This window comes from Bos javanicus, chromosome 3 (assembly GCF_032452875.1).
Source record: "Bos javanicus breed banteng chromosome 3, ARS-OSU_banteng_1.0, whole genome shotgun sequence".
NCBI lineage: Eukaryota > Metazoa > Chordata > Mammalia > Artiodactyla > Bovidae > Bos > Bos javanicus.
The window spans coordinates 40,154,751-40,226,839 of NC_083870.1; the positions used below are offsets into that span (position 1 = coordinate 40,154,751).

General features: G+C 36.6%; 1 protein-coding gene across 7 annotated transcripts; it reads right to left on the reverse strand.

Moving 5' to 3' along the window:
- Nucleotides 1-7,761: 7,761 nt before the first annotated feature.
- On the reverse strand, nucleotides 7,762-56,515 carry RNPC3 (RNA binding region (RNP1, RRM) containing 3). Of its 7 annotated transcripts, none has more exons than XR_009735326.1 (17): nucleotides 55,942-56,507; nucleotides 54,747-54,794; nucleotides 49,504-49,622; nucleotides 48,534-48,617; nucleotides 47,994-48,105; nucleotides 46,868-46,936; nucleotides 44,645-44,787; nucleotides 41,687-41,812; nucleotides 38,881-39,032; nucleotides 36,795-36,956; nucleotides 35,649-35,743; nucleotides 35,503-35,561; nucleotides 32,199-32,331; nucleotides 31,487-31,559; nucleotides 29,777-30,484; nucleotides 28,910-28,977; nucleotides 7,762-11,316 (listed from the first exon to the last, which is right to left on the reverse strand). XR_009735326.1 is itself a non-coding variant. In XM_061411022.1 (15 exons), exons 1-14 carry the CDS (start codon nucleotides 56,131-56,133, stop codon nucleotides 31,500-31,502), a joined length of 1,554 nt encoding a protein of 517 aa, XP_061267006.1. In that variant the 5' UTR covers nucleotides 56,134-56,515; the 3' UTR covers nucleotides 28,389-30,484; nucleotides 31,487-31,499. The 7 variants fall into 7 exon arrangements, 3 of the variants coding, with proteins under 3 accessions (XP_061267006.1, XP_061267008.1, XP_061267007.1); XR_009735327.1 differs by lacking the exon at nucleotides 7,762-11,316 and adding an exon at nucleotides 19,341-23,459; XR_009735328.1 differs by lacking the exon at nucleotides 7,762-11,316 and adding an exon at nucleotides 19,341-23,459 and having other exon boundaries at nucleotides 28,910-30,484; nucleotides 55,942-56,515.
- Between the last annotated feature and the right edge of the window lie 15,574 nt (nucleotides 56,516-72,089).

Genomic DNA, 72,089 nt, shown 5'->3' on the forward strand with positions numbered 1-72,089 from the left:
TCATCTAAGATCAGTAACAAAACAAAGAGGTCCTCTTTTATCACTCTTATTTAATACAGCAGAAGTTCTAACTGGAGCAATTTGGTGAGACAAAGAAACAAAAGGCATTCACATCCAAAAAGAAGAAGTAAAACTGTAGTTATTTCCAGATAATATGGGTTTGTACATTGAAAATCTCAAAGACTCAGCCAAAGAAAGTATTGTAACTAGTCAGCAATTTCAGTAAAGTTGCAAGATACAAAATTAACATACAGAAATCAATTATATTTCTATACATTGATTTAATCATGTAACATCTAAAAAAATAAAGAAATCTATCTCATTCAAAATAACAAAATATTTAGGAATAATTTTAACCAAGAAAGTGAAACATTGGTACAACAAAAATCATGAGTTTGCAAAAGAAACTGAAGAAGACACAAACACATGAAAAAATACCCTGTGTTCATGGGTTGGAAGAATTAATGTTACTAAAATACCCATACTACCCAAATCCACCTATAGATTCAACACAATTCCCATCAAATGTCAATGACTTTCTCTATAGAAACAGAAGAAAACAATCTTAAAATCTGTATGGATCCCCCCAAAACCCTAAATAACAAAAACAGTACTAAGGAAAAAGAACAAAACTGAAAGTATCACATTTCCTTATTTTAAATTATGCTTTAAATCTATAGTAATAAAAACAAAAAAAAAAACAGTAGGGAATGGCACAAAAATAGACTAGTGGAGCAGATCAGAAAGCCCCAAATTAAAACCTCTAAATATACAGTCAACTGTATAGGAGAACAAAGAACACCCAAGGGGAAAGGATAGTCTCTGCAACATTTGGTATTGGCAAACTGGATAAACACACAGAGAACAATAAAATTATATCTCTATGTTGCAACCCATGGGAGCTCAATAAAGATTTATGGAACTTTTGAAAAGATTACAATAGATATTTCTATCACACTTCACAATTCTCTTTGTAGTCAACTTGTCTACCAGACCTGGCCCCTTGGTAACCATTCACCAGGTTATCCAATTCACTAGCTGTTCTATAGTTTTAATTTTATACTATTATATAAAAATGTAGCCACATAGTATGTGATTTTTTTTTCTAACTTTACAATACTGTATTGGTTTTGCCATACATCAAAATGAATCCGCCACAGGTATACATGTGTTCCCAATCCTGAACCCTCCTCCCTCCCCATACCATCCCCCTGGGTCATCCCAGTGCACCAGCCCCAAGCATCCAGTATCGTGCATCAAACCTGGACTGGCGACTCATTTCATGTATGATAGTATACATGTTTCAATGCCATTCTCCCAAATCATCCCACCCTCTCCCTCTCCCACAGAGTCCAAAAGACTGTTCTATACATCTCTTTTGCTCTCTTGCATACAGGGTTATCGTTACCATCTTTCTAAATTCCATATACATGCATTAGTATACTGTATTGGTGTTTTTCTTTCTGGCTTACTTCATTCTGTATAATAGGCTCCAGTTTCATCCACCTCATTAGAACTGATTCAAATGTATTCTTTTTAATGGCTGAGTAATACTCCATTGTGTGTATGTACCACTGCTTTCTTATCCATTCATCTGCTGATGGACATCTAGGTTGCTTCCATGTCCTGGCTATTATAAACAGTGCTGCGATGAACACTGGGGTACACGTGTCTCTTTCCCTTCTGGTTTCCTCAGTGTGTATGCCCAGCAGTGGGATTGCTGGATCATAAGGCAGTTCTATTTCCAGTTTTTTAAGGAATCTCCACACTGTTCTCCATAGTGGCTGTACTAGTTTGCATTCCCACCAACAGTGTAAGAGGGTTCCCTTTTCTCCACACCCTCTCCAGCATGTATTGCTTGTAGACTTTTGGATCTCAGCCATTCTGACTGGTGTGAAATGGTACCTCATAGTGGTTTTGATTTGCATTTCTCTGATAATGAGTGATGTTGAGCATCTTTTCATGTGTTTGTTAGTCATCTGTATGTCTTCTTTGGAGAAATGTCTATTTAGTTCTTTGGCCCATTTTTTGATTGGGTCATTTATTTTTCTGGAATCGAGCTATAGGAGTTGCTTGTATATTTTTGAGATTAGTTGTTTGTCAGTTGCTTCATTTGCTATTATTTTCTCCCATTCTGAAGGCTGTCTTTTCACCTTGCTTATAATTTCCTTTGTTTTGCAGAAGCTTTTAAGTTTAATTAGGTCCCATTTGTTTATTTTTGCTTTTATTTCTAATATTCTGGGAGGTGGGTCATAGAGGATCCTGCTGTGATGTATGTCATAGAGTGTTTTGCCTATAGTATGTGTTTTTCTGAGTCTGGTTTATTTTACCAAATATGATACACTTGAGATAAATCCATACAATTCCATGATCAGTTGTCACTGTTTTATGTAGAGGTACAAAAATAACTGAAAAACTTTTGGGTTGTTTCCAATTTGGAGGATGATGAATAAAGCAGGATATTTATTTATAGGCAGGTTTTTTTTAATTTCTGTAAACACATACATAAAAATTTACCATTAATTTTTTAAGCATAGTTCATTGGTATTAAATTCAATTGGTATTAATAAATTGGTATTGGTATTTAATACCAAATAAGTTGATATTAAATTGTACAACCATTGCCACCACTGATTTACATAACTCTTTTTATCTTGTAAAACTGAAATTCTGTACCAATTCAGCTCCCCATTCCTCCATCCTTGTGTCCAACTCTTTGTGACCCCATGGACTGCAGCATGTCAGGCTCCTCAGTCCTTCACTATCTCCTGTAGTTTGCTCAGATTCATGTCCAGTGAGTTGGTAATGCTATCTAACCATCTCATACTCTGAAGTCACCTTCTCCTTTAGTCTACAGTCTTTCCCAGCATCAGAGTACTTTTCAATGAGTCAGCTCTTTGCATAAAGTAGCCAAAGTATTGGGACTTCAGCTTCAGCAATAGTCCTTCCAATAAGTACTCAGGGGTGATTTCCTTTAGGATTGACTGGTTTGATCTCCTTGCAGTCCAAGGGACTCTTACGAGTCTTCTCCAACACCACAATTAAAAAGCATAAATTCTTCAGCTCTCAGCCTTCTTTATGGACTAATTTCACATCTGGACATGATTACTGGAAAAACTACAGTTATGACTATACGGACTCTTGTCGGCAAAGTGATGCCTCTGCTTTTCTATACTCTATGTTTGTCATAGCTTTCCTTCCAAGGAACAAGTGACTTTTTATTTAATAGCTGCAGTCATGGTCCACAGTGATTTTGGAAACCAAAAATATAAAATCTGTCACTACTTCCACTTTTTCCCCTTCTACTTCCCATGAACTGATGTGGCCAGATGCCATTTTCTTATTATTATTTTTTTTAACTATTGAGTTTCAAGCCAGCTTTTTCACTCTCCACTTTTACCTTCATCAAGAAGGTCTTTAGTTCATCTTCACTGTCTACCATTAGAATGATATCATCTGCATATCTGAGGTTGTTGCCATTTCTCCTGGCAGTCTTGATCCCAGCTTGTGATTCATCCAGCCCAGCATTTTGCATGATTTACTGTGCACACAAGTTAAATAAGCATGGTGACGTTATACAGTCTTGTCATAATTCTTTCCTAATTTTGAACCAGTCAGCTTTTCCATGTTGGGTTCTGTTTCTTCTTGACCTGCATACAGATTTTTCAGGAAACAGGTAAGGTGGTCTGCTACTCCCATCTCTTGAAGAATTTTCCAATTTGTTGCGATCCACACAGTCAAAGGCTTTAGGGTAGCCAATGAAGCAGAAATAGATATTTTTCTGTTAACTCCCTTGCTTTCTCCATGATCCAAAGAATGTTGGCAATTTGCTCTCTGGTTCCTCTACCTCTTAACACCCTGCCTTGTTCATCTGGAAGTTCTTGGTTCACGTGCTGCCAAAGCCTAGCTTGAAGGATTTTGAGCATAACGGTGCTGAGGTTGCGGCTGGTGGTTTACTTGCTAAATTATGTCTGACTCTTGTGACCCAAGAGTGTGACCTTGGAGGCTCCTCTGCCCATGGGATTTTCAAGGCAAGAATACTGCAATAGACTCCCATTTTCTTTTCCAGGTGATTTTCTTGACCTAGGGATTGAACCCATATCTCCTGCATTGCAGGCAGATTCTTTACTATTAAGTCACCAAGGAAGTCTATAACCTTGGTATAATGGGAAAGCATGTGAAATGAGCACAATTGTATGGTAGTTTGAACATTCTTTGGCATTTCCCTTCTTAGGGACTGGAATAAAAACTGCCCGTTTCCAGTCCTGTGACTACAGCTGAGTTTTCAAAATTTGCTGGCATATTGAGTTCCAAAGAATTGATGCTTTCAAACTGTGGTGCTGGAGAAGACTCTTGTGAGTCCCTTGGACTGCAAGGAGATCCAACCTGTCCATCCTAAAGGAGACCAGTCTTGGGTGTTCATTGAAAGGACTGATGCTGAGGTTGAAACTCCAGTACTTTGGCCACCTCATGTGAAGAGTTGACTCATTGGAAAAGACCCTGATGCTGGGAGAGATTGGGGGCAGGAGGAGGAGGGGACGACAGAGGATGAGAAGCTGGATGGCATCACCGACTCAATGCACATGAGTTTGGGTGAACTCCGGGAGTTGGTGATGGACAGGGAGGCCTAGTGTGCTGCGATTCATGGGGTTGCAAAGAGTTGGACACAACTGAGTGAATGAACTGAACTGAACTGAGTGCAGTACTTTAACAGCATCATCTTTTAGGATTTGAAATAGTTCAGCTGGAGTTTTGTTACCTTCATGATCTTTGTTTTTAGTAATGATTCTTAAGGTCCACATGACTTCACATTCCAGGATGTCTAGGTGAGTGACCACACCATTGTGGTTTTCCAGATCATTAAGACTTTTTTTTTGGTATAGTTCTTCTGTGTATTTTTGCCATCTCTTGTTAATCACGTCTGCTTCAATTAGGTCCTTACAATTTCTGTCCTTTATTGTGCCCATCCTTGTATGAAATGTTCCCTTGATATGTCCAATTTTCTTGAAGAAATCTCAGGTATTTTCTATTCTATTGTTTTCCTCTATTTCTTTGTACTGTTCATTTAAGAAGGCCTTCTTATATCTCTTTGCTATTCTGTAGAACTTTGCATTCAGTTGGCTACAGCTTTCCCTTTCTCCCTTCCATTTCATTTCTCTTCTTTCCTCAGCTATTTGTAAAGTATCCTCAGACAACCAGTTCACCTTCTTGCATTTGTTTTTCTTTAGGACAGTTTTTATCACTTCCTCCTATACAATGTTACCATCTTCTGACCTTAGCTCATCAGACACTGTCGGTCAGATCTAATTCCTTGAATCTATGTATCACCTCCACTTCATAATCATAAAGGATATGAATCAGATCATTCCTGAATGGCCTAGTGGTTTCCCCTACTTTCTTCAATTTAAGTCTGAATTTTGCAAGAAAGAGCTCTTGATCTGAGCCACAGTCAGCACATATCTTGTTTTTGTTGACTGTATACAGCTTCTCCACCTTTGGCTGCAAAGAATATGGTCAATCTGATTCCAGTATTGACCTTCTGGTGATATCCATTTGTAGAGTTGTCTCTTGTGTTGTTGGGAGAGGGTGCCTGCTATGACCAGTGTGTTCTCTTGACAAAACTCTGTTAGCCTTTGCCCTACTTCATTTTGTACTCCTAAGCCAAACTTGCTTGTTACTCCAGGTATCTATTGACTACCTACTTTTGTATCCCAGTCCCCTATGATAAAAAGGAAATGATTTTTTAGTGTTAGTTCTAGAACATGTTGTAAGTCTTCACAGAATCAGTCAACTCCAGCTTCTTCAGCATCAGTGGTTGGGCATAGACTTGGATTACTGTGATACTGAATGGTGTATCTTGAAAACAAACTGAGATCATTCTGTCATTTTTGAGATTGCACCCAAGTACTGCATTTTGGACTCTTTTGTTGACTATGAGCACTAATCCATTTCTTCTAAGGGATTCTTGCCCACAATAGTAAATATAATGGTCATCCAAATTAAATTCGCCCATTCCCATCCATTTTAGTTCACTGATAAGATGTCAGTGTTCAATCTTGCCATCTCCTGCTTATGTGCTCTCTCACTCAGCCGTAACCAAGTCTTTGCTACCCCATGGACTGTAGCCCGGCAGGCCCCTCTGTCCATGGAACTTTCCAGGCAAGGATGCTGGAGTGGGTTTCCATTTCCTGCTCCAGGATATCTTTCCAACCCAGGGATTGAATCTGGGTCTCCTACATCTCCTGCATTGGCAAGCAGATTCTTTACTGCTGTGCCACCAAGGAAGCCCAGAATACTTGGATGGGTTGCCATTTCCTTTGCCACGGGATCTTCCTGACTCAGGGATTGAACCTGAATCTCCTGGTTGGCAGGCAGGTTCTTTACCACTGAACAACCTGGCAAGCCCATCTCCTGCTTGACCTTGTCCCAATTTACCTTGATTCATAGACCTAATACTTCAGATTTCTATGCAATATTGTTCTTTACAGCACTGGAGTTCACTTTCACTGACAGGCACATCCACAACTAAATGTCATTTCTGCGTTGGCCGAGCTGCTTCATTCTTGGTGAAACTTTTGGTAATTGGCCTTTGTTCTTCCCCAGTAGCACACTGGACAACTTCCAATCTGGGGGGTTCATTTTCTGGCATTATAATTTTGTGCCCTTTCATACTGTCCATGGGGTTCTCCGGGCAAGAATACTGGAGTGGTTTGTCATTTCCTCCCCCAGAGAACCACATTTTGTCAGAACTCTTCACTATGACCTGTCCATCTTGGATGGCCCTGCATGACATAGCTCATAGCTTCAGTGAGTTACACAAGTCCCTTCACCACCACAAGGCTGTAATCCACGAATTGTCTAGTAGTCTCCTCCTTTTCTGGGGTTTAAAGTGAGATGATTATTTCATCTCTTCCAAATCTATCTTATGTTTGTCGCTGTTGAATAGCAGCTTCTCCTCTCCAAGAAGCCTCTCCATAAAGTCTCTCTAAATGGTAGCTTCAAGGTCACAGGTCTGTCACAGCAGTTCCTGACTCCAAATGTATATGCTCTCATTAAATTGTCATTGAGGCTTTCATCTCTGTGTTTCCTTTGGGCTGGGAACCTTGCCTTCTTTATCCTTCTGTTGTTAATGCATTTCAGCACTGAGGATGGAATTTTGGCCCCTACTACGATATGTGAAGATGACAGCACTTCAACAAATATCCAGGAAGCTTCTTGTTCTGAGTGTGGAAACATAACTCCACCTCACTGACAACCACAAGATAGAGAAGCAACTTCAGGGAAGAGAGGTGAGGCCCAGAACCTGTCTAACTGCTCTTTGGATATTAATCTGTTATTAGATACATGACTAGCAAATATTTTCTCCCATTCTGTGGGTGGATTTTTTTCTCTATAGATAGTGGTTTGTTTTTTTTTTTGTTTTTTTGACATTCAAGTTTTAAATATTATCATGAAATCCAATTTGACTGGTTTTTGTTACTTGTGTTGTTGGTGGCATATCTAAGAAATCATTGCCAGATAAAGCATGACTTGTGAAGTCTTTATCCCATATTTTCCTCTAAGGTTTCATTGTTTTAGCTCTTAAATTTATATCTTTGATCCATTTTGAGATAATTTTTGTATATAGTGTTAGCTAAGTGACCAAGTTTATTCTTTTACATGTGACTATTCAGTTTTTTCAGCACCATTTGTTAAAAAGACTCTTTAACAGGTCTTAGAAACCTAGTCAAAAAACATTTCACCATACGTATAACACATTCATTCATTTCTGGGCTATTTCATTGGTTTATATGTTTGTTTTTATGACATTATCACATTTTAGGTTTGTAGTAGGTTTTGACATCAGGAAGTGTGAGTATTACAGCTTTGTTCTTCAAAAGACTGTTTTGGCCATTTGGGGTCCCTTAAAATTCCATATAGATTTTAGAATGAATTTTCTTATTGCTAAAAAAAAAAAAAAAAAAAAAAAATTGGGGATTTTGATAAGAACTGCATTGAGTCTGTAGATCTCTTTCCATAGAATTTATATTTCAACACCATTAGATCTTCCAATCCATAAATATGGGATTTGTTTCCATTTATTTATTTCTATCAGCAATGTTTTATAGTTATTACTGTACAAGTCTTTCATCTTCTTCATTAATTCCTAAGCATTTTATTCACTTTCATGCTATTTTTTAAATTTATTTATTTTAATTGAAGGCTAATTACTTTACAATATTGTAGTGGTTTTGCCATACATTGACATGAATTAGCCATGGATGTACATGTGTTCCCCCTCCTGAAACCCCACCCACCTCCCTCCCCATCCCATCCCTCTGGGTCATCTCAGTGCACCAGTGCACCTTGAGCACCCTGTCTCATGCATTGAACTTGGACTGGCAATCTGTTTCACATATGATAATATACATGTTTCAATGCTATTCTTTCAAATCATCTCACCCTTGCCTTCTCCCAGAGTCCAAAAGACTGTTCTATACATCTGTGTCTCTTTTGCTGTCTCGCATATAGGGTTATCATTATCATCTTTTTAAATTCCATATATATGCATTAGTATACTGTATTGGTGTTTTTCCTTCTGGCTTACTTCACTCTGTATAATAGGCTCCAGTTTCATCCACCTCATTAGAACTGATTCAAGTGTATTCTTTTTAATGGCTGAGTAATACTCCATTGTGTATATGTACCACGGCTTTCTTATCCATTCATCTGCTGATAGACATCTAGGTTGCTTCCATGTCCTAGCTGTTATAAACAGTGCTACAGTGAACATTGGGGTACACGTCTCTTTCAATTCTGGTTTCCTCGGTGTGTATGCCCAGCAGTGGGATTGCTGGGTCATATGGCAGTTCTATTTCCAGTTTTTTTAAGGAATCTCCACACTGTTCTCCATAGTGGCTGTACTAGTTTGCATCCCACCAACAGTGTAAGAGGGTTCCCTTTTCTCCACACCCTCTCCAGCATGTACTGCTTGTAGACTTTTGGGTAGCAGCCATTCTGACCTGCGTGAGATGGTACCTCATTGTGGTTTTGATTTGCATTTCTCTGATAATGAGTGATGTTGAGCATCTTTTCATGTGTTTGTTAGCCATCTGTATGTCTTCTCTGGACAAGTGTCTGTTTAGTTCTTTGGCCCATTTTTTGATTGGGCCGTTTATTTTTCTGGAATTGAGCTGCAGGAGTTGCTTGTATATTTTTGAGATTAATTCTTTGTCAGTTGCTTCATTTGCTATTATTTTCTCCCATTCTGAAGGCTGTCTTTTCACCTTGCTTATAGTTTCCTTCGTTGTGCAAAAGCTTTTAAGTTTAATTAGGTCCCATTTGTTTATTTTTGCTTTTATTTCCACTACTCTGGGAGGTGGGTCATAGAGGATCCTGCTGTGGTTTATGTCAGAGAGTGTTTTGCCTATGTTTTCTTCTAGGAGTTTTATAGTTTCTGGTCTTACTTTCATGCTATTGTAAACTGAATTGTTTCCATGTACAGATTGATCAGTCCTTTTCATATTGTTCATTATTCATGTATAGAAATGCAACTGATTTTTGTATGTTGATTTTGTGTGTGTGGGGGGGGGATCTTCAGGGTTTTCTAAATAAGATCGTATCTACAATTCAATAGAAAAAAAAAAAACAATTTCAAAATAGGCAAAGAGGCAAAGGACTGGAACCGATTTTTTTTTTTCAAATAAGACATACAATGTGCAACAGGTACATGAAAAGACGTTCAACATAACCAATCAACAGAAAAATGCAAACCAAAATCACGAGATCACCCACCTTACACCTGTTTGTATGACTATCATCAAAAAGGAAAGAGATAATAAATGCCAGCAAGAATGTGAACAAAAGAGAAGGCTTATACTCTGCAGGTGGAAATGTAAACTGGTAGTCACTATGAAGAACAGCATGAGAATTCCTCAAAAAATTAAAATCTATCTACTATATGATCCACTAATTCCGCTTTTTAGTATATATTCAAAGTAAAACAAAAAACAAAAAAACATTATTTAGAAGAGTTATCTGTACTACTATGTTCATTGCAAGAGAACCTACAGGGCCATCAACAAATCAATGGATCAAGAAAACATGATATACGTATATATGTATGCACACACACACATGAATACATACACTTATGCATAATATTTCACTGTGTGTGAATGAGCTTGGAGGCATTAAAGAAACCAGACAGAAGACAACCAAATACTGCATGGTATCATTTCTATTTAAAAAAAAAAAAGTTAAGCTCATATCCAGAGAGTAGGAAAGTGGCTGCCAGGGGCTGGGTGGTGGGAAGTAGAGCAAGGTTGGTAAAGGTTACAGACTTTGTTATAAAATGAATAAGGACTAAGGACATGATGTATAATGACTATAGTTGGTAACAATGTAATCTATAATTAAAATTTGCTAAGAGAGTAGTTGGAGAAGGAAATGGCAACCCACTCCAGTGTTCTTGCCTGGAGAATCCCAGGGATGGGGGAGCCTGGTGGGCTGCTGTCTCTGGGGTTGCACAGAGTCAGACACGACTGAAGCGACTTAGCAGCAGCAGCAGCAAAAGAGTAGTACTTAAATGTTCTCATTAAAATAGAAAATGAAACAAAAATATGTGGTATGATGGATGTGTGAAATAAATCAATGTGGATATTCTTTTCCAGTGTATACATATGTTAAATCACTGTGTTGTATACTTTTAGAATTTTATATGTCAACTATATCTCCCTAAAGCTGAAAAAAAAAAAAAAAGATCATCTGTGAACAGACATAATTTACTTCTTCCTTTTCACTTTGAATCCTTTTTATTCTTTTCTTGCCAGATTGCTCTGGGTACAACTTTCAGCACTACGTTGAACAAAAGTGGCAACAGTGGGCTTCCTTGACTTGTTTTGGTTCTTAGTGGAAATGCTTTCAAAGTCTATTGCCATGGAGTATGATGCTATGAGTTTTTCATTTAAGAATATTATTATACTGAGGTAGTTTCCTCTGTTCCCAGTTCGTTGAATGCTTTTATCATGAAAGTATACTGAATTATGTCAAATTATTTTCTGTCAATTAAGATGATAGTGTAGTTTTTGTCCTTCATTCTGTTAGGTTTGATAGACTTTCAATGCTGAACCATTCTTATATTCCAGTATAGATCCCTTATGGTCATGATGTAAAATCTTTTTAATATGCTCCTTTTAAGGAGTTTTGCATCAGTGTTGAACCAAAGGGATATTGGCCTGCAGTCTTCTTTATTTGAAGTGTCTTTCTCTTTATTTGATATTAGGGTAATATTGGTCTCATGGAATCAATCAGGAACCTTTCCTTCCTCTTCAATTTCTGTGAAAAGTTTAAGAAAAATCAGTTTGAATTATTCCTTAAATGCTTGCCAGAAATCAATAGTGAAGCCATAAGGTTCAAGGCTTATCTTTGTTGGGAGATTTGTGATCACTGATTCAATCTCTGTCCTAGTTACAGGTCTATTCAGAATTTCTATTTCTTTGCAGTTTAGTCTTTAGTAAGTTTGTGTTTCTAGGAATTTGTCCATTTTATCTAGTTATATATTTCATTAGTGGAGAATTATTACAGTACTTTTACAGTCCTTTTTATTTCTATAGAATCTGTAATGTAGAATGTCTCCAATTTCATTTCAGATTTTAGTGATTTTTTTTTCCTTTATCACTATAGGTATAGGTTTGTCAATTTTGTTTTTGAGCAATCAACTTTTGGTTCTATTGATTTTCCCGATTTTTTAAATTCCTTATTTCACTTTCTCCACTCTAATTTTTATTATGTTCCTACGTTGGGTTTAGTTTGTTCTTCTTTTTCTAGTCCTTTAAAGTTATAAAGCTAACTCATTGATTTGAAATCTTTGTTTTTTAATGTTAGTGATTCTAACTATAAAATCTCCTCTAAGCACTACTTTTGATACATCCCATAGTTTTGGTCAAAGCAACCAGTCAATCTTAAAGGAAATCAACCCTTGAATATTCATTGGAAGGACTAATGCTGAAGCTGAAGCTCCAGTAATTTTGCTCCCTCATGAGAAGAGCTGATTCACTGGAAAAGATTTTGATTCTGGGAAAGATTGAGGGCAAGAGAAGAAGGGGATGACAGAGGATGAAATGGTTGGACGGCATCACTGACTCAATGGACATGAGTTTGCACAAATTCCAGGAGATAACAAAGAACAGTGAAGCCTGTTGTGCTGCAGTTCATAGGGTCACAAAGAGTTGGACACAGCTTAGCGATGAACAATAGTTTTGGCATGTTGCGTTTCTGTTTTTGTTTCTAAGTACTTCCTAATTTCCCATGTAATTTCTTTGACCCACTAGTTGTTCAACAGTGTACTGTTTAATTTCAACAATAGTGTGGATTTTCCAGTTTTCCTCCTTTATTTATTTCTAACATTATCCCATTGTGGTTGGAGAAGATACTTTATACATCTTTTTACAAATCTATTGAAACTTAATCTGTGGCCAGACATATGGTCTATTCTGGAAAATGTTCCATGGACACTTGAGATAAACATGTATGCTATTGTTGGCTATGGTGTTCTGTATATGGCTGTTAGGCAGGGAGTTACTTAGTCATTTATTTCCTTACTTCTGTTTAACTGAACTACACTTATCATTACCAGAGCCCAGGAGTTTCCAACTATTATTGTAGAATTATCTATTATTCTCTTCCAACTGTCAGTTTTTGATTCATATATTTTGACAATCTGTCAGTAGGCATGTAAATAATTATTATATCATTTTTCTCTATTGAAATTTGTATTAATGTTTTTGTTTCTTCCAACTTTTTAGACTTTGTCTATTTTGTATATGTCTATTTTAATACAGCCACACCTGAACTTTTTTGCTTATTATTTGCATGGAGTATTATTTTCAAAATTTCAAACTATTTGGCCTTTGGATCTGAAGTGACTGTTGTAGTTAGAGTACACAGTGGATTCCAGTGTTTAAATCCATTTTCTCAATCTTGGTGTTTTGCTGGGAGAGTTTAATTCATTTATACTTTAAAGAGACTATTATTTTGCTTGCTTACTATATGCCTCATAGTTGTTGTTTTAAGGTGGGGGGCAGCTCATTAATTCCTTTAGTGACTTTTCAGTTTAGGTCAGTCGCTCAGTTGTGTCCAACTCTTTGTGACTGCATGGACTGCAGCACACTAGGCTTCCCTGTCCATCACCAACTCCTGGAGTTTGCTCAAACTCATGTCCATTGAGTGGGTGATGCCACCCAACTATCTCATCCTTTGCTATCCCCTTCTCCTCCAACCTTCAATCTTTTCCAGCATCAGGGTCTTTACATCCAGAGAAGGCAATGGCAACCCAGTCCCGTACTCTTGCCTGGAAAATCCCATGGATGGAGGAGCCTGGTAGGCTGCAGTATACGCGGTCGATAGGAGTCGGACACGACTGAGTGACTTCACTTTCACTTTTCACTTTCATGCATTGGAGAAGGAAATGGCAACCCACTCCAGTATTCTTGCCTGGAGAATCCCAGGGACGGGGAAGCCTGGTGGGCTGCCATCTATGGGGTCGCACAGAGTCAGACACAACTGAAGTGACTTAGCAGCAGCAGCAGTTCTTTACATCAAGAGGCCTAAGAATTGGAGTTTCACCTTCAGCATCAGTCCTTCCAATGAACACCCAGGACTGACTTCCTTTAGGATTGACTGGTTGGATCTCCATGCTGTCCAAGGGACTCTCAAGATCTTCTCCAACACCACAGTTCAAACACATCAATTGTTCGGTGCTCAGCTTTCTTTATAGTCCAACTTTCACATCCATACATGACTCCTGAAAAAACCATAGCTTTGACTAGACAGATCTTCGTTGGAAAACTAATGTCTCTATTTTTTAATTTGCTGTCTAGATTAGTCATAACATTTCTTCCAAGGAGCAAGCGTCTTTTAATCTCATGGCTGCAGTCATCATCTGCGGTGATTTTGCAGCCCCCCAAAATAAAGTCTCTCACTGTTTCCATCGTTTCTCCATTTGCCATGAAGTGATGGGACCTGATGCCACGATCTTAGTTTTCTGAATGCTGAGTTTTAAGCCAACTTTTTCACTCTCCTATTTCACTTTCACCAAGAGGTTCCTTAGTTCTTCACTTTCTTGCCATAAGGGTGGTGTCATCTGCATATCTGAGGTTATTGATATTTCTTCCAGCAATCTTGATTCCAGCTTGTGCTTCATCCAGTCCAGCATTACTCATGATGTACTCCGGATATAAGTTAAATGAGCAGGGTGACAATATACAGCCTTGACATACTCCTTTCCCGATTTGGAACCTGTCTGTTGTTCAATGTCCAGTTCTAACTGTTGCTTCTTGACCTGCATACAGATTTCTCAGGAGGCAGGTCAGGTGGTCTGGTATTCCAATCTCTGGAAGAACATTCCACAGTTTATTGTGATCCACACAATCAAAGGCTTTTGCATAGTCAATAAAGCAGAAGTAGATGCTTTTCTGGAACTTTATTGCTTTTTTGATGATCCAACAGATGTTGGCAATTTGATCTAGGTTCCTCTGCCTTTTCTAAATCTAGCTTGATCATCTTGAAATTCACCATTGACGTACTGTTGAAGCCTGACTTGGAGAATTTTGAGCATTACTTTGCTAGCATGAGATGAGTGCAATTGTGCAGTAGTTTGAGCATTCTTTGGCATTGCCTTTCTCTGGGATTGGAATGAAAACTGACCTTTTCCAGTTTTGGCCACTGCTGAGTTTTCCAAATTTGGTGACATATTGAGTGCAGCACTTCCGCAGCATCATCTTTTGGGATATGAAACAGCTCAACTGGAATCCATTACCTCCACTAGCTTTGTTTCTAGTGATGCTTCCTAAGGCCCACTTGACTTCACATTCCAGGATGTCTGGCTCTAGGTGAGTGAAAAAACCATCTTGGTTATCTGGGTCATAAAGATCATTTTTGTATACTTCTTCCATGTATTCTTGTCAACTCTTCTTAGTATCTTCTGCTTCTGTTAGGTCCGTACCATTTCTGTCCTTTATTGTGCCCATATTTGCATGAAGAGTTCCCTTAGTATCTCTAATTTTCTTGAAGAGATCTCTAGTCTTTCCCATTCTATTGTCTTTCTCTATTTCTTTGCATTGATCACTGAGGAAGGCTTTCTTATCTCTCCTTGCTATTCTTTGGAACTCTGCATTCAAATGGGTGTATCTTTCCTTTTCACTTCTCTTCTTTTCACAGCTATTTGTAAGGCCTCCTCAGATAGCCTTTTGCTTTTTTGTATTTATTTTTCTTGAGGATGGTCTTGATCCCTGTATCCTGTACAATATCACAAACCTCCACCCATAGTTCTTCAGGCTCTCTGTCTATCAGATCTAATTCCTTGAATCTATTTGTCACTTCCACTGTATAATTTTAAGCAATTTGATTTAGGTCATACCTGAATAGTCTAGCAGTTTTCCCTACTGTCCTCAATTTAAGTCTGAATTTGGTAATAATGAGTTCATGATCTGAGGCACTGTCAACTGCTAGTCTTGTTTTTGCTGACTGTATAGAGCGTCTGCATGCTGCTGCTGCTGCTGCTAAGTCGTTTCAGTCGTGTCCGGCTCTGTGCGACCCCATAGACGGCAACCCACCAAGCTCCCCCGTCCCTGGGATTCTCCAGGCAAGAACACTGGAGTGGGTTGCTGTTTCCTTCTCCAATGCTGCAAATAATATAACCAATCTGATTTCACTATTGACCACTTGGTGATGTCCATGTGTAGAGTCTTCTCTTGTGTGGTTGGAAGAGGGTGTTTGCTATGACCAGTGCATTCTCTTCGAAGAACTCTATTAGCCTTTGCCCTGCTTCATTCTGTACTCCAAGACCAAATTTGCCTGTTAATCCAGGGAATTCTTGACTTCCTGCTTTTGCATCCACTCCCCTGTAATGAAGGGGACATCTTTTTTGGGTGTTAGTTCTAAAAGCTCTTGTAGGTCTTCATAGAAACATTCAACTTCAGCTTCTTCAGCATTACTTGTCGGGACATAGACTTGGATTACTGTGATATTTAATGGTTTGCCTTGGAAATGAACAGAAATCCTTTTGTATTTTTTGAGACTGCATCCAAGTACTGCATTTGGACTCTTGCTAACTATGGCTACTCCATTTCTTTTAAGGGATTCTTGCTGACAGTAGTAGATATAATGGTCATCTGAGTTAAGTTCACCCATTCCAGTCCATTTTAGTTTGCTGATTCCTAAAATGCCAATGTTCACTCTTGCCATCTCCTGATTGATCACTTCCAATTTGCCTTGATTCATGGACCTAACATTCCAGGTTCCTATGCAATATTGCTCTTTATAGCATCAGACTTTACTTCCATCACCAGCCACATCAACAACTGGGTGTTGTTTTTGCTTTGGCTCCATCTCTTCATTCCTTCTGGAGTTATATCTCCACTGATCTCCAGTAGCATATTGGGCACCTACTGTCCTGGGGAGTTCATCTTTCAGTGTCCTTGCTTTTTGCCTTTTCATACTGTTCATAGGGTTCTCAAGGCAAGAGTACTGAAGTGGTATGCCATTCCCTTCTCCAGTGGACCACGTTTTATCAGAACTCTCCACCATGTCCCATCCATCTTGGGTGGCCCTGAATGGCATGGCTCATAGTTTTATTTAGACAAGGCTGTGGTCCATGTGATCAGACTGGTTATTTTTCTGTGATGTGTCTCCTCAGGAGATACTCAAAGACTGTTCTGTCTCAGTCTCTGTGTTCTGGTGCACACAAAGCATGTTTGATCCCTCTGAGCATCTTTGGCAGGTATGGGGTTAGAGTCTAAATGTGATTTCACCCCTCCTACCATCTTGCTGGGGTTTCCCCTTTGCCCTTGGATGTGGGGTATCTCTTCAAATTCGCTCAGTGCCACACTGCCACCACTCCAGCACCACAGTGTCTTTTACGTTGACATTTTTTGGTAGTAAAAGGTTTAAATACTTCTTCATTTTTTTATGTGTGTATTCTATAGCTCTTTTCCTTGTGGTTACCATGGAGTTTACACTTAACATACTAGTTATAAATTCTAATTCATTTTATACTAGCTTAGCTTCAATAACATACAAAAAATGTCTTTACACTTCTGTTTCCAGTCTTCAGTCATTGAGGTTCCCTGAATTAAATCTTTATACACTGTGTGCCCCTAAACATAAACAACTATTTTAAATTCATTAGTCCCTTAAATGAAGTAGAAAACAACATGTAGATTTACAGACCACAATTACAATAAAACAAACGTATTGACTAAACATTGTCTATTCAATGTATTAGTCTATTAAATCCTGTAGATAACAAATGTAGTAACTGAACACTTTTACAATATTAGCTTTTAAAATTGTTCCTATATTTCTCTTTATTATGCTCTGCATTTCTCCATATGACTTTAGTTATGATCTAGTGTCCTTTCATTTGACCCTTGCAAGATTTTCATGAGCATTTCTTGCAAGGAAGGTCTAGTGGTAAACTCTCTGAGCTTTATGTAGGAATGTCAATATCTCCTTCACTTTTGAAGAGAAAAAAACAAACAAAATGGTCTTGCCAGACAGGAAATTCCTAGTTGAATTTTTCTTCTTTTAGCACTTTATATCAGCCCACTTCTTTTGGCCTCCCAAGTTCCTGATGGAAAATCTTCTGATAATTTTTGAGAATCCCTTTTATGTGGGTATTCACTTCTCTGTCTTATGCAATTTTATTATGTCTTGATATGGACTTTTGAGTCAGTTTTACTTGGAATTCACTGAACTTCTTGGATATTTATATTCATAACTTTCATCAGATTTGTTTTCAGCTATTACTTCCTCAATTATTCTCTTTCTGTCTCTCCTGTGATTCAGTGTGCCTGCTGGCCTGCTTGATGGCTTTCCACAGGACACTTAGCCTATGTTCATTTTTCTTCAATCTTTGGATTGTTCCTCAAATTTGATAATTTTCATTGTCCTATATTTTTTGTCTGGTGTACACTGATTCTTTCTTCTGCATACTCAAATCTCCTGGGCATTCCTCTAGTGAATTCTCTGTTTCAGTTATTGTACTTTTCAGCTCCAAAAATATTTGATTTTTAGGTTTCCTATCTATTGATATTGCCATTTATTCATAAATTGCTTTGCTTTTACTTCCTCCACATCTTCTGTTAGTCTCTTGGGCATCTTTAGAACAGTTATTTTACTCTCTGCTTAGTATATCTACCATCAGATCTTCTTCAGGAACAGTTTCCATACATTATTTTCCTTTGAATCACTCAAATTTTCCTGTTCCTTTGTATGCCTTGTAAATTTTTCTTTTGTTGAAAACTAGTCACTTGATTTTACATTATGTTAACTCTGGAGTTCAGATTCTCCCCCTTCTACAGTTTGCTCATTGGTTATTGTTTTTGGTTTTTAAATTATTGCATGCTGTATCTGTGTTAAGGATCAACCTGAATTGTAAAATCAAAGTCTTCTCATATTTTTTACCCTTTCCCTGGGTTTAGTGGTCAATTTCTAATCTTCCCCATATGTGCAGTTTTTTGGACTGTCCTAGTCTTTAAGCATGTCTGACTCTCCAAAGTGGGAAAACTAAAGAGGAAAGGAAAAAGGGGGACCTGGCTTATTATTCCCCTGTAAGTCACTTCACTGGGGGTGGTAGAGATAGGATATATGGCTTACAAACGTGGGAGGTATAACAGCCATGACTGCCAATCTCTGCACCTCTGTGATCAAAAGTGGCATAAACAATTATGGCATAGATCCCTCAATATTTAAGAGTTCAGTGTTCTCTTTGCCCACCTTGACTCCTATCAGCAAGGTGCTCCAGGATACATATATGGATGCCTGCCACATGGTTGGGGTTGGGAAACTGGTTGCTATTACTATGCTAAGAGCTGAAACTGGCCTAAATTAACTACAATTTACTGTCCAAGGCTTCATCTGGAAGTTGCAAGCCCTAGACTCCAGAATTCCAAAATAGTGACTCTGGTGCAACTATATTAGGTGTTAGGTTGGACTCCTGATACTTCCTACTCCATCATCTTCCCAGAAAACTCTTAGGTATAGATTTTTGTGTGAACATAGTTTTCGTTGTTCTTAGATAAATACTCAGAAGTGTGGTGGATAGGTCACATGTTAACATTACTACAAACTTCCTCAAACTGTTTTGTAAAACAGGTTGTACCATTTTGTAATTTCACTAGCAATGTATGAAAGCTGTAGTTGCTCCACATTCTTGACTAATCTTAGTACTATCAGAGTGTATTTTAAGCCACTCTAATAGGTGTGTGATGCCATCTTATTGTGGTTGTATTTTGTATTTGTCTAAATAGATCAAATTGCCAACATCCGTTGGATCATCAAAAAAGTAAGAGTTCCAGAAAAACATCTATTCCTGCTTTATTGACTATGCCAAAGCCTTTGACTGTGTGGATCACAATAAACTGTGGAAAATTCTGAAAGAGATGGGAATACCAGACCACCTGACCTGCCTCTTGAGAAACATGTATGCAGGTCGGGTAGCAACAGTTAGAACTGGACATGGAACAACAGACTGGTTCCAAATAGGAAAAGGAGTACATCAAGGCTGTATATTGTCACTATGCTTATTTAACTTATATGCAGAGTACATCATGAGAAACGCTGGGCTGGAAGAAGCACAAGCTGGAATCAAGATTGCCAGGAGAAATATCAACAACTTCAGGTATGCAGATGACACCACCCTTCTGGCAGAAAGAGGAACTAAAGAGCCTCTTGATGAAGGTGAAAGAAGAGAGTGAAAAAGTTGGCTTAAAGCTCAACATTCAGAAAACTAAGATCATGGCATCTGGTCCCATCACTTCATGACAAATAGATGAGAAACAGTGGCAGACTTTATTTTGGAAGGTTCCAAAATCACTGCAGATGGTGACTGCAGCCATGAAATTTAAGGACGCTTACTCCTTGGAAAAAAAGTTATGACCAAACTAAACAGCATGTGAAAAGCAGAGACATTACTTTGTCAACAAAGGTCCATCTAGTCAAGGCTATGGTTTTTCCAGTAGTCATGTATGGATATGAGTGTTGGACTATAAGAAAGCTGAGGGCCGAAGAATTGATGCTTTTGAACTGTGGTGTTGGAAAAGACTTTTGAGAGTCTCTTGGATTGCAAGGAGATCCAACCAGTCCATCCTAAAGGAGATCAGTCCTGGGTGTTCACTGGAAGGACTGATGTTGAAGCTGAAACTCCAGTAGTTTGGCCACTTGATGCAAAAAGCTGACTCATTGGAAAAGACCCTGATGCTGGGTAAGACTGAGGGCAGAAGGGGACGACGGAGGATGAGATCGTTGGACGGCATCACCAACTCAATGGACATGAGTTTGGGTAAACTCCAGGAGCTGGTGATGGTCAAGGAGGCCTAGTGTGCTGCAGTTCATGGGGTTGCAGAGTTGGACACGACTGAACTGAATGGATGATGATGTGAAGCATCATTTCATGTGCTTATTTGTCATCTGTAAATCTTTGGTATTTACAAATTTATTGTTCATTTTTATTTTTACAGTTATTTATATATATCCTGGATATTCTTTTGTCAAATATATGCTCCCCAAAGACTGTCCCCAGTGTGTGACTGCCTCTTTATTTTTCATAGCATCTTCTGAATAAGATTTTTATTGGATGACATCTAATTTATCTTTATTTTCAATGGAGAAAACTTTTGGTGTTGTATACAGGAATTCCTTGTGTAAGCAATGTCACACAGGTATTTTTTCCTGTAACTTTTGGTCTGTATTTCAAATTTTGTGTGAGAGAAATTTTTTAAAGGTTTCCCTTTTGTGTGTGTGTGTGGGGGGGTATAGGTGTCCAATTATTCCAACATCTTATATTTAAATAGCAATCCTCTCCACTGAACTGTCTTCTCATTTTTGTCAAAAATTAATGTGCCATACACGTGTGGGTCTACTTGTGGACTTTTCTATTTCAGTGATCTATGCATCTATCCTTCTGCCAAATACACTGCTATTCTAGGTTGATAATAAACCTTAGAAGTATGTAACAAGTCATATAATTGTTTTGTTTTTTTTAATTGTGCTGGACATTCTGGTTGCTGTTTTTCCAAAGAGCTCTGAAAGTCAGTTTAGCAATATCAACAAATTATCCTGCTACAATTTTCAATTTGAAATGAATCTATTTGAGGTGACATCACAATAATCATGACTCTTTCAGGTCATGTATACAGTATAGTTCTCTGTTTACTTAGGTCTTTATTTTTTATCAAAATTTGGGGAAGGGCCTTTGGCATAAGTGTCTAGTACACATTTTGGTAGACTTAGATACTCAAGCTGGTTTTAGAAAAGGCAGAGGAATCAGAAACCAAAGAGCCAACAACCACTGGATCATCGAAAAAGCAAGAAAGCTCCAGAAAAACATCTATTTCTGATCACTGACTATGCCAAAGCCTTTGACTGTGTGGATCACAATAAACTGTGGAAAATCCTGAAAGAGATGGGAATACCAGACCACCTGACCTGCCTCTTGAGAAACCTATATGCAGGTCAGAAAGCAAGTTAGAACTGGACATGGAACAACAGACTGGTTCCAAATAGGAAAAGGAGTACCTCAAGGCTGTATATTGTCACCCTGCTTATTTAACTTATATGCAGAGTACATCATGAGAAATGCTGGGCTGGAAGAAGCACAAGCTGGAATCAAGATTGCAGGGAGAAATATCAATAACCTCAGATATGCAGATGACACCACCCTTATGGCAGAAAGTGAAGAGGAACTCAAAAGCCTCTTGACAAAGGTGAAAGAGGAGAGTGAAAAAGTTGGCTTAAAACTCAACATTCAGAAAATGAAGATCATGGCTCTGGTCCCATCACTGCATGGGAAATAGATGGGGAAACAGTGTCAGACTTTAATTTTGGGGGCTCCAAAATCACTGCAGGTTGTGATTGCAGCCATGAAATTAAAAGACGCTTACTCCTTGGAAGAAAAGTTATGACCAACCTAAATAGCATATTGAAAAACAGAGACATTACTTTGCCAACAAAGGTCCGTCTAGTCAAGGCTATGGTTTTTCCAGTGGTCATGTATGGATGTGAGAGTTGGACTGTGAAGAAAGCTGAGCGCCCAAGAATTGATGCTTTTGAATTGTGGTGTTGGAGAAGACTCTTCAGAGTCCTTTGGACTGCAAGGAGATCCAATCAGTCCCTTCTGAAGGAGATCAGCCCTGGGATTTCTTTGGAAGGAATGATGCTAAAGCTGAAACTCCCAGTACTTTGGCCACCTCATGCGAAGAGTTGACTCATTGGAAAAGACCCTGATGCTGGGAGGGATTGGGGGCAGGAGGAGAAGGGGACTATAGAGGATGAGATGGCTGGATGGCATCACTGACTCGATGGACCTGAACTCCGGAGTTGGTGATGGACAGGGAGGCCTGGGGTGCTGCGATTCATGGGGTCGCAAAGAGTCGGACACGACTGAGCGACTGAACTGAACTGAACTGATACCTAATTATTTCAATTCTGGTACTACTGCAAATGTTAATTGTAGAAAAAATTTTCAAGATTTAGTAGTTCATTGCTAGTTTATTTACTGACTTCTACATATTTACTTTTAATCTTACAATCTTGTTTAACTCAATTGTTGGAGTCTTTAAATCTTTGGGATTTTCTACATGAACAATCATATCACCTCTGTATAGGAATAGTTTTATTTCTTAATTTCCAATTTGTATACTTTTCTGTTTCTCATTTTATGAACTGGCTGTCAGTGAGATGTTGAATAGTAGTGAGTGGGGCCTTCCTTGACTTGTTTCGCCTTACTTTTGGGAAAAACATTTAGCCTTTAGGACTTCTCTGTGGCTCAGACGGCAAAGCATCTGCCTACAATGCAAGAGAACCAGGTTCGATCCCTGGGTCACGAAGATCCTCTGGAGAAGGAAATTGCAACCCACTCTAGTACATCTGCCTGGAAAGTCCCATGGATGGAGGAGCCTGTTAGACTACAGTTCATGGGGTCACAAAGAATGGGACACGACTGAGTGACTTCACTTTGAAGAACAACTGGGAGACTTTGTGGACACTTTTCAGCTTAAGGAAGCTCTTTTCCATTCCCAGTTTACTGAGTTTTTACCAAGAATGGATATTTAGCTTTGTCAAATGCTTTTCTTTCATTTATTAAGATGATCATACGCGTTTTCTTCTTTAGTCTGTCAACAGGATAATTTACATTTATTGATCTCAAAAGGTTCGATAGACTGCCTTTCCCAATATAAAGTTCTCTTGGTCATGATTTAAATCCTTTTTATATATGGCTTCATTCAAATTGCTAATATTTTGTTGCAGATTTTTGCATCTATACTTACAAGAAATAGAAAGTTTTCTTTTATGACCAAGGTAATGCATGCATCTCAACATGAATTTGGAAGTGTTTTGTTGTACAGTATTGTTGGTTTCTTCATTTAATGTTTTGCAGAATTCACAAGTGAAGCCCTTCAGGCCTCCAGGGAAACTTTTAACTACAAAGTAAATTTATTAGGTACAGAGTTATTCAGAGTTGAGAAGTAGGTTACCTGCTTCTCAAATTAATTTAATACTTTCAGGAAGTTAGCTCATTTCATCAAAGTTGTCATATTTATGGAAATAAATTTACTAAAAATACTCCAGTATCATTTTCTTACAACCTGAGAGGGAAGAGGGGTTTTCCTTTGCCTTCAGGCTAGAACTTTTTCAATTGATCTTCTCAGGAACTAGTTCTGTTTCCAATATTTTCAACTCTTTTCTGTCTACAAGTTCACTGATTTATAATTATTTTCATTATTTCCTTGTTCTGCATTCTGTTTATTCTTTTTCAGTTCCTTATGGTAGAAGGTTAAATCTGTTATTTTTCTTCTTTTCTAATATGCCAAATTCTCTCCTTTTAGCTGGAGTTCCCTAATTCTGATGTAGTATTTTCATTTTCATTCAAGTATTTCCTAATTTCTCTTAAAAAGTCTATCTTGATCCATACATATAACATGGAAATGCATTACTTAGTATCTATAAACTTGAATTTTTTTCAGATATTTGTTACCAATATCTGATTTTGTTCAGCTAAGATCAGAGAATTGCATGATTTAAGATTCTTAGTTTGCTAATAAGAATAATTATCTTCTAAATTCTACTGCTGGTTAGTTCACTGGGTTGTGCAGGAAGAAAAACCTTACTCTTAAAACATAAGAACAGATACACAAATAGTCCAAAAGAGACAAGATTATACTGTGGTATTAAAATTTCATAAGGATGATTAGGAAAAAAAAAAGTCTAAAAATTCATGGCGGTAAAAGGACAAAAAATGGCTAAGAAACACTGGATTAGAGCTGTTTCACTATTTTATTTTTCATTTAAGAGGTGATATATTTGTCATACAGAAAAGTGTGAAAAAGTGTAACAGATCCCATATCCCAAGACCCAAATTTAATAATGTTAACATTTAGAAAAATATACAAATATCTTTTTTAAAGAAAAATCCAATATATATATAGAGAACAACCCAAATTTCAATCTTTCCCCTCCATATTTTTCTTCAACAGAAAGATATTAAATGTTTTCATAAATAATATATAACATTTTATGTATATTAAGCTCTGAAAAGATTCATGATAAAGAAATTAATCAACTGTTCATATGTTCTTCTGGAATTCTTAAATTTTCAAAGATCTTGGTATATAAGTACTAGAGAAATGGTATATTGATGCCATACCATAATGTAAAAAAAAAATGTCCTATGTAGTAAAATACCCTTTTACTGATTTCTGATATACATATAAATATACACATATATTTTATTTATTTATTTTTTAATTTTTTTAAACTTTACATAATTGTATTAGTTTTGCCAAATATCAAAATGAGTCTGCCACAGGTATACATGTGTTCCCCATCCTGAACCCTCCTCCCTCCCCATATTTTAAAATATCATCCCTTTAAATCTTTGTATATTAAATCATAATTAATTAATTGATCTCCCAGTTCTTCCCCATGGTAATAAAGCTTAAGCTCAGTGGGTACAGAATCTCTCTTTCCTTGTACTTTTTCAGTATTTGGTGAGTCCTGGGTTGTTTAATTAAAATTCCCTATACTATCCTTTGTGTGAATGCTGTATCTCTATTATAGTTTGCTTTCAGGAAATTCCAGTGTATAATATATAGTAGCTTAAGTCATGGGGGTGGGAATTCTATTTCTGAGAATCATCAGTTCTGTCTCTTATGTGCCTAACACATGTAGTTTAGCTGTCATCTCTACTGAACAGTCCTACTGAAGTCACTATCTTTTGCTTTACATGTATTAGTAAAAACAATTAAATGTAATAAAGTATCTTAATTTACAGTTGAAGTTTATCAAAAAACTTCATTACTCACAAAGGGAAGTGTTCTCTTCTTATAGGGTGTTAAAGATCAAACTACTATACATAAACAGTACAATGTCTTTAAAGACAAAGGTACTTTTAATAGGTATTGATTCCTTTGTCTTACTTCCTTTCAAATTTCAAAGACTTAATCTCTCAAGACACTGGTTTCTGAAGGAGTTTCACTTGCACAGCAAATACTTTCCAAATCATCTAAACCAGCAACTTGTATGCTTTGCTGTTGTTGTCTAGTTGCTAAGTTGTGTCCAACTCTTTTGCAACCTCTTGGACAGTAGCCCGCCAGGCTCCTCTATCCATGGGATTTCCCAGGCAAGAATACTGGAGTGGGTTGCCATTTCCTTCTCCAGGGGCTGTTCCTGACCCAGGGATCGAACCCACGTCTCCTGTATTGCCAGGCAGATTCTTTACTACAAACCACCAGGAAAGCCCAACTTGTATGCTACAATTTTTTTTTTTTTAATGTGGTGATTTACCTAATCAGGATTATGCTAATTCTGTTAATGACTAGGGTACAGTGAGGAGCACTTGCATTACTTGAAAGTATATGCCTCCTTAAATTTTACACCCTAGGAATTTCCTTTGCTTTACACTAGTCCAGGCCCTTGTAAAAGGCATAAATGGAAAACAATCACATGGCAAAAAGAGTTTTATATACTGTATATTGTAGCAAAACATTTGTTTTTAGCTGCCTAATATCTAAGTTTCTTTTCTGATTTTACAATGCTATGCTTTTCCTTTAGAGAACAAGCCCAACTCTCATTTCACATGGTTTATATGAAACTTCACTTCTCACCTCAGAGGTGACATGTCTGACCCACACTTGGCCAGTGTGCCAAATCTCTCTGGCAAAAGGAAAAAGGTACTTATTGTTTAAAGTAACTGAAAAATCCAATGACAGACTAGCTATTTGGGCTCTTGCTCTGTAAGTACTTCTCCAGCTCCATAATTTCTAGACACCAAAGATCCTAAACTTTTCAAATAGTCTCTTGCTCCCTTGGTGTGGCAAGGAAGAATCTGGGCATCTCAGTGATAATTAAGACGGAAAGATGACTGATGTTTTACTGAAAATCTCAGAATTTTTTATCACCTTCAATATCAGGGCGAGTTGAGAACCACCACAACTACCACTTTATGAGAGCTAATATTTATTGAAAATGTGACTCCCTCTCTCTCTATATATATATATATACACATACACACACACACACACACACAATCAGACGTAAGTACTTTATATCCATCTAATCAACTTTAAAACAATCCCAAATTAGGCATTTTTATTATTCCCATGGAATATGCAAAAGAAATGAAAAAGTCATAAAGCAAACTAAGGCATGGACACAAGATTTGAATTTTGAACCTATACCTGTAAAACCACTTTAATACACTATTTTTCAGTGAACTATTAAGAGTGAAATTCTTAACACTACAGGAGGATAGGTACTCCAGGATTTTATTTAGGTTGATTTTTAAAAATATTCTTTTTTGATAGAGTTTGTGTTAGTCACTCAGTTGTGTCCAACTCTTTGCAACCACAGGGACTGTAGCCCTGCAGGCTTCTCCGTCCATGGGATTCTCCAGGCACAAATACTGGAGTGGACTGTCATAAACCTGACAAACTCACACATTCCAAGGAATAATTTAGCTTTTGGCTCACTACTCCTATCATAATTAATGATAATTTCAAATAACACATATGATCCTTTTGTAATCCAAGTTTCTCAATTTCTTGAATTCATCTCTTTCCATAACCTCACTTTCACTCAACTACCATACTCACATTCTAGACGTCATTAATTACTGTGCTCTAATATTTTCAATCTCAGTCCCTTACTCTATTTCAACCTCCCAAATTTCCTACCTCTAAGAAATAACAACACATCTTCAACCACACTGCAATCTCAATGGATCATACCATTTGTCTATTGTGCCTGAAACTCCATTTTCTCAATTTGCTTATTACCAAATTACTTTCCATGTCCATCCTTCATAATCATTCTTTTGATTATGTCAACACTTTTCCCCTTCTCCCTTTTTGTTATATTCATGTGAGAAAATACTAATTTTAAAAATCTGACTGTCTACTCAATAGCAGTACAAAGGCTAAATTGGGAAAAACACAAAACCACATTGACTGATCTCAATTAAATTAACAACCATGGACTTCAAGTAGGCACTTTTTAAGTAATATCCAGCAATCCTTCTAAGCATTTTTTTCTCACTTCCCTAAATATCTATATCTTCTTTCTTCAATCCATTTTTCCCAAAGAGTTCTTCCCTCTACTTTATGACCTTGCTTACTATTTACTGAGAAAATACAACAAAAATTTTATATGCTCCCATTAGCTATACCAAACTGCAAATATCTAGATCTTTATAATCTGTCCTTCCTTCCACTGCTATTAATGAGCTGTTTACACACCCATCTTTAAAACTAACTCTTCTATTTATACACCATAACTATGGTTCCAGTGACATTCCTCTCACTCCTGTATCATTTCTCTGTTTTTTCTCTACTACATTTCACCATACAAATCGGCTATATTTTCAATCTTTAGCAAATAAAAACAAAACCTTCTTGATACTATATCCCCCTGTATTAACAACCCATTTCACTACTCCCTCAGAAAGCAAGACTCCTTAACAGTTGTCTTTGGAACTCATCTTTCTTACATCATCAACAGACCTAACATATTTAATCACTCCTTCCTAGCTGGGCTTCTTTCTTCATTTGGGTTTACCTACTCTTAGTTACATTTTCTTACCACTTGACATCTAAATGTTAGATTGTTCCAGGGTTCAAATCCCATTCTTCTATTTCCTACCTTTAAACTTTTCACTTACCTTACTTCACAAAGCTATGAGTAAAAGGGAAGAAGCTGTGATACACAATATCATTCCAACAAAGATCTAAGTGGCTCTAAGGTAAAACTGTTACTACATACTCACAGAAGAGTATCAACCAGAACAAATTCAATAAAACATATCAATGTTTCCTACTTAACATACAGCTGAAATTAATTTTACTAAGGGAACAGAATAATTTTATATAGGAAAAATTTATTGAGTGACATTCTGATACACTGGGAGACACAACAATGAAAACCTGTTAGGGCAAGTATACAAATTCCCTAACCTGTGAAAAATCCCCCACCACTTAAGAGAAAAAACAAAATCAAAACAACAACATCAAAATCATCAAAACTCAACCAAGTAAAACTACTCTGAGAATAACTACAAAAAATAAGATTACTATTAAAAAAAAAGTATTAAGTGCATCAGTATACAAGTAAGAATGAAAAAGGGCAATATTTGTAACCATAAAAGAAAATTTATATTTAGTATTATAAAATTACTTGATAAAAAATTTATGTAATTATCAAATTATACTTTCCTCAACATATAAATAACAAAGAAAAATTAAGATCATTATTTTAATTGGAAAGAAAATAATTTATTATATGAGGAAGATGATTAAAATACATGTGATAGATCTCTAATAAACTGATTTAAATGCATATAGATTTAATTTTTAAATACACTTTAAAAGATACTACGCACAGTTCCATAGTCCAGGTGGTCAATTTCATCTCCACAAAGGTGGAAAGTACTTGAGAGATAAAAGGAACCTAAAACACCATAAAAATTCATTAAAAATGATTATTGAACAGTTCACTAGTTCTAAAATAACTAAAAGCTAGAACATTTATATTTGGAAAATTAGTGAATCATGTCAGTGCAACAAAATTTTAATTACCTAACAGCACGTAAACTGATTTATAACATTAAAAAATCAAATATTTAACTGTGTCAAGAGAAAAAAGCAACAGCAATTTCAACATCTCCTGCTTTTTGTATCTTTGAATGATAATGATTAACAGAATTCTGCATTGTTTTCATTGTACTATTAGTAGGATTTAGTAAGAAAATCCTACTATTAGTAGGATTAGTAAGAAAAGGGATGTAAAGACTCCAATGCTGTATTTTCCTACTAAGAAAAGTTTAGATGGCTAGGGTGATATCTTGGATCCATGTAATCAGTTTAATCTAACAAAGCAGTATTCAAATTGGTCAGTCTTTAGAATAAGGGAAAATTAGATTCTTGGTCCTGATTCCAGAGATTCTTATCTATCAGTTCTAGGATAGAGTCCAGGAATCTTAACATATAAAAATCCTTCCTCAGTGGTTCTCAATCTTGGTTGCACATTAGAACCAATACTCTGTGAGGTTTGAAAATATTGATATCCATGCAGAAATCCAGGCCAATTAAAACAAAACTCTGGGAAGAAACCCTTTTTACTTTATTATTTTTCTTTAGTTTTTTTTTTTTTTTTAAAGTTCTGCAAGTCATTCTAATATGCAGCCAAAATTGAGAACCACTATTTGGGCAGTTCTGATTATCAACAGGTCTGGGAACCACTTACATACCTTCCAGAACTGTTTCTTTCCACTTATTGTGCTACCCTGAGTCAACTTTATGTCTTCTCCTCTCTGTTACTCTTTTCTTAATCCTTTTATTTTGTTTCGAAAAAGAAAGGGAAAAAAGATACTTCTAGTTGCTATCTCAAAGGAGATTTCAATAATAAAACCTCAGATGTCTGCTACTCTTATTTGGAATTCACACTGAAATTCAGTTATTTAAAATTTCAACACATGTACTTTTTATAGGGGGTAAAAACCCTTTTCCCCAAATTTTATAATAGGTTATACAGAATGCCTAAACCACATGTATCATGAAAGAGAAAGCATTTATGTTACTGAATTAGAAAATACATAAATAGAAGAAGCAAGAATAAAATCTGTGTTAAAACAAATGTATCCATTCTCCACGTAAATAAGTTGACCTGATTCACTAACTTTCTCTGGAAAAACTACATAACCTAAAGGATAGCACAGAAAATTCAGCAACAAATCTAAAAACCACATAAAAGATCTATTCAATCAACACAGATAATTTAGAAATACTTAATTTCAGTACATTGTTAAAAAGAAAAATTATTGCATAAGCTGGATCAGTGGGTTGGGGAGAGACAAAACACTTCTATGAAAATAAAAAAACACTGCCCCAAAAGGATACGACAAGAAAGGATACACTTTGTATGACAGTATTACAGCAGTATTTACGCAGGGATGCTTCTAAAGAAGAACAGCAGAATGTAGTTTAATTTTTTTTCTCATATTTCATGTTAAATTTACAAGTAATTTTTTTTAAACACATAGAAAATGGTTTATTTTCATCTGTTCTTCTAAAGTATTTGTAAGACATCTGTCTGACTATATCAGTATAGATACTTTATTACAAAATTCAAATATTCAAGGTGCTTCCCAAAAGGAATAAACATTAGCAAAACTTTCTTTATATAATTTTTTCAGCTTAACCATCAATAATTTTGGCCCATTTATTCATGTTCTTCATTATTCTAAAGCAGAAAGATTTAAAACAAAATGAATATAGTTCCACTCATCTTTCTTAAATCAACATTGACATAAAGTGCTTCATTTTACCACTTTTTAATTATGAAATTATTTAATTATGAATTAAAATTACTTATTTTAAAGCTGAAATACTTCATTCCAAAAAATATGGACATATTTCTGTGAGGAGGACAATTAGTAATTAGCAATGCAAATTCTCAGGTCCCACCAAGGGTAACCAATTTGTCCTGACTTGGCAGACATCTTCCCAGTGTTAGCATTAAAAAGTCCAGTATCCTAGAAAATCTCTTATTCATCGGAAAACTAGGAAAATTGATTACCCAAAGCCAAACACCCTTGCAGACCTACTGAATCAGAAATTCTGTGTAGGGGTTAGAGGAAACCCCATAATCTGTGTTTTATCAGGCTCTCTAGGTGATTATAATACACGTTAAAATTTAAGAAGTACTCTTTTTTTCTAAGAAAAGAAAGTAAATTAAGAATAATAAAGATACATTGCCCTTATAAAATTCATTCTCTCCAAATTTAATTTTTTACATACAAATGAACTTTATTGCATAATTGTGAAGTTTAATGAAAATTAACAGCATAGTTAGACAGTCAGAGTGATGCATCCTTTAAAAACATTACTCCGGCTGTTATCCTTTCTTAATTTTCTCTCAAGAAAGTCTTGTCCTTTTAGTATGTTATCGCCACACTTACCTTTAACTAATTTTTAACACTTTCTTTTTCCTTCTTTAGAATCTTGTTTTGGTCTAGCAGATCGAGCAAATTGCTAATATTTAAAAATTAAGGTTAACTTCACAAACATGAAAGGAATCTTTTCTAAAGAATTATCAAGAACATCCTAATGTAGGGTAGGAGCAGAGTTTTTAATTTCTCTATTTGTCTTCCTACTCAGTCATTCGTCAGTATTTCTTGACTGCCTCCTACTTGTCTATGACCTGGGGGAGAAGTAAAAAATTTTCCCTTTCTTTTATAGTCATTTTTTACACCTATACCTCTGCTCCTTCATTTATCCCACTAATTTCTAGTTTGAAATTGCATTAACTGCAGAAAGCACGATGGCTAATCAATAATATATTGTTATTAAAATTCTTAAACATAAATATGAATTACAATACAATAAAATGATACTGTACTATCTTTGGTTTAGCAAGTATATATATTTTAAGTATTAAATAAAATGTTTAGACTTGGCTGGATTTTAATAGCCTCATTATGCTTATTTTCCAATAAAAATCTAAATAACATTGTCATCTGACTCAAATGTTTGTATTATAAATATTATAACTGAATATTCTCAAGCTGGAATGCAAGCTGTTGAGATTTCCAAAGCATAATATAAAAATTAGTTTCAACTATACCCTTACTGCTATAAACTCAATCTGGAACCAACTAATTTGAAGGATACAACCACCATAGGTTTTCCAAAAAGAACATATCCATTAGCTTCCTTTAACGCTTTTGCCGCTGCTTTTTCATTTGGAAGGCCAATGAAAGCTTGTCCTTTCATGCGACCTTCTTTCATCAAGCGTATATCAAACCTAGAAGTCAAGGAAGAAATAATGTTTTGACTTAAAGAATGTCAAAGAATTCTGATAAAGTGAATGAGAATGTGTTAAGTTAAAATTCTGCTATTTCAGAATAAAAATGACTCTACTATCTGATTAGCACATTATTTAGGCATTCTAAAATTATATTTTATATTCTGTTTTAAAATTGTTTTCATAAGTAGGTAATATAAGTTTGATGATGTTCTTATCATTTTTTAACTATCATAAAAGTATATATGATTTTAAAAAATCATATATACTTTGCAACTATAAAAGTAAATAAGTTTTTCTTTCATCTCTCTTTTTTAAAAGTTTTATGCAGCCAATTTAATACTGTTTACTCAAGTGACGAAAACAACTATACAACCAAGAATAAAAGGGTTGACAGAAACTATAGAAAAGTAACATGGAATTTCAGAAGAGAAAGGGACCTTAACGATCACCTAGTCAAAAATTACCATTTTACAGACAATGTGTACAGAGATTGAGTGAATTCTTCAGTGTTATACCGATAGCTAAAGTTAGGGCCAAAAATACAAACCAGATTTTACATTCCAAGTTACTCTATTATTCCACAGTGTATTCTCCTGTCTATATTTCAGGGGAGGAAACTATAAACTACTTAAAAAACAGACTATAATTTACAACTAAAATACTGCCTAGCATTTAGTCTATGAGACTAGCAAAAGCATATAAAGAAATTTTAAGAATCAAAATGTGCAGTTAAATTTTTTTCTAAAAAATTCACAAGACTAGTCCCACAGGAAACAATTATTAATTTATCATTTTGATGTGTACAGTTTCTCAATACAGAATTATTTTTCCTCTCAAATGCTAATGGGAGGCAATACTGGAAATAGAAAGGATGCATAAACATGGTGTGTACATACACACACACACATATATATATACACACACACATGCGCATATATATATATATATATATATATCAGATCAGATCAGTCACTCAGTCATGTCTGACTCTTTGCGACCCCATGAATCGCAGCACGCCAGGCCTCCCTGTCCATCACCAACTCCCGGAGTTCACTGAGACTCACGTCCATCGAGTCAGTGATGCCATCTAGCCATCTCATCCTCTGTCGTCCCCTTCTCCTGCCCTCAATCCCTCCCAGCATCAGAGTCTTTTCCAATGAGTCAACTCTTCTCATGAGGTGGCCAAAGTACTGGAGTTTCAGCTTTAGCATCATTCCTTCCAAAGAAATCCCAGGGCTGATCTCCTTCAGAATGGACTGGTTGGATCTCCTTGCAGTCCAAGGGACTCTCAAGAGTCTTCTCCAACACCACAGTTCAAAAGCATCAATTCTTTGGCACTCAGCCTTCTTCACAGTCCAACTCTCACATCCATACATGACCACAGGAAAAACCATAGCCTTGACTAGACGAACCTCTGCTGGCAAAGTAATGTCTCTGCTTTTGAATATGCTATCCAGGTTGGCCATAATTTTCCTTCCAAGGAGTAAGCGTCTTTTAATTTCATGGCTGCAGTCACCATCTGCAGTGATTTTGGAACCCAGAAAAATCAAGTCTGACACTGTTTCCACTGTTCCCCCATCTATTTCCCATGAAGTGGTGGGACCGGATGCCATGATCTTCGTTTTCTGAATGTTGAGCTTTAAGCCAACTTTTTCACTCTCCACTTTCACTTTCATCAAGAGGCTTTTTAGTTCCTCTTCACTTTCTGCCATAAGGGTGATGTCATCTGCATATCTGAGGTTATTGATATTTCTCCCAGCAATCTTGATTCCAGTTTGTGTTTCTTCCAGTCCAGCGTTTCTCATGATGTACTCTGCATTGAAGTTAAAGAAGCAGGGTGACAATATACAGCCTTGACGTACTCCTTTTCCAATTTGGAACCAGTCTGTTGTTCCATGTCCAGTTCTAACTGTTGCTTCCTGACCTGCATACAAATTTCTCAAGAGGCAGATCAGGTGGTCTGGTATTCCCATCTCTTCCAGAATTTTCCACAGTTTATTGTGATCCACACAGTCAAAGGCTTTGGCATAGTCAATAAAGCAGAAATAGATGTTTTTCGGCACACACAATAACACAATACATTTGTGTGTGACATACATACATTTACATACACACACACACAAATGTATATATTTTTAAATTTTTTCCACTTATACAAAAGCAACAATAGGAACAAGGGTTACCATTTTGCACGTCCAGCAAAATAAACTTTTGGTATCCCAATAAAAAGAGGTATCTGCCACTAATGAGTATAAATGGACATTTTAAAAATACAGTGCATGCTTATATAAAGAAGTATATTGCCCGGGTTAAGATTTTAAAATATTAATTTTACATTAATTAGTCACTTTCTATCTAACTTCCATTCAAGAGTCTCCCTCCTTACATTTTCTAATTTTTACTTCTAATTTATATGGCCAAGGTCATACATATTTTAGACTTAACTAATTATAAAATTTCAAAGAATGAAATTCTAACTTCAAACATTACCTTTTAAATCATTTACAATCATATCCTTCTCTTTTGCACTCATAAAACGGAAGCCTTTCCAACTGAAAGAGAAGCTGCCACTACAGGAAGAATCTAAAACACTTGGCTTTAGTACCATATACTGCTGGTTTAGTCATTAAAACACTAGTTTTCAAAATCTAATCTTTGGACCAGCAGCTGTGGCATTATCCACAGGCTTTTTAGAAACACCAATTCATCCATCCTATCTCAGTTTAGAAAACCAAACTTTCTAGGATGAGCCAAGGAAATGGTTTTACTAAACTCTTAGACAGGTTAAAGTTTGAGGACCACTGCTTTAGGGTTAGGAAAGAAGTCTAGAATTTATGATGAAGCCTGTTTCTATAAATGTTTTACTGGAACTCAGTCATTAATATTCATTTATGTATTGTTTACAGCTGCTTTCATGCTACAAAGACAAAACTGAGTAGTTGCAACAGACACTGTAATATTTTAATATAAAAATATTAAATTTTTACTGTTCATTTAAAAAGAAATTTGCTGAATCCTGATCTAGATGTCTAAAAGATTAATTATGCAATAGGTATGAACAATTTCTTCATATAATTTTAATCACTAAAGGGAAAATGATATTTAAAAAGGGTTAATTTCTAACAGATTAAAAACAAAACAAAATTTGAGAATATACATGCTACTTACATTATCCGTTGGGTTTCTGATGAAAAGTCAACATATCTTCCAAAAATAAATTTAAGGTCCTAGAATTTCAACAAAGAAAAGACTAATAAGGAAAACCAGGGGAAAACATGCAAAATAATAAAACCAATTTATAAATTTCAACTTACCTTTTCCTGAACATGTTTAGCTAAATTCTTTACATAAATTCTACAGTTTGGTTCACCAGGTTCGTAACTTCTAAAAACTGAAAGTGTTTCCATTTCTTACATAAAAACAAAGCAAGACAAGGATACAAAATTAAGACAGCTTCATCAATTTTTTGAAGAAAAACTTTAACAGAAATCAAATATAACTGCTAAATAGACAAAATAAGCATTAAGAAAATGTTAAAATCATAGAAATTAATGACAATGTTACTAATGGTATAAAAATACCCATTAAGAATCTAAAGTGATGTTAAAAAATATCAGGCATCTAAAATTACTAAAATGTATCCACAAAATATTTTTATTAAAGCTTAATTTTAATTTATTTGAAAGACTGAAGCAAATAAAGATGCTATCAAACATCTGTGTTATTTTCTGATTAAAGTCAATCTCCCTAAGTACCAGAAACCAGTATAGTCAAATGTAAAATAAATTACTCAAAATGTAATTATCAAGTATTTCAGACAAACTGTGGGCTCTGAATCTCTATTTAGCTATTTCTATTCAGTCTCTGAAATGTGTTCCTGACAACTAGATGTTTAAGCAAAAATGCTATTTGAAAGTCAGTTTCCAATTATTATGAAAATATTATGTGTCACATGTCAATCTAAAACCCCTAAATATTTTAAGATATACTAAAATAGGAAAAAATCCATTAGAAGTAAAAAAAACTATCATATTAGGATATAAAATTCATAAACACAAGCTTTTAATTACCAAAGAGTTAAAACTATATTTTTAGACAAACAACTGCTTTGCATACATCTCAGACACAGTATTGTGATGGTCTATCAACTGTATCTTGAATACAGAATTCCAAACTGTTGGTCACACTGACTTAAGATGTCATATAAAAGTCTCAGAAATGAAAACATTCTTCCAAACAAATATACTTTGGGAACATTGTATTGAGCGATACTTTGATAGTTTCTTCCCTATAAAAGTATGAGCACTAAAAACCAAAAGTGATGATTAAAAACATTTAACTGAAGATATGTCTTGAAGTACATGCTTTAGTTAAGGTAAATAACATGAAGAGATTTATTTTGCTTCTGAAGGGCCAAAGAAATGTAAAATAGTAAGTTCTGGTTTATTTCATGCAATTACCTTCTCGAGAAATTCTGCCCTTTTCCAACTCCCTTCTAGAAATACATTCTGATGGCATTTCATCAGAGTCATCTTTAATCTCCTCTGTGATGTTCAAATTTGGTTGGGGAAAGATTTTTCCAAATCCTATATTAGATGCATCAGCTTCAGTAGCAGGTAAATCTAGAGTTAACAGACATTAGCCATTAAAAATCTTCCCTTCAAAATAGTTTTTCTTTTCCATTTTTAATTTTTAAGATATCTTCTAGCACTAAACCTCTTTGGTGTTTTTCTCAACACTTTGAAACGGGTGAGCAAACTTTTTCTATAAAGGTTCAAACAGTAAATATTTTAGGTTTTGCAGGCCATATGGTTTCTATCATGACTATTCAACTCTGTCACTGTAACATGAAAATCATAAAATAAGACACTTCCATTTGAGGATACTAAAAAAAAAAAAATCCATCCATTATACTTCTCCCCACCAAAAAAAAAAAAAAAAAACCACAAAGGTCAATACTGGTGGTCCTACAAGAAGTCAAGAAAAATATGTATTTGCACACTTACTCAATTAAGAAAATTAAAATCATTATAAATTTTAAATTCACAACATAGCAATATAATGAATTTCATTCAGAAAACATGAATTTTAGCTTCAGTGAAAGTTAAACTGATTTGGGGTAGAGGGTTGGGAAGAACAGGATTAAACATGCAGTATAAAAATTCCCAGTTATACTACCTAAAAAGGCAAACAAAGCCTTAAAAAAGCTATGAAAATGATGCAAACATGCCACATTTGCATGCCACATTTAGGATCTTAAAAGTCTCCTAATGTAGAAAAACTATTGTTCCAAGAGATCTTTTATGGCCTGAAGGCATCAGGAAGAAAAGAGCCTTTAGAACTGTTTTCATTGTTTATTCACAATTACTCTACAGTGATGCAGAATGGGATGACTGCCACACCCCTCAATAAGGTCTAAGTCTTTGAGTAAATTATGCTTAAAAAATAGAAATTTGCATCAAAGGGTCACTAGCCATCAAATACAGACACTGAAAGAAAAAAAAAAAGAGTTATCTGTAAAGGCAACGTGTGTTCTCACTATCATCAGAGAGACAAGACTTAAAACTAGTTATTCATTCAGTACATCTGCAATACTTACTAGAACTCTACCCTATATTCATACAAGGGCTTTTAAAGATATATGTACAAAAATGTACATACCAGAATTTCTGTAATAATAAAATGAAAACCTCAACTTCAATCATTAGAGTTTGATTGAAATATTGACATAACTCTACCATGGAGTGTAATGCAGCCTCAAAAAGTAACCTATGATGATTATTAAAAAAAAAAAAAAAGAGAAAATAAAATGTTTATACACAAGCATAGGATGAGATCTGGAAGGACTATCTTCATATCAAATTACTAACAATGCTTATCTCTAAGAAGTCAAATAGGGAAAAGTGGGGTTTGAGGTGTTAACTTTTTAAAATTTCACAGGCTTCTGTTCTGATTATATTTTCTATAGGCTGGTATTATTTCTAAAATTTAAAAATTAAAAGAATAAAGAAATGCCATTGTAGTATAATATCAAAATAATGTTTAAAATAAGCAGGAAAGAAATCTGTAATATCAGTATATTATCTTTAAACTTAAGAATGGTATCTTGTTTAACAACCTTCCGTGTCTTTTGGATTAAAAAAAAATTACATGAAATCTACTAAAGATTTCACAGCTTGTTTTCCTAACCAGTAATTCAACTGTACTAATAAAACCACAGAGCATCACATATTTAGTAAGCAATGAAAAATAATTCAATACAAGAAACATTTATATTTTTGGGGTAAGTAAACATCAGGAAAAACCAGACTAAATTTCACCCTCGAGTTCATTACTAATAAAAGGTAACACATTTAGCACCAATTTTAGTTTTACTTAAAAAGTTTAAAATGAATAGTATTCCATGACACTAAGGAAGATCTAATTGCACATCTTAAATATACTCACAAATACTAAAAACAGAAGCATATAAAATTTAATTCTAATACAAAAAACTGACTGAGAAAAATTTTTACACAGCATGTTAAAGAACTAGAATATGCTTACCACTATTTTCTTCTTCACAATTCTGTTGCTTTTCTAAATCTTTCTTAAATGCAGCTTGCATGTCAGTAGATATATGGAATTCAATTTTTTTATTACCTACAGGTTGTGGTTGGTCAAATACATCCGAAGGTAACAACACTGGATGTAAACTGCTGTTTATAAACAATGATAGCATTACTTTGTAATTGCAAACAAAATTTTGAGAAAAACATAATTTCATATTAACTTTAAATTTAAAAAGCTAATAAAACACACTAGAGGCACTGAACAAAGTAATTTACATTTAATGCTTCAAAAATCCTAACAACTATTCTCATATGGATATTATTAAATTCTCAGTTTAGACAGGTAAGGAGTTTGAGGTCAAAGGATGTTAAATAATTGCATAAAGTCAGTCAGTAAATGACAAGAGATAGAACTTTAGGACTACTGATTCTAAACGTCAGGATATTGGCCAATATGCAAAAAAGTTCATTCTGTGTGTAATGTAAGCATTTTATGCACTGTATTCTATATACTACATATAATAAATCTATGCTGGCCAATGGAGTAGCCATAAGCCACATGTGGCTAATAAGCACTTGAAATCTTGCTTATGTTCTAATCTGTACTTATGTTCTAAGTACAAAATATACACCAGAGTTTGACAACTTTGTGTGGAAAAAAAGAAATGTAAAACATTTCAATGTTTTATATTAATTGTATTTTGAAATAACAGTTCAGGTATAACTGGTTAAATAAAATACATTATTAAAATTAATTTCACCTTTTAATGTAGTCACTGGAAAATTTAATTGGTTCACATTACAGCTGACCTTTGAACAACTCAAGAAGTTAAGGGCCCTGACCCCAGCAGTCAAAAACCTGTATGTATGTAACTTCGTCAGCCTTCCATATCCATGGTTCCTCTGTATTCATGGATCCATATCCATGGACTTAACCAATCTCAGATCATGTAGTACTGTAGTATTTACTGAAAAAATCTGCATACAAGTGGACCCACACAGTTAAAACCCATGTTGTTTAAGGGTCAACTATATTAGTTTTTAATTGTTTGGTGCTGTTATAGGGATTAAAAGCACGGGACTGTGGTGTCAAAACATACATAGGTGGGAAATATGCATCATATTATGTACACTTAACATGAGAAAATAATTCTAAAAAATCCAAAGATTAAAGACCCATTCCTTGAAAAATGTAAAAACATCATTTTAACAAACTTTTCTCAATTTATGAAGTTACTTACAAGTTCAAAGGAAATTTACCTTGTAGAAAAGCTGAACAGAATTAAAACTGCAATTAATGGCAATTTTCATTGATTAAGATATTTAAGTACACAGAAATCCATGGCAAACAGGCTAATAATTTCTACCATAATTTCAAAAAAAAAAATTTGTTAATGCAAAATGTCAGATAATCAGTCAAAAGGGATAATACATTTCAAACAAAATACACAGTAATAAACACTATTACATTGGCAATTTCTCTATTCTAACACAAAGTTTAAGACATACTGGGAAGTTAATTTATATCTAATAAAATTCTTTTATATGCATTGCCCTGATCATCACCCCACATCAGTATATTTCCTGAAAGCTTACTATAAGATGATAAAATCTGAGAGAAATTTTTAATTTTTTAATGTATTAAAACAGCTCCTTCAATGTATTCAAATATCATTACATAACATTTAAGGCAGGTATCTCCACATCCTTCTAGCTTTCCCTTTCATCATTTCTATTCCTACGCACCAAACTGCCTTACCTCTGGAAATGTACTATTTTATTCAAACTGCATCTCTCTTCCCTGACTCATTTTTGCCTCTCGTCCTTCAAGCCCAGCTCAAATTGTCTCCTCTGTCTTAAAGTCTTTCCAGATTTCTTAACTGGCTGTGACTTCTCCTTTCTCACAATCTTTCATTCTCAGTTACATCTTGTTATATCATTTAATATTATAATTGATAATACAACAGTCATCTGTGCGTATGTTTTACCTGCCCATAAGACTATTAACTCACTGTTTGAAAAGATAGCACTGAGCTTTGGAAGCATGCTCCAAACCCCACAATATTTAGCATAGAACTTATCACACATTTAATAAATATTTAAAGGTAGGTCCTGTGTGCTAAGCCATGTGACCTTTTACCTGCGAGGGTACTCTGAAGCAAAAAAATGTTTGATATCAGGTAGTGAAGTTAGGAAAAACTAACAAACTTTCATATAAGCACACTGGTGATGCCATTATCAAAACTGTCAGTACAGGAAGAGAAAGACATAATGAAAGTACATTAATTTTGCTTTGAATACTACCTTAAGTGCATACAAGACATTGAGTGTACAAACAGGAAACTGGAAACAAAACTCAGGAGTTTAAATCTAGAGATGGAGATTTGGAATCTATCAGTTACAACTGGTGAATCATAAAAATTAATGATATTAACAAGAAGTAAAAATATATGAATAGAAAATTACTACAGACAGGAATATATGGAATCCAATACTTAAAAAGCAAGTAAGGGAGTCAGTGAAAGTCATAAAAGAAAAAAGTAGGAAGAAAAAGAGGAAGAGACGGAGTTAAATATGAGAAACAAAAAAATTAAAGGTGGACAGTTTTGAAACCTGGCATAGTCAATAGTATCAAATGCTGGTCAACTTTGAGAAAATTAGGGATACTTGTGAATTTGGCAAATAAGAAATCATTGGTAAACGAAATGCACTGATAGAAGTCAGAATGAGAAATGATTTCAGTGAAGCAATTAAACAAATTATATAAAGAACTCTTATCGTATAATCTAAAACAAAACTACCTGTGTGAAGCAGATGATGGTATATTCAACATATCCTTTATTTTTCTCTTTTTTCTCACATGGCGCTGCTTTATTGGTTTTGGTCTTTTGGGCTGAAGATTTGCCAGTTCCATTAGTTTGGTCATTCTACATTAGCGGAAAGAAGAGTAAAAAAGATTTATGTAAAAGCCCAGTTATTTACCACTGTTTTTGTTACGCTTAAATTTTTATTTGAGCTTATAAATTATAAAATGATTTGTATGGCTTAAGTAGAATTTCTAAGTCATAATTTAAGATATAATTCATTTGACAAAAGCTCAAGTTATGAATCTCCTTGATCAATTTTCATCTTAGCCTGAAGGAACTGGGAATTTACTTAATTGCAACTTGTCAAGTTTTAAAGATATGTTTTATTACGAAAATTATTAGTTCCCCAAATAAATGACTGAACTTTGTGTCAAAAAGTTAAACAAGATACACTAAATAAAATCTATGTAACTTTACTGCTCTTGCCTTGACAGATAGTCAACAGATCTTACAAACACAGTAAAATTATTTTGATTAATATTCTAATTATTAAAGAAAACCTAGACTTAAACACTTAATTTTAAAATATTTTGTGCATAATTGTTGGAAAGCATCCTTATATAAACAAGATACCTTACACTGTTCCTGAAAACACAGTTTTCAAATATTATACTCTAAAGTAGCTTAATCAACCAAAGGGTGGCAATTGATACTTTGTATATAACTTCTCTCCATTATGATTATGAATATTTAGAATAGATCTTCTCTAGTCTTTATTGGCTCTTCCACAGGATCAGATACAATGTTTCCACAAAGCAAGTTCAAAACCATTAGTCACAGCTCTACTTCTCCAGAGTTAAATTTGTGAAATTTGAAAACAAGCACAATAAAATGTAGTTAAGAAGAGTTAAAATAAGTATTAAACCCTTTTTCCATAAGCAAGAAAAAAATGAAAACATTTGCTACAAATTTTTAAAGCCTCTTAAAAACCATGGTTTAACAAAAATTTTATGAATAAATCCAGTTATATGAAACATATATCTATATTCATAAATTGCTCTCCAAAAGTATACTAAGCCTCTACAACAGTGCAAGGCATATTTTATGTAATCAATAAATATTTGCTGATAATATATAGTAGCATGTTTTATAATATTTCCAAAAGATAACAGAGAAGCATGAAACCAGAGCTTAGTTCATTCAAAGGCTTTGTTCTCATGACTTGAGATGAATTAGTTGCAGACTTCCTCACTACATCCCTAAATGGAAATTCAAATAAAACGAAAACAGTTGTGGCCAGCCTATAAAACATTTCTCATTATTATCATTGTTTTCATAAAGAAAATAAAATTTACAGAGGTTAATTAATCCACTGTAATACTTCTTGTTCTTTATTTAGCAACAAATTAGTCTATCAAAAGCTGCCAGCCTTAAAAATATTTCTATTCAAGACAGATGATCTATTAACTCCCATTTTGGTAGTTTTAACCCCACCTAAGCTTTGACTTTTAACTCTCTCCCTAGAAAGAGAATGTATAAGGAGCCACACTATACAAGTGGATGTTGCCTCAATAACAGTCAAATTGCTGCTGATTACTTGTATACGGTGCCTAGATTCTCTGCTTGGATTCTGACTCCTGTTAAAACACTCCCTCTGTATCTGGTGGCTTCTGTGTGTATCTATGATTCTCACCATTTGCCTATACAGGTCTTCAAGGCTAGGGTTGACAAAACACAGCCAAAGGACCAAATCTAGTCATTGTCTGTTCATTTTTAAATAGAAAGTTTTATTGGAAGATAGCAACATCCATTCATTTAGGTATCATCCACTGGTGCTTTCCCACTACAACAGAACTCTGGCTCTTTACAGAAAATGTTTAGCAATTTCTATTTTAGGCTCTGCTGAACATTATTAACAACTTATTGCTCGTTGCCAGAAGCTTTAAATAAAATATATGTAGATCGTCAAGAACAACCAATAAAAGAATAATTCGTTTGCAGTAATTTTATTGTGAATATTCTTGTATAAAATTCTATAAAGTTGCTCTAGAAATTACTTTGAAGTAAATAAATTCCAGGGAAGTAAACTGACAAAACAGAAATACAACCTAACTTTGTTCTGTAAAGCCTTCGCAAACACTGAATTAGTGAATAATCAATCACTGTCCCTAAAGGAAATTCTGGATTAGGTTCCTGCAAGCACGTGCTCACATTTCATCAACTGATCATTACACACCTCGTTTTATGTTTGTTTACTTTTAAGAACATCTTATTTAATATATATTTTTGATTCAATAACACTGAACTCATAGTCAACAGCACTATAACTCAGGCCTGAACAAAGTTTATCTAACACACAGAATTTTCTCCATAAAACACATCACAGCCTTCTTGATTTTGGAAACCCTAGACAGCACTTCAACACTACACTTGGGGGCATTTTAAACAGCAAAACCAACAACAAACAGCACAAAAATGTGAAAAGCATGGCGAAAAAGACCCTTATTTATAGTATAAGCTGAAACAAGAAGACAGAATGTCACTTTGTTCTACCTCATGAGTGATGTGCATATCAAATGACTCAAATTTTTCACCATTCCGTACATGCCCATGTCTGCTAGAAGACCGTAAAAGCACTGCAATTACTGATGTTGAAGTTATAAATAAACTGTAACAAATGGGCAAGTTCTCAAATACAGAATCAATAAAAAACAATGATCAACTTTATACCATGATCAATCAAAAAAATTACTCATCATGCAAAAATTTTTCCTTAGGTCTTGATTTCTAGTCTCAGGCCTTAATCTATAGTATGATGGGGAGCTGGGAATGGACAAATGCTAAGGACCCTGAATTAGGAAGAACTATATGCAAAATTTATGAAGAGTAAGAGAATCTCATTCATATATTCTATGTTTATTAGAATCTACACAAATATCTGACATTACATACCTTTGACGGTCTTCATCATCACTGCTTTCATATTCTGATTCTTTACTAGATAATTCCTCATCCTCATCTGGCAAAGGAGGTTCCTCTGGTGGCTGAGGAGATGTAGGTGGAAGAGGTGCATGTAATGGCATATAGTCCTCATACTAAGTAAAAACAAAAAATACTATGGTAATCTATGATGTTTATGAATAGAAAACTATTTCCATTCAGGTACATGATTCTCACATTTCTCTATTCCTCATGATTTTCTTTTACACATTCAACATACATTGATGGAACACTTGCCTTAGTAGACTTTAGTCGATCACAAAACTTGTTTCTTCTGCCTTGGCACCTAGCTGGACTAAATTTCCAAACTTCCCTTGCAGTTAGATTTCACCCGAGTTTTAGTCAATGAAAAGGTAAGCATAAAGACTTCCCACACATGAAATTCTCTCGTTTCTTTATCTGCAGGCTGCACAGTAACGTCCTCACCAACCAGGGAATGCACATAGTGCAGATTAACTTGGATCTTTTTAGTAACTCAGGAAAGAACACCATTCTGCCCTACTTTTGGAATGAACCTGGCACAAGCAAGAAATAATCTGAATTGTGTTAAGTGACTAAGATTTGAGCTTTGTTAACAGCAGCTAGTGTAATTTTAACTATTATCCTCGCAACATGCCAGGCATTGAGGTTTTGGAGTTACAAAGAAAAATTATGAAGCTAATATAGACATTAGAAAAGCAATCAATGCACAATACAAAAGCAAATTTTCAATTTGTTAGCCTTCTAAAATAATTTCTCATTGCTGTTATCTAAAAAAGTACTAAAGGGACATATATACAATGGAATATTACTCAGCCATTAAAGAGAATGAAGCAATGTCACTTGCAGTGATACAGATGACCTAGAAACTGTCTTACTAAATGAAGTTAAGTCAGAGAAAGACAAATATCATATAATATTGCTTATACATGGAATCTAAAAAAATGGTACAATGAACTTATTTAGAAAACAGAAATAAAAGAGTTACAACATGACTTAAGAATCACTCATGAATCTGAACAAACTTATGATTACCAGGTGGGAAGTGAGGGAGGGATAAATTGGGAGATTGGGATTGACATATACATACTACTATACATAATATACATAAGAACCTACTGTATAGCATAGGAAACCACTCAATAATCTACAATGGTCTATATAGGGAAAAGAATCTAAAAAATAGTGGCTATACGTATATGTCGGAGAAGGCAATGGCACCCCACTCCAGTACTCTTGCCTGGAAAATCCCATGGATGGAGGAGCCTGGTAGGCTACAGTCCATGGGGTCGCTAATAGTCGGATACGACTGAGTGACTTCACTTTCACTTTTCACTTTCATGCATCAGAGAAGGAAATGGCAACCCACTTCAGTGTTCTTGCCTGGAGAATCCCAGGGACAGGGAAGCCTGGTGGGCTGCCGTCTATGGGGTCACACAGAGTCAGACACGACTGAAGTGACTTAGCAGCATACCTATATGTATTAATATAACTGATTTAGGTGTGACTGCACACCTGAAATACAACACTGTAAACTATACTCCAATTAATTAAAAAAAAAAAAAAAAAAAACCAACAACGAAGTACTGAGTATTACAGCAAAATAATAAAACTACTAAAATTACTGAAGAGCAGACATAACCTACCAACAAAAGTATCAATAGATTTGCATAGTAAATTCTAATAAAAAAAATTATCAACCGTTTTTCTGCAAATGTAACTTACTAGCAATAAAACCAGAAAAATGGAAATTTTAGGCAATTCAGCTTGTTAAATGTTACTATTTTGTAGGATAGCACAATGTTCTAGATCAAAGGACTGAATAACCCTAAGAGAAATGATGGCCTCTATTACCAAAAACATTACTTTAATATTCTGGGGAATTCACTGGCTGTTCAGTGGTTAGGATTCCACGATTCCACTGCAGGAGTCATGGGTTCAATTTCTGATCAAAGAACTAAGATACCACGTGCTGCACAGCATGGCCAAGTAAGAAAAAATTAAAAAAAAAAAAAAGTTCTGGCTTTTTCCCACTTTCAGTTCTCCACAGGACTATTATTACGTTAACTTTGTATTTGTTCTTCATTTTCAATACACGTTAGAGATCACTGGCACAATATTTGTAAAATTTAGCCTCAATAATCTCACCACAAGAAGCGAAATTTTGAATGTTGAAAATTCCAAAAGCTTTCTTACCATGGGAGGCCGGGTAGTAATTGGTCCAAAAGGTGTGGGCAAATTCATTTTATTCATAAGATGAAGCACCTTAATAAAAGGGATAAAACATGTGAAATCAAATAGAAAAATCATGATTCAACTCACATCTGATAGTGTACTTAAAAACTCTGCAATAATACTAGTGATTAATTTAGTGCAAAGGAAGGATCACCTCTTGCCTTTATAATACCAGGAAAGGGCTAAACTGGTATATCTCAGGCACTGGTATATCTTAGAAGATCAACCTTCCTAAAATATTTATCAATTGTACAAAATACCATTATTCTCATTATTAAAAATGTCATATTCTTACAATGTGAAATTTACTAAAGTGTTTTTTTCCTTGATTATTGCGAATTATGAAACATAGAGAAAAATAAAGAAAATCATCATCTATATTTTGTACTTAAAAGTATCTTTTATTGTCAATATTTCTAAGCATTTATTGAGGGATCCTCTATATCTTTTCCTCTAAGAAAGGAAAAAGCATATGCTAAAGTAATGAAGAATTACCAGAAATTACATTTCCCAAATTAGCTTATGCTTATTAGTATTAATACTAAACATAGTATTTTTACACTATAGTTTATAAAAACCCTTACTTGAATGTAGTTATTTTTTCAATACTTTCTGCAATGGACTGAATGTTTATGTCCCTCTCAAAAATTCATATGTTAAATCCTAACATGTAATGGCATGGTATTAAGACATGAGGCTTTGGGGAAGTTATTAGGTCATAAGGGTAGAACTCCCATAAATGGGATTAGTGTACCTTATAAAAAGCACAACTGAGAGCTCTCACGCTCTTTCAGTTACATGAGGTTACAAAGAGAAAATGGCCATCTTCCACCCAGAAGAGGGCCCTCACCAGAACCTGACTCTACCGGCACACTGATATACAACTTCCAACCTCCAGACTGTGAAAAATAATTTTCTATTATTTAAAAACCGCCCAGATCATGGTACTTAGCTATAACAGCCCAATCTAAGGCATCTTTAAAATTCTGTAATATTATCACCCTTATAGGAATTAGTCTGATTAATACAACTATTTTTTAAAAAGTATGAGAAAGTATTTACTTTGAGAAATGTTTATTCTACTTACCTGCACATAGAACTTCGGCACACTTGCCAAAGCATTTACTATATTTGCTAGGATTGTACTTGAAGGTGGTGGGTACATATACTTGAGGCATGAATTTAGAGGAAAAGTCAGCCTAAAAAAAATACTTAAAATGCTTATTGTGTTTTAGTAAGATTCATATCAATAACTTATTTTAGGTAACCTAATAACATACAAATTGCTCAAATGATTCAGTAAATCTAAGAGTACTCTGTTCCTAAAAGATCTAAATGATTACATTTAAACAGCAAGTTGCCTTCTCTCTGCATTATAGAATATAGCATTTCTTTTCAGAGCTTATCTTACAACTTTGAACATTTTAATGGAACCAAATTCAGTGACAAACTCTTAATGCTCTATATGTTTAATCAACACACTAAAAATCTTCATTATATATACTAAAATATCCTTTAAAAATATCTTGACAACACACACACACACACACACATAACCCCCACACACAAACCTACCTATCCAAAATAAAAGCAAAAGACACAATGAAATACAAACAAAAATGCTAACCCATGGTTTGGTGCAATTCCATTTTCTATGGTTAAACAATCAAGTTCTTTCTTTTCTTTATCATCTTCCACAGGATCATCAGACCTAAGAAATATGGAATCAAAATTGATGTTATCTATAGAAGAAACAGAATGACAAAAATGACACTATCTTTTCAAACACAGCATTATAAAAATAGCTGCGAAAGTACAATTTTCAGCTATTAAGTAAATACCAATGAAAAAGAAAACTAATTCCAGATATAAGGCAAGCCACGTTTTCATTTATTCTTCATAGCAATGACCCGAAGATGGTATGATGAATCTTACTGACAGCCCTCACCCACCAAATTGAAGTTCACAGGTATAAAATAGTGGCACACAAATGTCTTTAATGTCCATCAGCAAGGGTTTCTTAAAAATCAGACAGCTGGGGCCTATCCTCCTCACCACCCCCAACAACCCAAATTTCTGATTCAGTACGACTAGGTTAAGGACGAACAATCTTTCCTTCAGTCAAGATTCTAGATGATGCAGCTGGTGCAGGGATTGTACTATGAGAACCACTGGTGTAAAGCAATTTATAAAGGTTATATAGCTACAAAGAATTACAGCTAGGAATCAAGGCTGTGCCTATTAATGATACCTTGCTATATATTAGGACTTTATACTAGTTACCTTCCCTCCACTTAATAGTTGAACGCTTTCACCTACTCTCTTTTCATTTCACACTGGTTAAGTCCTAATATTAAATCAATACTCAGGTTACGAATGCATAATTAGGAACAAACAAATGTATTGCTTTCAAGTACTAGATTTAGTAGAGAGATACAATCATTTACTGTTTCAGATTATTTACTTGTTAGTCTGAAAATAATCCAAGAGCGATACAACTCTTTAAAAAAATTAGTAATTTAATTTAAAAAATTTTTTTAATAAATTAAAAAAATAATAATAAACTTTTAAAAGGCTAGGAAAACCTATCTACATACCTTTTCTTTTTTTCAGTGCCCAAAGAGGGACATGGTGAATGAACTCGATCTTGCTCTTTTGCAAATTCAACAACTAAAGTATGACCCAAAAGTTTCAGTTGATGAAGTCTTGTCAATGCCTTCAGTTGGAAGAACAAAAGAGTAAAATAATTAATAACTGTACCTAAGTTATCTGTTACAGACCACATATAAAGTAATTTATACACTTTTTTTGTTAATGCTGATAACATTTCCTTGGCTATTTTTCACCCATTTCTAATGTCAGGCTGCCAAGCCTTCATTACTCATTAGGCAATCACTTCCAATCGCTTAGCAAAACTAAGATCTGGTTAAATCCAACTTTTCCTGTGCTAATGCAGCAGAAAATATTTAGAAAAACAAACATAATGAACTGGGCTGGTCTCACTTTAAATTCACAATCACAATCACAAATCTGAGGGCAACCTCTAATGAAGCCAACCAGTTACATACTACATTCTCAGTTCATTTTTTTCTACCAATCTCTAAGATAACATTTTGCACTATTTCCTTCTTCCTTAACTTCATGATAGTCCTGTCCCATTCTTTTAGCCTTGGATATCGCTTCCTACTTTAAGAAAACTGAAGCTACAAAATGAGAATTTCGGATTCCAAACCATAATTTCTCATCTACCATCTTCTGAATCCACATATTCTACCTTCTATCTGTTATCACATATCAACGATCTATGTTCTTATTAAAATCTAGTTGACTTGTTGTATATGCTTCCCTGGTAGCTCAGACAGTAAAGTGACTGTCTGCAATGTGAGAGACCTGGGTTCAATCCCTGAATCAGGAAGATCCCCTGGCGAAGGAAATGGCAATCCATGCCAGTACTCTTGCCTGGAAAATTCCATGGATGGAGGAGCCTACTAGGCTACATTCCATGGGATCACAGAGTCAGACGCGACTGAGCAACTTCACTTCACTTCACTTGTACACTAAATCCCAGCCCCTCTTCTTCTTTCTGGAACTGTACAGGGTGTGTTCCTACCTACATTGCTAATTTTCTGTCCTCTACGGGATTGTCCCCAACAGCATACAAACACAATCTGATTTCTCCCATCCTACAAAGTATTTTTTCCTCATTAATAGATCCCACTTATCACTATTCCCCCCTTCCCCCTCCCTCCCCTTAAATTACTCTTACAGTAAAGCTCCTCGAGGAACATCTGTGCCCTCTATCTAAAATTCCTCTCCCATCCAGTTTCAAACTCACTCCAATCAGGTTTATGCCTTAATCAGTCCACTGACACTGCCTGTCACAAACAAATTCTGTACTGCCACACCAATGGTCAACTCTCAATCTTCATTTTATAGTATTTAACACAATCACTCTTTTTTTTATACATGTTCTTCACTTGGAGTCTAGACATTATAACTTCCCTAGACATTATAACTTCCCTACAGTTTTCTTCCACGTTATTGTGTTTTACTCCTCAATCACTTTGGTTTATTTATGCTGTCTTGAACTCTTAATGTTGGTATACTCCAGAGATCTATATTTGGATCTAATCCAGTACCCTAAATTTAAAGACTGTCTCTACGCTGATAATTTCCCAACTTATAATTTCAGTCAAAATCTCTGTCCTTAAGTCAAGGAACATATTTCCAAACTACTGGATAGCTTCTCTTAATTTTAAACATTTTAAAATTAACACTCCAGGAATTGAATCTTCTCTCCCCACCCTCACCTCAAATGTTTCCCATCTGGAAACTTTCAATGGCAACTCCCTTCTTTCATTTACTCATGTCAAAAATCTTGCAATAACCCTTAACACCTCTTTCCCATGTTGCATAACCAAGCCATCAAAAATTGCTATTTGCTTCTACCTCCAAATTAATCTAAAGTCTAACTACTCCTTACCATCTCCACTGCTACCACCATGGTCCAAGAAACCACCATCTTTGGACTGAACTAGCAGTTTAATCTTTTAACACATTTTCCTGTTTCTACTCTTCCCTGCCTTCCATCTATTCTCAACACAAAGTGTTGAGTTTAAGTTTCTTCCTCTCAAAATGTGTCACACATTCTCTTCAAAGTTATAGCTTTCAATTTTAATGTTAATTAGTCCTCTGCTGCTGCTGCTAAGTCGCTTCAGTCGTGTCTGACTCTGTGCGACCCCATACACGGCAGCCCACCAGGCTTCCCTGTCCCTGGGACTCTCCAGGCAAGAATACTGGAGTGGGTTGCCATTTCCTTCTCCAATGCATGAAAGTGAAAAGTGATAGTGAAGTCACTCAGTCATGTCCAACTCTACTGCAGCCTACCAGGCTCCTCCGTCCATGGGATTTTCCAGGCAAGAGTAAAGGAGTGGGCTGCCATTGCCTTCTCCCAACTAGTCCTCATAGTTTCTAAATATAAGTCAAATTATGATGCTCTTTTGCTCACAGTACTACAATGGCACCCAATTTTATTCAGCAAAATCTAATGTACTTAGAATGCACATGTCATGGCCCTCTCTAAGTTCTCTGACCTCAAATTCAGTTTCTCCCCCCATTTTTTATGCCTTGATCACAAGCTAGTGCATTTTGCTTATTCCCCTTACTGGAATTCACTTTCCCCATATTATTTCCTTAGCTAACTTCCTTTACTTCTTTCAAAATATTGGTCAAACATAACCCTAACTACCTTAACTGTAGCTTAACCTTCTCAACCCAGCACTCCTGATCCTTCATTTTCTAAAATACTAAATAACTTATTAAGTTTATTATTTATGGTCTGTCTCTCCATTCAAGAACATGAGTTCATATGATGGCATAAACCTGCGTTTGACTTACTAATAGATCCCAAGATTTAAAGGAGCATCCAGCACATAGCAGGTACCCTGTATTTTTTGAACAAATGGAACTTTAGGGCTTAACTGGGACTATAATTTTATTTTACCATCTTTATGCATTCTTATTTGACTCCATTATACAAACCAAGTTTCTAAATGTTTTAATAATTTTCAAGTCCTTAATTCAATCTAGACCTCTTCACTGTCAACGAACCTCTGATTATCTGAAATACAGCTGAATTACTTCAAGTTTCTTCCTCTCAAAATGTGTTACACGTTCTCTTCAAAGTTATAGCTTTTAATTTTTAATGTTAACTAGTCCTCATAGCTTTCTAAGCTACTTACTATAAACATCTCTCTCCCTTTGTTTTAAAAAACTATTAATCAGGTGCACTATAGCCTAAAAACTCTATCACTGCTACCATCTTCTCATTCCTTCTTTTCGATACAAGTATTTCCCAAAGATAATGACGGGCTCCATGTCCTCTCCTACAAGTTAATCTTGACTCTAAAACAATGTGGTTCATTACCATATTTTACCAACAATATTTTAAAACTGTATTTCAAAAGATCTTTTTTGAAAAAAATGTTTTCCTATATTTTAATATATACAATGTGAAAGTCTTCTGTAATTCCACCCTGGGAGAAAAACATTTATTATTTGGTATATAGCTCTGCTACATTTTGTTCTAGGCATACACTAACATACATAGTACTAGTTTTCAAGAACTCCAAGATTACATAATATGTATTTCCCAACTTTGTTTATGAATCTATCTGGGTTACATTTCTGATCAATACATATTCATTTGACTTCATTTTCTGAGGGTTGTAGTCCAGTGTATGGATACACTACAATTTAAAGTGTCCTTTCCCCTTATTAAGAATTTGGTCATTTCTACAGTTTCCCAATAAAAAGTACTTTACTATTAGACTGTTAATTCTTCACCTTGTGTCATTAGAGGATCTTGTCTTCTTAAAACTCTCTTCTCTTTGCATCCATGAGAATTTGTTTTCTAGTTCTACTTCCTTTTTAACTTCTCCCTCCCTCCCTGTCTTCTTTGCTGGTTCTTCTTCCTTTGGCCAGCCATATTCATTCACTTTGTTGAAGAAATTCCATTTTTAAGCCTACCTCCACTCTAGACCCATATTTTTCATTGCTTTTAAAAATATTTCCACAGAAGTAGCCCACCGACTCCTCACAGTTCATAGATAACATATGAATTCATTACATACCTTTGAAAACACTCTCTGAGTCCTGCCCCTCATATCAGCTAAAGTAATAACCCAAGAACTCAGTCTGAAAATCTTCAAGTGTTCCCTCTCTCTCAACCATATCTACAGGGATCACAGGACCTACAAACACAATCTCTACGCAATGTATATCTACTTCTTCTTTTGTCTTCTTACTTCCTTACTCAGATCTTTTCTCCTGCCTTGGCCACTGTAACAGTTCTCTTGTCTAGGTTTTCCTTTTGATTTTTCTACGTCTAATCTTTTTCCCTATCTAATCCATTACATGAACTCTACAAGATATCTTTCATAGAGCTGACTATATTACTGGTCAGCTTAAATTTATCAAGTACCTTAAGAATAACTACTAAACAAAATTCAATCCCTCCCTCCCCTCAACCCAAATTTAGACTCAACCTACTTTCCAAGTCCTATTTCAACCCTCAGCTTTTGCTTCACTTAGAGCTTTCCATGCTCCACAGTCTTCTTTAGTGGTCTCAAAACATGGAAAGCCCATTTCCCTTTGTTTTCGTCTCAAGATCCAACTAATCATTAAAGGTCTACCTCAAAGGTCACCTTTGCAAATGATCCCCCAGGATTTTTTAAATATACATTCTCTATTTAATGCTTAAAGCATCTTGCCTTACAATTTTTATGTCTAAAGGATGTATTCATCCTTCAAAGCTTGTCATTTTTAATTATACAAAAGGTTACAATTCAATTTTTATTCATGTTCCTGTTAATCTATTCCATAACATCATAAGGAAAAACCCCAATGAACCTTTTGGTCAACTCATAATAGTCTTATGCCCAAATATCTACACTTTGGGCAAAATCTGCCAACTGACAAGCCGAATGTAGCCAATGAGGCAAATTCTGGAAATACAAACCTTTTTGCTTTTGAAAGGGCTTCCCTGGTAGCTCAGTTGGTAAAGAATCCGCCTGCAATGCAGGAGACGCTGGGTTCGATCCCTGGGTTGGGAAAATCCTCCAAAGAAGGAAAAGGCTGCCCACTCCAGTATTCTGGCCTGGAGAATTCCATGGACTGTATAGGCCACGGGGTCGCAAAGAGTAGGAAAGGAAAGGACTGAGCGACTTTCACTTACTTCACTTTGCTTTTAAAAATTATAGTTTAGCCTACTGTTTCATTTTTTAACTATGCCTGGATAATAGAAAGTTGGTAATAAGTAACACAAAAGAAGGAGTCATACCTTTACAGCTGTTTTTTCATTAGGGAAAGTTGCAAAAGCTGTATGTTTCTGAAAAACAATTAAGGTACAAATTATTTAAAATATAATTTCAATTTCTCATAAGGACATCTGATATTTTACCAGCTGACAGTGATTTGACACTAATAAAATCACAGAAAAGGCAGGAAATCGAGATCATTTAACTGATTACGAATTTCAGGACAGTTTTTAAATCAGTTTAGGATCAGACTTCTTTGAAATGAAAGCCTTGCAAGTGCACACACACAGCATGTTTTAAATATATTTTCATGTACTTCAACAATCCTTAAGTTTAAAAACCTCTACTATCCGGAGGTCCATTCTTAAACTATCCAAAACCATAAAATATGTTCCATGTGTAACGCATCCAAAGATCTAAACTTTTCACTATATAGCCAAATGCAAAGTTTAAATGGGTCTTTCTTTTAACTCAATTCACAACCTTGGCTGCATATTAAAATCACCTAGAGAGACAACTATTGATGTCCTGTCCCGTCATAGATCATCTGGCAGAAACTTAATAACATCACCGTCACTATTTTAATGAAGAGCAATCATGTAAAACATCTTCGGGTATAATGGAAAATAAAGTAATTTTGTACATTCCTGGGTTGGACTTTTAATAGTTTTAAATTATCACTCCCTGAAAGACTACGCTGTACAATTTTTATGAAGAACATCTTCCTCAAAAATCTAGCAGAAATCCTGTAATTAGCTTACTCAAGTTGCCGACTTCTGTAGTTTCTCCTCTATTTTGATGAATATCTTAACGCTGGCTTATAAGCAAACCAAGATTTTTAAGTATCCCTTTGTTACATATTTTTGGGAGTACTCTTGAGTTTAAGAGAAATATTTCTAAATTCCGAGGAGTTTCGAGATTCCCAGGGTGGGTGAGAAACGGAATATAATAAAGGTTACTTTTCATTCTTTCTGCTTCGCCTTTCTCAATCGCCCTTTTCCGCAGCGCGGCGACTAATCGAGGCACAAGCCAATTAAAACTTGATTTGGGACGAAAGATATTTTGATATGAAAGAAGAAAGACTGGGAAGAGGAAGAGGAAGCCTCCACTCCACCAGCGCATCTTCCCCACTCTTCTTTTTCCTTCTGTCAGAACATCCCTTCCCCACGTCACCGGCCTAGGACCTTCCCCGGAAACTAGGGGTTCGCGCGCTCTTACCAGGCGCCCCTTATCGGATAGGACGCGCACGGACTGCGCCCCGAAATACTTCAGCAAGTCTTCTTTCTCCTCAGCGGTAAGCTCGGCTGGCAGGTGCCTCACTAGAAGGGTTCGGTCGCCCCGCGGGGGAGAAAGCGAAGCAGAATTCTGGCATCCTCTGGACATCGGAAGCGGCTGTTCTGGGGCCGCCATTTCTCACACAGACTCAGCACCTGGGAAGCCGCTGAGGAAACCGCAGTCATCAAAAGAAGCGGAGCTAAAAGAGTCTTCTTCCACTCCGCGCTAAGGATTCTGGAAACAAGGAAATAACGCGAGAGACGGTCGCCTTCTCGCGAGACCTGCAATACAGACTGATGACAACTTTTCGGAGACAAGTTCCTTAGATTGAAAGGGGAAGTTCCAGTGATGGGAAACCAAACTGATTCAAATTCCAGGTAGCTGCTGATGGTGTTTAAAACTAAAATTCCCCCGAGAGAGGTGTGAGGATTAAAATATGTTAAAGTACGATGGACTTCAGCCTCCTTTTTCAAGGAGGAAGTAACCCCAAGGGCAGAAGGACTTACTGCTGCGCATGTGCGAGCGGCGCGCCGGTCTGGGCGTGGCACCGGGACGGTCCCGAAAGACGCTGGTTAGGTTTCTAATCCTGGCAGATTTCCAAGTGCTTGTGATTGGCTGACAAATACAGGGTGTTTGTCCACGGCATTGGGATGGTAATACCTGACGGTTGCAAGTTTGTTTGTTTTTCGGCTCAGCAGCCTTCGCATAGCCAGGCTAACTCAGTTTTAAGGATGAAAAAATTGAGACACAAACAGTGTTTTGTTTTGTTGAATCATGGGACACAGCAGCCTGATAAGGTATGGCCATTGTTCCCTTTCATGAAACTAGCGGCCTCTGGGGCTTAGTGGTAAAAGAATCCGCCTGCCAATGCAGGAGACACAGGTTGGATCCCTGGGTCGGGAAGATCCCCCTGGAGGAGGAAATGGCAACCCTCTCCAGTATTCCATGGGATTCTCCCATGAGGACAGAGGATCTTCTCAGGTTACAGACCTTAGGGTCGCACATAGTTGGACAGGACTGGCATGCAGGGAGAGATACCCTAACATCAGTCCCTAGTTTACAGTTGAAGACTCTGTTGTGTACAAGGAGGTGTAAATCACACAGCTAGTAAATGAGAGAGCTGGAATTTGACCCTGCTAGTAAGACTGGACTTTAGACTATTCTGCTCTGTTTCTGAATGGAGTGAAGCTGAGATGTTTTACTGGTTCCATTCAGTGAGGGCCTTGAGAATTCTAGGTAGAGGTATTTTAGGTGCAGCTACTACAGTCTGGAGGTCTAAGGTGCCTCTTACTGCTCTTTTTAATTTGCTACTCCATCAGATGATAACTATATAGCAATAAATAGTATACCAAAGTTTGGCTTATATGGAAAACGGATTGGGGAGCTGGGAAGGGAAAAACGAATAAAAACTGGAGAAACCGTGACGAACCCATCCACAAAATGTCATGTATGGAGAGCCAGACCATGAGGGTCCTGTGGGTTAGTTCGGAGTCTTGATTATCTGAAAAGCAATTGGAAACCGACACAATTTTTTAGTAGAGCCCTGTGTAAATATGTATGTAATGATTACATTTTAGATATGAAAATTTCTCTAGTTGCAATATGAAAAATGGAGTAGAAGCAGGAAGACTAATTGGGCTACTGCAGCAGCCTAGGCAAAAGACACTGTTAGAAATAGTATGGTAACAGTTGTTGTTTAGTCGCTAAGTCATGTCCAACTCTTGCAACCCCATGGATATAACCCAGCAGGCTCCTCTGTCCATGGGATTTCCCAGGCAATAATACTGGAGTGGGTTGCTATTTCATTCTCCAGAGGATCTTCCCAACCCAGGGATGGAACCCACCTCTCCTTCATTGGCAGATGGATTCTTTATCACTGAACCAACAGGGAAGCCCTTGGTAACAGTAGATATGGAGAAAACAAACAGAAATTGGGATATATTTTGGAAGTAGAATTAATAGATTTGCAGATGAAAAAGAGTAGTTACACATAAAGTTGGGGGTTTTGGCTTAAGTCCCAAACCATCTAGGTGAATGATGATGTCATTTACTGAGGATGAGTAGAGTTCCTAAATTGCAGCTAGTTTAGGAACTGTAGGGGAGGAAGGAAAACATTAAATTCAAAGAACCTATTCAGTATCCATTTTTAAAGTAGGTAGTTGGATGTGTCAGAGAAAGCAATGGCACCCCACTCCAGTACTCTTGCCTGGAAAATCCCATGGACGGAGGAGCCTGGTGGACTGTAGTCCATAGGGTCGGTAAGAGTAGGACACGACTGAGCGACTTCACTTTCACTTTTCACTTTCATGCATTGGAGAAGGAAATGACAACCCACTCCAGTGTTCTTGCCTGGAGAATCCCAGGGACGGGGGAGCCTGGTGGGCTGCCGTCTATGGGGTCACACAGAGTCGGACACAACTGAAGCGACTTAGCAGCAGCAGCAGCAGCAATTAGATGTGTAAGTATGGCATTCTGGTGAAACAGCAACACTGGGTACATATGTAGCATCAGCACATATAATATTTATATCCAAGGTGTAAGAGTGTAGGTAGAGAGAAACAGGTCCAGTATTGATCCATGGGGAATGCCAGTGTTGAGAATTGAGAGGAGGAAGAACAAAGCAATCCTTTCTCTCTTGGCACTTATGTTCTAGTAATAAAGACGGACTGAAACATGTGGATAAGTAAGTAAATGGGTTCCTTTTGGAGAATTAATAAGTGCTTTGAGTGAGAAAGAAAGAAAAAAAACTACAGCCAAGGTAGAGAGAGAAACGGATTGGTGTGCTCAGTTGCTAAGTCGTGTCCAACTCTTTACAGCCCCGTGGATTGTAACCCACTGGGCTCCTCTGTCTATGGGTTTTTCCAGGCAAGAATACTGGAGTGGGTTGCCAGTTCTTCCTTCAGGGGACCTTCGCAACTCAGGGATTGAACCTTCATCTCTTGCGTCTCTTGCTTTGGCAGGCCAGTTCTTTACTCAGTCACCTGGGAACCCCAAACTGATTGGAGCATGCTGCTTTAAACACTATCTTTGCATGCTTTCTCCAGCATCTCTAACAGTTATCATATATAATTAGCATATGGGGTGTGTGTGTGTGTGTGTTAGTCAGCAGTCATGTCTGACTCTCTGTGACCCCATGGACTATAGCCTGCCAGGCTCCTCAGTCCATGGGATTTTCTAGGCAAGAATACCAAAGTGGAGTGCCATTTCCTTTTCCAGGGGATCTTTCCAACTTAGGGATTGAACCTGGGTCTCCTGTATTGCAGGCAGACTCTTTACTGTCTGAGCCACCAAGGAAGCCCTAGCATATGGTAGGCATATGTATATATTTGTTCAATGAATGAATTCATGAATGGATTAACTTTAGTATTACCACTTCCTCTTATAGTCAGTAATAACTACATGAATCATTAAGATGAGTTTAATTGTCTTTACTATAATTGAGCTGTCACAACTCAGTGAGATAAGAACATGACAGAATTTTATTTTCTCTATACTTAATTGCTTTTAGTGGTACTCAATTAAATACACCTTATCCTTCCCTTGACAGTAACTCAGGTGGATTTCATAATATCTTGGTCACCCTCGGTTACTAACAGTCCAAGTTGGTTTGAAATATCAACTTCAAACTCTAATAAATTCACAATTTTTACCCTCCCCTCTTATAAGGCTTGACCTGAGGGATAGGAGGAAGATGTAATTTGCTTTCATTTCTTTCATGTTTAAGTGGAAGTGGCTGTGGTCTGCTTTGAGTTGTGCTTTTCTCATTTCCTTTTCTTGCTATAGCCCAGAGGTTCCCAAACTTTTCTCAGCTTATGGTACCCTTATTGTTTTAGTAATTTTTTCACAACATCCCTCAGTGCTTCCTTGTTGCCTATTATCCCTCTTTTTTTTTTTAAGATCTTAGTTGCAACAAGTAAGTTCTTAGTTGTGGCGTGTTGGATCTAGTTTCCTGACCTGGAAATGCCCCCTGGATTGAGAGAGCAGAGTCTTAGCCACTGGGCCACCTGGGAAGTCCTACCTTTTGATTTTTAAGAGGCACTGCCACCTGGGCAGACTCAGTAAGGCTCAGCAATTATTCCATATTATTTCTCTACATTTTCCAACTCCCTTGTTAGGTGGGACTGTACAATTCAGTCTGGTCAGTGGGCTGCTAATGAAAGCAACATGTGTCAATTTCAAACCATATTATAGAAGAAGAGATGTGAAAGCAGTGATTGTGGGGGCTACATATTAAGGTCAAAGAGCTGTGAGATAAACACTACATAGAATACCTACCTGGTCACCATATCAAAGATGCTTGACTCTCTCCAAATTTTGCATAAGTAAGACATAGCTTTTATTCATTTTTATTAAATAAATACACTGTTAGTTTAGGGCTAATTTTTTTTCCATAGTAAAGCCTATTCTTTCACCATTAAAAATATACTCTGTGACAGCTCATTTTATGTGTCAGTTTGACTGACCATAAGTACCCAGATGAAACATTATTTATGGGTATGTAGCTGAGGGTGTTTCTAGATGAGATTAACATTTGCCTTGGTGAACTCAGTAAAGTAGATTGCTTTCCCTAATATGAACGGGCATCATATAATCCACTGAGGGCCAGAATACTACAGAAGGTGGAGAAAAGAAGAATCATCCCCTTTATCATGCCTCACTGATTATAATGAGACATCTCATCTTCAACAATCAGACTGAGTTCTGCAGCATCAATTCCCCTTGGTTCTTTGGCTTTCAAACCTAGGCTGAATTACACCACCAGCTTTTCTGGATCTCCAGCTTGCAGATGACACATCATGGGACTTTTCAGCCTCCATAGTCACATGAGCCAATTCTTCCTACTGCTGCTGCTGCTGCTGCTGCTAAGTCGCTTCAGTCGTGTCCAACTCTGTGTGACCCCATAGACAGCAGCCCACCAAGCTCCCCCGACCCTGCGATTCTCCAGGCAAGAACACTGGAGTGGGTTGCCATTTCCTTCTCCAATGCATGAAAGTGAAAAGTGAAAGTGAAGTCGCTCAGTCGTGTCCGACTCTTTGCGACCCCATGGACTGCAGCCTACCAGGCTCCTCTGTCCATGGGAGTTTCCAGGCAAGAGTATTAGAGTGGGTTGCCATTGCCTTCTTGGAATTCTTCGTAATAAATATATATATTTATATTTTAAAAATATATAAATAAATACATATTTTAATTTATAAATAAATGATATTATATATTTTTATAAAATATAAATATATAATGGGTTGGACAAAATGTTTGTTCAAATGTTCCATAAGATGTTACAGAAAAACCCAAACTTTATGACCAACCCAATAATAAATATATAATTTTATTTTTATTTATTCAAGTATGAAAATACATTCATAAATCATATGCTCAATTTTATGTATTTTTATATTTTAGAATTTATTGTACATGTGTAATATTATGTATAATACATTCCTCAATATGTTTTTGTTACAAAAGCCACAGTGATTCTGTTATGCCCTTGGAACTCTCCAGTGGCCTTTCCTCTCACTTAGACTAAAAGGTAAAGTTCTTCCTTTGATTTGTAAGAGCTTATGTGATCTGGCTTCTTCAGGGTAGTATTTAATACTTTTCGAACTTCATCTATTCTTTTCCCCCTCCTTCACACAGTACTATAGACATATGAACCTTCTCTCTGTTCTTGAGTTCTTCAGACCCGTGACTAAGATCTTTATACTAGCTAAAACTTTCAAAAATATTTTTCCCACAGACATCTGCATTTTGGCTCCTAATTTTGTTCATGTGTTCAAATGTTACATTTTCACTATATTGTTCCTTGTCCATCAACACTATCTCTGCACTTTCTGTTCTCCTTTGTGTTGCAGCAGCTGAAATACAGAAAACTAGATTTTTCAATGGAGAAGGCAATGGCACTCCACTCCAGTACTCTTGCCTGGAAAATCCCATGGACGGAAGAGCCTGGTAGGCTGTAGTCCATGGGGTCTCTAAGAGTCGGACACGACTGATCGACTTCATTTTCACTTTCACTTTCATGCACTGGAGAAGGAAATGGCAACCCACTCTAGTGTTCTTGCCTGGAGAGTCCCAGGGATGGGGGAGCCTGGTGGGCTGCCATCTATGGGGTCGCACAGAGTCGGACACAACTGAAGCGACTTAGGAGCAGCAGCAGCAGCAGCAGATTTTTCAATGGTTTTGTTGTTTACTGCTGTGTAATAAACCATGCCACAACTCTGTAGTTTAATGCAACCACCACCAAAGACTCCTTTTCCTAAGGCAGAATTTATTTTTATGGTTCAAATCATCATATATACATTTTATTATAGTTAACTGAATGTGTGTATGGTTTCCCTCTTGCTAGTAAGCTTGAAAATAGTAATTGCTGTATTGTTCTCTGTATCCCCTAAGCATTAATGTATGCCTTCAGTTCAGTCTCTGAGTTGTGTCCGACTCTTTGGGATCCCATGGACTGCAGTAGCCAGGCCTCACTGTCCCTCACCAACTCCTGGAGCTTACTCAAACTCATGTCCATTAAGTTGATGATGCCATCCAACCATCTTATCCTCTGTCATCCCCTTCTCCTTCCACCTTCAATCTTTCCCAGCATCAGGGTCTTTTCCAGTGAGTCAGTTCTTCGCATCAAGTAGCCAAAGTATTGGAGTTTCAGCTGCAACATCAGTCTTTCCAATGAATATCCAGAACTGATTTCTTTTAGGATGGACTGGTTTGATCTCCTTGTTGTCCAAGGGACTCTCAAGAGTCTTCTCCAACACCAGAGTTCAAAAGCATCAATTCTTTGGTACTCAGCTTTTTTTATAGTCCAACTTTCACATCTATATATGACTACTGGAAAAACCATAGCTTTGACTGGATGGACTTTTTTGGCAAAGTAACATCTCTGCTTTTTAATATGCTGTCTAGGTTGGTCATAACTTTTCTTCAAGGAGCAATCATCTTTTAATTTCATGGCTGTAGTCACCATCTGCAGTGATTTTGGAGCCCAAGAAAATAAAGTCTGCCACTGTTTCCACTGTTTCCCCATCTATTTGCAATGAAGTGATGGGACCGGATGCCATGATCTTAGTTTTCTGAATGTTGAGTTTTAAGCCAGCTTTTTCATTCTCCTTTTTCACTTTCATCAAGAGGCTCTTCACTTTCTCTTCTCTTTCTGCCATAAGGGTGGTGTTATCTGCATATCTGAGGTTATTGATATTTCTCCTGGCAATCTTGATTCCAGCTTGTGCTTCTTCCAGCCCAGCATTTATCATGATGTACTCTGCATGTAAGTTAAGTAAGTAGGGTGACAATATACAGCCTTGAAGTACACTTTTCCTGATTTAGAACCAGTCTGTTGTTCCATGTCCAGTTTTAACTGTTGCTTCCTGACCTGCATACAGATTTCTCAAGAAATCTGTCAGGTGGTCTGGTATTCCCATCCCTTTCAGAATTTTCCACTGTTGTGATCCGCACAGTCAAAGACTTTGGTGTAGTCAATAAAAGAAGTAGATGTTTTTCTGGAACTCTATTACTTTTTTGATGATCCAACAGATGTTGCCAATTTGATATATGGTTCCTCTGCCTTTTCTAAACCAGCTTGAACATCTGGAAGTTTGAAGTTCATGTACTGTTGAAACCTGGCTTGGAGAATTTTGAGCATTACTTTACTAGCCTGTGAGATGAGTGCAATTGTGCAGTAGTTTGAACATTGTTTGGCATTGCCTTTCTTTGAGATTGGAATGAAAACTGACCTTTTCTACTCCTATAGCTAGTGCTGAGTTTTCCAAATTTGGTGGCATATTGAGTGTAGCACTTTCACAACTTCATCTTTTAAGATTTGAAATAGCTCAGCTGGAATTCTATCACCTCCACTAGCTTTGTTCTCACTGATGCTTCCTAAGGCCCACTTGACTTCACATTCCAGGATGTCTGGCTCTAGGTCAGTGATCATACCATTGTGATTATCTGGATCATGAAGATCTTGTTTATAGTTCTTCTGTGTATTCTTGCCACCTCTTCTTAAAATCTGCTTCTGTTAGGTCCATACCATTTCTGTCCTTTATTGTGCCCATCTTTGCATGACAAGTTCCCTTGGTATCTCTAATTTTCTTGAAGAGATCCCTAGTCTTTCTTTTCTGTTGTTTTCCTCTATTTCTTTGTATTGATCGCTGAGGAAGGCTTTCTTATCTCTCCTTGCTATTCTTTGGAACTCTGCATTCAAATGGGTGTATCTTTCCTTTTCTCCTTTACCTTTCGCTTCTCTTCTTTTCTCAGCTATTTGTAAGGCCTCCTCAGATGACCATTTTGCCTTTTTGCATTTCTTTTTCTTGGGGATGGTCTTGATCCCTGCCTCCTTACAATGTCATGAACTTCCATGCATGGTTCTTCAGGCACTTTGTCTATCATATCTAATCCCTTGAATCTATTTCTCTCTTCCACTGTATAATCGTAAGGGATTTGATTTAGGTCATACCTGAATGGTCTAGTGGTTTTCCCTACTTTCTTCAATTAAGTTCGAATTTGGCAATAAGGAGTTCATGATCTGAGCCACAGCCAGCTGCCAGTCTTGTTTAGAACTTCTCCATCTTTGGCTGCAAAAAATATAATCAGTCTGATTTCGGTATTGAGCATCTGGTAATGTCTATGTGTAGAGTCTTCTCTTGTGTTTTTGGAAAGGTGTTTGCTATGACCAGTGCGTTCTCTTGGCAAAGTCTATTAGCCTTTGCCCTGCTTCATTCTGTTCTCAAAAGCCAAATTTGCCTGTTACTCCAGGTGTTTCTGGAGAAGGCAATGGCACCCCACTCCAATACTCTAGCCTGGAAAATCCCATGGATGGAGAAGCCTGGAAAACTGCAGTCCATGGGGTCTCTGAGGGTCAGACACGACTGAGCAACTTCACTTTCACTTGTCACTTTCATGCATTGGAGAAGGAAATGGCAACCCACTCCAGTGTTCTTGCCTGGAGAGTCCCAGGGACGGGGGAGCCTGGTGGGCTGCCGTCTATGGGGTCGCGCAGAGTCGGACATGACTGAAGTGACTTAGCAGCAGCAGCCAGGTGTTTCTTGACTTCATACTTTTGCTTTCTGGTCCCCTATAATGAAAAGGACATTAATATCACAGTAATCCCAGTCTATGCCCCCACCAATAATGCTGAAGAAGCTGAAGTTGAATGGTCCAACGTATGCTTTATAAGTAGATTAGTGGTCACTGAATGTAATATGTAAATTAATATTGCTCACAAGAAACTAAAATATATCCTGCTGGCAACTAGGGGTTACATATTCATTGATTTGCATGCTGACTTTAAGAAACTAGGCTAAAGAATTCATTGCAAAATTATCATGCTGGTCAAGACAAAATGTCAGTGTTATACTGTGTTACTTATTGAGAGATGATGATGTGTGGATCTCATGGATAGCCTGTGTAGATTTACTTCTGGGTAAAATAAGCCTTTTAACCAGCTGTGAAATCTTATGTTGGCATGCATATGATGGTAGATTTTGTCATAGCTTTCAGAAGAGTAAATCCTTAACCTTTGCTTAAATAAAATATAAATACACCTTTTCATCTAGCAATTCTGTTTTCAGAATTTACATTAGACCCACTCCAGTGTTCTTGCCTGGAGTATCCCGGGGATGGCGGAGCCTGGTGGGCTGCGGTCTATGGGGTCGCACAGAGTTGAACACAACTGAAGTGACTTGGCAGCACCAGCTTGGGCTGCCATAAAAAAGATACCATAAACTGAGTGGGTTACCTAAAGAAATTTACTTTCTTACAGTTTTGGAAGCTGAAAGTCCAGAATCAGTGTCAGCATTGTCAAGTTTTTGTGACAACTCTTTTCCTGGCTGGCCTTCTAGCTGTGTTCTCACATGGTAGAAGAGAGAGGGAGAGGGAGATAGATGGAGTGAATGTTCTGGTATAACTCTTAAAAGGGCATAATCCCATTATGAGGGCCCCACCATCATGAGTTCATCTTAACCTAATTACATATATATATTTTTTAATTAATTATAAATGTTTCTGAGACCCAAATCAAGCTTTTCTTTGTGACCTAACAACTTACACCTGTCACTTTACAGCTTAGTTTACTGAGTAGTAAGTAAACTAGCTTTCTGCACATGAACCTTCAGTTCAGTTCAGTTGCTCAGTCATGTCCGACTCTTTGGGACCCCATAGACTGCAGCACGCCAGGCTTCCCTGTCCATCACCAAATCCCAGAGGTTGCTCAAACTCATGTCCATCAAGTTGGTGATGCCATCCAACCATCTCTTCCTTTGTCATCTGCTTACACATATATAATTCTACTAGTCTCTTTATGGATTTAATTTTTCTCTTTTGAGATAAATGAGTTCAAGTCTCTGGAAGTACTGTGGAATAAAAATATTACTTAAAAATAATTTTGTGATCTGTTTTTGGAAAACCTTTGTCTTGTATAATCATCTATCTTTGTATTATGAATATGTGGGTACTGACCTCTGTTCACAACATGTACATTTCCCATAATTCCAGTTTAGTGACATAAGTAAGTTCTAAATAAACTTTATCTGCAGTTTCTTCAAGATGTAAATCATGGTAACAAATATATATGTATTTTACAGCTTCAAACATGTTTTGTTGGATCTGCATTCCCTGACATGTCCCTTAGGTTTCCTACATTTTTATTTTATTTTATTTTATTTTTATTTATTTATTTTTTTTACATTTTGATTTTAAAAAAACACTATTATTTATCATTCAGTCTAGTTAAAATAGTAATCTCAGTTCTAAGTTTATATATACCCTTCTCTGTGGAAATCTGTAGTGAAGAAGCTAGGGTAATCTTTTCTTTCAGCGTTCCTTCACCTCTTCCTGCTTTAAGAGCCCCTGGAAAAAGATGTAGTTCTTTCTTGGCTCTTGGTTTCCTCTTTGTGGCAGATATCCAACTATATGGGTCATTTTGGTGGACCTTTAAAGGGCAAGATCTCTGCCATACAACTTCATGATATTGATGGTTCCCTGATGACTCAGAAGGTAAAGAATCTGCCTGCAATGCTAGAGACCTGGATTTGATCCCTGGGTTGTGAAGATCCCCTTGAGAAGAGAATGGTAACCCACTCTAGTATTCTTGTATGGAGAATTCCATGGATAGATGAGCCTGATGGGCTACAGTCCATTGGGTCACAAAGAGCAACTAACACTCCACTCCACTTCTAGCTGACTACTTATGAGTCCCCTTCAGTTACTGCTTCTAATCACTTGGAGCCATTCATTCAAGCAAATGACCCTGTTGGATAGACCCTATGCACAAGTAATCCAGCTATTTCCTACAGTGATTTGCTAGCTTAAATGTCGGTTACTTTCTAGGAAGTTTCAGCATTCTTATGACTAGCTCACAAGTGGGCTGAGAAAATGGCAGATGTCTCCACTCACCTCTAAACTGCTGTGCTCTTCTCATTCATTCATTCCCAAAACAGGCATGTGCCTGCTTCATCAGTTCAGTTCAGTTCAGTCACTCAGTCATGTCCGACTCTTTGCAACTCCATGAATCGAAGCATGCTAGGCCTCCCTGTCCATCACCAACTCCTAGAGTTCACTCAAACTCATGTCCATCGAGTCAGTGATGCCATCCAGCCATCTCATCCTCTGTTGTCCCCTTCTCCTCCTGCCCCCAATCCCTCCCAGCATCAGAGTCTTTTCCAATGAGTCAACTCTTCGCATGAGGTGGCCAAAGCACTGGAGTTTAAGCTTTAGCATCAGTCCTTCCAATGAACACCCAGGACTGATCTCCTTTAGAATGGACTGGTTGGATCTCCTTGCAGTCCAAGGGACTCTCAAGAGCTTTATTAAATTGAACTTCAACATTTTAGGCAAAATTCGCATTTAAAAATTTTTCTCTAATAAATGAGATAATAATGTTAAAAGCTATGCACGAGGGTGAAAAACTGTAAAATAAATAGATAAAAACCTCTTTGTTAATTAACTCCGGTGATGTACCACTGAAAAAACTTTGTTCCTTTAAATAATAGACAACAAGAAACTTTGCTTTTTTGCAATCACCTTAGTGAGATGGGAACACCCCCATACTTCCTGAGGAATGAACTGTGTGGCTATTTTGATACAGAGAAGTAGCCTCAATTTCCTACCCAAGTGTAAAGCGTCAGATAATGTGTTCTCAGATATGATTCCGCATTCATTTTTACTTCATAGTTTCCAAGGAAACAGGACCTTAAGCCCATTTCTCAATCCAGTCCTGATCCTTTGCTTTCAGCTTATCAAAGAACTATTCACTTAAATTTTACTTAAACTTCACCTTGCCCCCATACCAGTGAGAATATTGGTTTTTCCTTCCTTAATTCTGATGAAATTCTCCACCAGTTCTGCTGATGTGCAATCTCTTACTGCAGAAAATTAATAAACATAACTTTGTCAGACTATGGATGTGCCACAGTTTAATGGTCTTTGAGCAGATTTATTAATCATTTCCAAACAACATTTTCTGTGCTCAACACTCCAAGAACTTAAAAATACATATACTAATCACATTGTCAGAAACCAGCAATAATAGAATTGTTGTAGGACTACCTGGAAGCTGTGTTAAGAAAGCCCTAATTCTTTGAGTCCCTCCATGACTTGACTCTGATTCATGTTTTCTTGATCCTCATTCAAATGTGACCTTTTCTTTTATTCCCTATGTACTTTGTACCTTCTGTTATGACATTTATAGTTTTTTGAATTATGGTTATTTGTGAGTTTGATTTGATTCTTCATCAATATCCCTTACCTGGAATTTTGCACTATCCTCTACCTTATATACTCTAAAGTCTACTTTTTAATTTGATCATGTTACTTCCCTCCTTAAAAGTTTGATTTCCCATCACACTTGGAATAAAATATAAAGTTCTTACGCCCTCTAAGGTTTTCTGGGTACTGCTGTAATTTGATATCCCACTACTATTCTTCTTGAATACTTCCCTTTAGTCATTCTTGCTTCAGTGGCTAATGCCTTTGTGTTTGCTGTCACTCTTTCTAGCATTCTTGGTTTAGATGTGCACATCCTTCACATTTATTCAGTCTCTTTTCAGATGTCCTGTCCTCAGAGAGGACTTTGCCAGTGCTCTCTGGAAGTAGCATGCCATTTCATTTAAACATCACTAATCACTTACTTCGGAGAAGGCAATGGCACCCCACTCCAGTACTTTTGCCCAGAAAATCCCATGGACGGAGGAGCCTGGTAGGCTGCAGTCCATGGTGTCGCTAGAGTTGGACACAACTGAGCGACTTCACTTTCACTTTTCACTTTCACGCATTGGAGAAGGAAATGGCAACCCATTCCAGTGTTCTTGCCTGGAGAATCCCAGGGACGGGGGAGCCTGGTGGGCTGCTGTGTATGGGGTCACACAGAGTCGGACATGACTGAAGCGACTTAGTAGTAGTAGTAGTAGTAATCACTTACTTGCCTTATTCATTTCTTGGCATATAACAACCTAAAAGTTATATATTAATTCTTATATGTGTATTTGTGTGTGCATGCATATATGTGCTTATGATATAAGCTCCATGAGATTAGAATGTTTGTCTTTATTTGCTTCTTTATCTACAGGCCAAACATAGTATCTGATACATTGTAGGAGGTTGGTAAATATTTATTGAATTAATGAATGTTGTCAAGTCATATTTTTATCTTGCTTTCATATATCACAGTTTCAGTTTTACATTCATAGTCAATTTAAAAACATAGATTTGAGAGTGAAACAGTCTGTGTCTTCTAATCTTGCTCTGCTTTGTGACATAGGGAAAGTTACTTCTCTTCTTCAGTTTTCTGATCTGTAAGAAGACAATGTCTTTATCTTAGAATTGCTGTAAGTATTAAGTGAATTATTCTGGCAGAGTTTTGGTGCTAGAGATGTAATTATATTTGCTATTTTTGCATTTAACTGGTGATTATTTGGATATCTGTTTTCCACTAAACTTTTAGGAGCCATATTAATTGTTTCCAACCATTGTCTCTCCACATTCCAACTCATAACATGAACTCTATAAATATTCGTTGGGGGAAAAAAAAAAGAATGGTTTGTTTTGAGGTAAAGCATGCATGTTTGTGGGCTTCCCTAGTGGCTCAGTTGGTAAAGAATCTGCCTGTAATGTGGGTCAGACCTGGGTTTGATCCCTGGGTTGGGAAGATGCCCTGGAGGAGGGCATGGCAACCCACTTGAATATTCCTTCCTGAAGAATCCCCAAAGGCAGAGTATCCTGGCAGGCTACAAAGAGTTGGACAGGGCCTAGTGACTAAGCACAAACACAAGCTCATCCATGTTTGTATGCACTAACGACATTCCCATATTCTGTAGTTACAAGTCATTGTCACTAGATGGCAAGCGTGTCATAGACAAGGCAAATGTTGCTGGTATTGAGACCTCAGACTGAAGAATGAGGGCACAAAATTGGGGCAAATGTCATATATGTGTTTGTAAGGTTGGTGAGATGAAAGGAATCTGAAAGTTTAAGCATAAAAGAAGAATTGCATATATTTTATTCTGCTTCATTTCATTGTGTACTTTACCCTCTGACTAGCTCATCTTTTTATATAGTAATTCATTTTAGCATTTCTATCATTCCACCAACCTCTTATTACTATATTTATAATTTTTTCTTAAAATTTTTGTTAAAATTGTTTGTTAAAAAACAATGTTTAAAAAGGTCTCTTGGTTCATCTCAGTTCAGTTCATTCGCTCAGTCATGTCTGACTCGTTGCAACCCCATGAACCGCAGCACGCCAGGCCTCCCTGTCCATCACCAACTCCCGGACTTTACCCAAACTCAGGTCCATTGAGTCGGGAGGGGATGCCATCCAACCATCTCATCCTCTGTCGTCCCATTCTTCTCCTGCCCTCTATCTATCCCAGCATTAGGGTATTTTGAAATGAATTAGCTCTTCACATCAGGTGGCCAAAGTACTGGAGTTTCAGCTTCAAAATCAGCCCTTCTAATGGACACCCAGGACTAATCTCCTTTAGGATGGACTAGTTTGATCTCCTTGCTGTCCAAGAGACTCTCAAGAGTCTTCTCCAACACCACAGTTCAAAAGCATCAATTCTTCAGCGCTCAGCTTTCTTTATAGTCCAACTCTCACATCCATACATGACTACTGGAAAAACCATAGCCTTGACTAGACATACCTTTGTTGACAAGTAATGTCTCTGCTTTTTAATATGCTATCTAGGTTGGTCATAACTCTCCTTTCAAAGATTAAGTATCTTTTAATTTCATTGCTGCAGTCACCATCTGCAGTGATTTTGGAGCCCCAAAAATAAAGTCAGCCACTGTTTCCACATCTATTTGCCATGAAGTGATGGGACTAGATACCATGATATTAGTTTTCTGAATGTTGAGCTTTAAGCCAGCTTTTTCACTTTCCTCTTTCACTTTCATCAAGAGGCTTTTTAGTTTTTCTTCGCTTTCTGCCATAAGGGTGGTCTCATCTGTATATCTGAGGTTATTGATATTTCTCCTGGAAATCTTGATTCCAACTTGTGCTTCTTCCAGCCCAACATTTCTCATGATGTACTCTGCATAGAAGTTTAATAAGCAGGGTGACACTATACAGCCATGATATACTCCTTTTCCTATTTGGAACCAGTCTATTGTTCCATGTTCAGTTCTTACTGTTGCTTCCTGACCTGCATACAGGTTTCTCAAGAGGCAGGTCAGATGGTCTAGTATTCCTATCTCTTTCAGAATTTTCCACGGTTTATTGTGATCCACACAGTCAAAGGCTTTGGCATAGTCAATAAAGCAGAAATAGATGTTTTTCTGGAACTCTTGCTTTTTCGATGATCCAGCGGATGTTGGCAATTTGATCTCTGGTTCCTTGCCTTTTCTAAATACAGCTTGAACATCTGGAAGTTCACGGTTCGCATATTGCTGAAGCCTGGCTTGAAGAATTTTGAACATTACTTTACTAGCGTGTGAGATGATGCAGTTGTGCAGTAGTTTGAGCATTCTTTGGCATTGCCTTTCTTTGGGATTGGAATGAAAATGACCTTATCCAGTCCTGCGGCCACTGCTGAGTTTTCCCAATTTGCTGGCATATTGAATGCAGCACTTTCACAGCATCATCTTTCAGGATTTGAAAT

Excerpts from the sequence above, each read along its gene's own strand:
- RNPC3 (XM_061411022.1), bottom strand. The coding sequence starts at position 56,133 with ATGGCGGCCCCAGAACAGCCGCTTCCGATGTCCAGAGGATGCCAGAAT. Across the intron at positions 35,744-36,794 it reads GGGCAGAATTTCTCGAGAAG|AAATGGAAACACTTTCAGTT; the intron begins GTAATTGCATGA and ends TTTTTATGTAAG. Across the intron at positions 31,560-32,198 it reads TTGGAAAACCTATGGTGGTT|CAATTTGCTCGATCTGCTAG; the intron begins GTATCCTTCAAA and ends TTTAAATATTAG.